At 41.7% G+C, this 72089-nt stretch overlaps 2 protein-coding genes across 2 annotated transcripts in view; one reads left to right on the forward strand and one right to left on the reverse strand.

Annotated features, from left to right (window-relative positions):
- MBOAT4 (membrane bound O-acyltransferase domain containing 4) overlaps nucleotides 1-2242 on the reverse strand; it is a 7034-nt gene extending 4792 nt beyond the window's left edge. The window contains exon 1 of the mRNA XM_036250524.1: nucleotides 2124-2242. Within this exon, the coding sequence (XP_036106417.1) occupies nucleotides 2124-2242 (119 nt within the window). The remainder of the gene's footprint in view (nucleotides 1-2123) is intronic.
- A 4209-nt stretch (nucleotides 2243-6451) lies between these two features.
- DCTN6 (dynactin subunit 6) lies at nucleotides 6452-29781 on the forward strand. The gene is made up of 7 exons (XM_036250065.1): nucleotides 6452-6559; nucleotides 10232-10296; nucleotides 21425-21530; nucleotides 23437-23525; nucleotides 24918-24965; nucleotides 26915-27057; nucleotides 29312-29781. The coding sequence occupies exons 1-7, from the start codon at nucleotides 6537-6539 to the stop codon at nucleotides 29408-29410; spliced, it is 573 nt and encodes a 190-aa protein (XP_036105958.1). The 5' UTR covers nucleotides 6452-6536; the 3' UTR covers nucleotides 29411-29781.
- Nucleotides 29782-72089: the final 42308 nt, after the last annotated feature.

The following is a 72089-nucleotide window of genomic DNA, read 5'->3' on the forward strand; positions in this document are numbered from 1 at the left end:
GAAACTTCTTTCTAGAGGGAAACTGGTAGTTGCCTCAGTGTAGGAAGCTCCATGACACAGGCCGTGGGCCATTCTTGTGCTTCTTGTTGAGCCTTTATTGGGCTGACTCCTCCCCAAACCACCCCTATTAACACTGGTCCAAGCCTTCACTTGCCTGCGATGGGAAAACTTATTCCTTACAGAGCAAAAGTGGAAGCCTGAAGCTACGCTCCAGCCAGAGGCAGCTGCCCTAGGCTTCTGTGAACATTAAAATGTCTATGTAGGATGCATGATTTTTTCAGTGTTTATTTTATTCTAGGCGTGGTGCTAATAACCCCTTTATTAGCATCACACTCTAACCAACTGAGCTACTGGCCGGCCTAATAACCCCTTTATAAGAAATGTCTTTATTTAATCCTTAAAATAACTCCATGAGGTAGGTGTTATTATTTCCATTTTACAGATAAACTCGAGAGAGTTTATTCATGTACACAAGCACACTCAGAAAGTGAGGGGGCCACCCGGCTGGTGTGGCTCAGTGGTTGAGCATCAACCCGTGCATAAAGAGGTCACTGGTTCGATTCCCGGTCAGGGCACATGCCCAGGTTGTGGGCCTGATCCCCAGTGGGGGGCATGCAGGAGGCGGCCAATCAATGTTCTCTCTCATCGATGTTTCTCTCTCTCCCTCTCCCTTCCTCTCTCCCTAAAAATCAATATAGAAAAAAAAGTTAAAAAAAAAAAAAAAGAAAGAAAGTGAGGGGCCAGCATGCACTAGGCTGACTTCAAAGCCAGCAATCTTAGTTAGGGGGATTAACTGATTTTGTACTTGTTTTGCTTTATTGTGATTCTTTCGCAATAGAAAACCTTTTTATAACTGCCTTTCCCATCTCCTAAATGAAGGAGGAGCCATCAGCCAGTTGTCTACATGTCATAATAACACACCATAGTTTAATCAAACTCGGCAATCCTGACTGACTGTTAGATACAGCTAGGTTTTACTTAAGAATCCCCCCATATATGCCCTGGCCAGTTTTGCTCAGCGGTTAGAGCATCCGCCTGCAGTCCAGAGAGACTCGGGTTCGGTTCCCGCTAAGGGCACGTACCTCGGTTGCCGTTTTCCCCCGGCCCTGGTTGGGTTGTGCGAGTGGCAGCCACTCGATGTGTCCCTTTCACATTGATGTTTCTCTCTCTCTCTCTCTCTCTCTCTCTCTCTCCCTCCCACTCTATCTGAACAAAAAATGGAAAAATGTCCTCAGGTGAGGATAAAAATAAAAAAAAAGAACCCCCCATATGTAAAATCCTAATTTCCAAAATAAGTGAATTACTAGAAGGCAGCCCTTTGGCAGTAAATTTTCACTTTACAAAAGGATATTCCACTAAATGTTTTGTTTTATTTTAAAGATAAGATTTTTTTAATTTTTAATTTTTAATTTTATTTTTTTGTTGCATGTGCCCCTAGTGGGAACCGAACCCGGGACTCTCTGGTCCGCAGGCCGACACTCAACCACTGAGCCAAACTGGCCAGGGCTAAATGTTTTTAAAAATAGGAACTATCTCTAATGTATTGAGTTTATTAGCTATAAACAAATTATTTCAATCAAGTTATCAAGTCTCTAGTGACAATAATTCTCGATCCCCAGATAGAGATATAGCTAATCTAACAAGATTTGTTTGACTTATTTCATTTCTATAAAAAAAAATCATACAAAGTCATTTTAAAATCACATTTAGTTATATATATATATTTAATAAAATTTTATTTTATTGAAAATTATAGAATTCCATGAAATTAGGACTGTTCAGAAATATCTGGGGTACATGGTTGGTGTGTAGATGCGTCCATCTGGGGCACTCCTGTGTCACCTCAATGTCCACCTCCCCCAGTTTCTTTTCATCCTTTTCCCATTTGATGTAAACCTGTCAAACTTTGGCTAAGTCAGTGCAAACATGGTGTCCATTTCCAGTTCAGTTTCACTCTATTAAACACATTCATGATCAAATAATCAATAATTAGTGGCAGTGATAACTGAAAAACAACCAGTTTAATTATATTTAATCTTCACATCTGCACTCCATTCAACCTGTATTTTTTGACCTACTATTACATTCATAGCTGTATGAACAAAACCACCCATCAAACCTACCTGGCGGGAGTGGAAAATGAATCCATACTGCAGAGATAATTAAACAGAAGTGCAAAAGGAAAAGCAGCCCCTTGGTAAAGTGAGACAGGATGGAGGAAAAGCAGCTGAAGCCAACCCATTATGAACAGGCACAAAAGACACTGTGTTTTCCAGAGCCCTAACCAGTGCCTTCCTGCAAGCAGAACCCTCAATCAGGCTCTCTTTGATCTTTTCAAATGGTTCAGGAAGGCCTGGGTGAGCAAAAGGCAAACAAAAGGAGCTGTCTGATAACGGGAACTGGGGAACTGCACTATAGAAACCAAAACGTATTTGGGGTTATGTTACTTAATAATTATGTGTACTAAAAATATTGCTTTCAAAAGTTCTGGTTTTGTTTGGTTTACATGCCACAGTATTTGTCTTTCCAGCCATCTGACTGTCATATTTTCTTCACTAAGTTAAAGAAAAATCTTAATTTCCATTTGTGGACAGACAATTCCGCAGACTAGGGGAGGGGGAACGGGAACATGAGCATGAGGAAGGGAGGTGGGTTCTCAGAGAGTAAGATCCCTCCTCCCAATCCCAGCTGTCCTCCCCATGCTATTTTTTCTTCTTCTTTTTTTTTTTTTGTCACAGTATCTGTCACCACCCCTTATAAATCTATTTTTCAATTAGTTTATTGCCTGCAGGCCTGCTACAAATGTGAGCTCTACAAGGAAAAGCCTTTGTTTTTTTGTTTTTACTGCTGTATCCCCCGCACAGAGAATAGTGCTAGGCACATGCTATGTACTCAATAAATACTTGTTAAAGTTACAAAGGTTTTAAGGAAGCAAAACTGTGGTGAGGGAACACTTAAAGAGAAGCTTCTCTTTGGGGTGAGGGCAGAAATACAGGAGACAAGACAAGAACAGTGGGCCATCTCCTGGCTAGTAGGGTCCATCTACTGAGCCCAGTGCATTACACTGCTGTCCCTCATCAGCCATTTTTCACCTCCAAGGATCCATGCAAGAGCAAGCAGCCTTAAATAAAGGATGGAGAAGTGTAATCTGATACAACAGCATCTTAAGGGCAAGGACCACAGAGGCTTAGTGAGACACCTGTGCTGAACAGTAGGAACAGAAGGATGAATAAGACATGGCCCCTGCCCTCAAGTAGCTCTCAATCTACAAGGGAGACAGACATGGCAATACATACTTCCACTGAAGAGCTAGGAGATGCAGTATGCCAGGGGTCCACTGCTGTGGATAAAGAAAGAACCAGTCATTGGCAGAGAGAAGGAATTTTTGAAAAGCAAGAGAAGTGGGCCCTGGCCAGTTTGGCTCAGCGGTTAGAGCGTCGGCCTGCGGTCCGGAGAGACCCGGGTTCGGTTCCCGCTAAGGGCACGTACTTTGGTTGCAGTTTGTCCCTGGCCCTGGTTGGTCGTGCGGGTGGCAGCCACTCGATGTGTCCCTTCACGTCGATGTTTCTCTCTCTCTCTCCCTTCCTCTCTCTCCCTCCCACTCTGTACAAAAAAATGGAAAAATGTCCTCGGGTGAGGATAGAAAAAAAAAAAGAAAGAAAAGAAAAGCAAGAGAAGTGGAAATGTTTTTAAATTGGTTCTGGAGCCTGGCCAGTTTGGCTCAGCAGTGAGAGCGTCGGCCCATGGACCAGAGTCCTGGGTTCGGTTCCCACTAGGGCACGTACCTGGGTTGTGGTTTGTCCCCGGCCCCAGTTGGGGTCGTGGGATGGCAACCACTTGATATCTCTCTCTTACGTCGATGTTTCTCTCTCTTTCTCCCTCTTGCTGTATCTGAGGATAAATGCAAAAATGTCCTCGGGTGAGGATAAAAATAAATAAATTGGCTCTGGAAGGATGTTTTCAAACAGATGGATAGCTTATTCCAGGTCACAGATGGTACAATGACCCAGACAAACAGTAGAATATTTAATGGGGAGGAGAGGGCTCCCTAAGCAATGAGTAAGCTCACATCATATTAAACATATTAAAATGCAACCACACCCTCCATTAAATATTAATTGCGAGGTGCAAAAGAGTTGAGTTGCAGTTTATTAGGAAAAAACATTACGCTTTTTTGTCATTGAATTACATATTTATTAATTCCTACTTATACTTTTTGTACTTTGGAATCAGTACATTTTATTTTTAGGTCTCAAACATTTTGTAGGTCCCTGAAAAGTTTATAGGCCCTAGACACTGTACTCAATGTTTATAAAATGGTCCTTTGTATACACATGCTGTGATGGTTAATTTTGTATCAAATCAGCTAGGCTATGCTGCCCAGTTATTTGGGCAAACAATATTAAGATGTGATTAACATTTAAATCAGGACTGAGTAAAACAGTGGGTAGGCCTCATCAAATCAGTCGAAGGCCTTAACAGCAAAGACAGGTTTCCCAAAGAAGAAGCAATTCTGCCTCATAATAGTAACATTGAAACCCTGTCTGTAGTTTCCAGCCTGCAGATTTTGGACTTCAGGCTGCAACATCAACTTTTCCCTGAATTTCTAGCTTGTGGGTCTACTTCTACAAATTTCAGACTTGCCAGCCCCAATATGTATGTTTATATCTATATACCTATACCTATATCCATATCTATTATCTACATCTATATCTATTTATCTATCTATCTATCTATCTATCATTGCCATTAGTTCTGTTTCTCTAGAGAACCCTAATACACATACCATGGAGGTCTTTCATGGTATTAATTTAGACAGACATTTCTTGAAAATGGATATTTTGTATGCTTGGGAACAAAACAATGTTCTAAATCTATCCTGTGAGATAATAGGAAAAAAAAACATTATATATATATTATGCCCCCAGTTCCTGACACAGAGTTCCTAAAACCCTTGTAAATTCCTAAATGATAAAAGCACTAGGAGCACCTTCTGTTCTAATGAGGCAACTTCGGGTGGGTTCCTGGATGGGGGCTGGTCACTAGAAAGACCAGGCTGAAGCATGGAGCTTGCAGCCCCGCCCCTTGCATTGACTGCCTTCTTGGTAACCAGAGGCCTTAGAGGCACTTTCTGCTGTGCTGGCATAATTTGTTCTTTTGTGGGCAGCTTGGAGGCTAGTAGCTGATGCTCAGATTGATCCAAATCTGAACTTGGTCTAGCATCAAGGTCAGACCCAGTGCTTTCTTTCACCACACCCCAAATTGAGGATTCCTGTTGGAGTTGAATTGGCACCAACTACCATTGATTGACAGTAGCCATGAGGGATCAAAGGTTCCTTACCCCTCACCCTTTTATACTTCATCTTGCCCAAACAAACCACGGTTCCATGAGCCAGGGCCATTCTAGCAAATTCCACCTCACTGCATCAACTGTAATGAAAAATCTGATACATGTGTATGTGACATCTGAAACTTAAAGGGTCAAAAGGGAGTGGGCAAAGGACAGGTGAAAGAAGGCATCTGGGGTGGAGAGTCAGTCTGGCTTCTTGGAGAATTACAGTGTGATTAGAGAAAGGGGAAGAGGAACATGAAATTAAAAAAAGAGAGAAGTAGACAAGGGCTGAATTTAGCCCAGAGATAGGTTATGGAAAGAAGTTTGGATTTTAAAAGGAATAGGAAGTAAAAACCAAACTAGATTTGGTTTTTAAAGGATGCGGTGGGGGTGGGGATGGTGGGGTGGCTTTAGAGGTCAAGAGTGGGAGGAGCAGACAACAGGGAGCTGAGGTCAGATTAGAGAAGTGGGAAACGATGGAAAGTGGAAGAATGATGCAGACACCAGATGTAGGACCCGCAGAAACTGCTGGTGAATTATAGCCGGCGAGGTGAGGCGGGCCTGGACTGACTCCTGAGTTTCTGGCTTGAGCAGCTGGGTGAATGTGGATTCCTTTACCGACACGGAGGTCAAAGGGCCGGCTGAGCAAGACTTTTTAGGTCTTAAAACCTAAGACCTTTTTAGTCTTAGGTTGGGTAAGACTTTGAGGGGATAGGCAATTGAATAATCAGGTGCGACGCTCGGCCAAGAAGACAGAACTAGAGACAGGAAGCCGAGAAAGCCAGCAGGTAGAGGTGCTTCATTTATGGCCTTGATGGGCGCATCCAGGGAGAAACTCACTGAACAGGGCCTAGCAGGAAGAACCTTCAAGAATAGAGACCGGAAAGAAGGCTGCAAATGAACGGTGGCTTACAATGAAGTGTAATGACGTGTGCTGGAGTGAACTAAACGACTGTTTTAAATCGGAGTCCATCGATCCCTGGACTGCGTTAAAATCCGCGTGTGGCCACACCCCCCGGCTAGCACGGTCCGGCTCACCCAGGCAGGAGCGGCGGAACGGCGCTTGCCCCGCCCCCACGGGCAGGCCCCGCCCCTGGCCCCGCCCCCTCCGATCCTGCCAGGCCATCCAATCGCTCGGAGAGACCATCGCTTTACTCAGGCGCTTGTGTCGATCTCGGCTCCAATTGGAGACCTGGCCCAAACCATGGCGGAGAAGACTCAAAAGAGGTAGGTCAGCTGTTTGAGAAAAGCTTGGTCTCAGCTCTGTGCAGAGGTAGAAGCCATTCCTGGTCGCCAATGGCGGGGACTGAGATGGTGCCTTGTCCCTGTACTCGGCCTGGATGGTCCCTAAAGCCCAGGCCTGGCTTCCGCTGAGGGACGAGGCGCCCGAATGGGGATAGGGAGGTCTGGAAAGGGATGCGGAAGCGCTGCGGCGAAGGATTTAGTTCTTGCCTCCCGGGCCCACCTTGCGGGCTCTCCGCCCGCGCCTGCGCAGAAGGGGTCTGGGTGGGGCGGGCGGAGCGGGGGCTGTCGGAGGAGAGTGGTGTCGCCCCTTCCACTCTGCTGCGCTTGGTGGGGCTGTTCGCCCAGGGCCGCGAGATGCCCACGTTAGTGCTGGCTGCACCCCGTCCCTGCCTGTCGTGGGCGGTGTGTGTTTGTGGAAACTGATTCACCGTCACTTGTCAAAAAGAGGGCGGCGCCTGGGCCGAACCGAGACAGTCTGCCCGGCGTGGACGAGCTCCTTTGTAAACGTGTGCGGACAGGGATCGTGGCTTCTCCCGCCGTCTCCACTGCTAGAACTGTTGGTGGACAGGGACGGCTTGGATAAGAGGACTGCTTAGGTTAACCTATTTCCCGCAGCAGCGGTGTCAAGCACTGTGTGCTGACTTCTTTTTAAAAATTATTTTTGTTACAAATATTTCTCTTTTTCCCCCCTTTGACACCCTCCTCCAGATCCCGCCACCCACCCACCTCCCCCCCCCCCCAGCATTGTTGTCTGTATCCACTGGTTATGTTTATATGCATAAGTTCTTTGGTTTATCTCCCCCTCCCTCTGAAGTTTGTCAGTCTGAACCCTACTTCTATGTCTCTGGGTCTATTTTGTTCATCAGTTTATTTTGTTCAAAGGGGACTCTATCACACTGCTGGTGGGAATGCAGACTGGTGCAGCCACTATAGAAAACAATGTGGTGTTTCCTCAAAAAAGTTAAAAATTGAACTGCCATTTGACCCAGTGATCCCATTTCTAGGAATATATCCTAAGAAGCCTGAAACACCAATCAGAAAGAATATATGTACCCCTATGTTCATAGCAGCACTATTTACAATAGTTAAGATCTGGAAACAGCCCAAGTGTCCATCAGTAGATGAGTGGATAAAAAAGCTGTGGTACATGTACACAATGGAGTATCATGCAGCTGTAAGAAAGAAAGATCTCTTATCCTTTGAGAGGACATGGAGGGACCTGGAGAGTATTACGCTAAGCGGAATAAGCCAATCAGAGAAAGACAAACACCACATGATCTCACTTATTTGTGGAATATAATGAACTAAACAAGCTGATGAACAAAATAGACCCAGAGACAGAAGTAGGGTACAGACTGACAAACCTCAGGAGAGGGGGAGGAGGGGATAAATCATAGAACTTACATGCGTGTATGGGTAACCATGGACATAGACAACAATGCTGGGGTGGGAGTTGGAGAGGGAGGAGGGTGTAAATGGGAGGAAAAGGAGAAACATCTGTAACTAAACGTAATAAAAAAAAGTTAGAAAAATTTAATATGGTAAATAAACACCTAAATATTTTATTAGGCCAGGCTGGTGTGGCTCAGTGGTTGAGTATCGGCCCATGCACCCAGAGGTCACTGGGTTGATTCCCGGTCAGGGTACATGCCCAGGTTGTGGGCCAAATCCCCAGTGGGGAACATGTAGGAGGTGGCCAGTGGATGTTCTCTCGCATCAATGTTTCTGTCTCTTTCTCCCTGTCCCTTCCTCTCTCTAAAATCAATAAAGAAAAAAAAAATCTTATTAGAATGGCAAGCATGTCCTATGTAAGTTCATGTTAGATATAATGAAAATTTTAAATTATCAAGGAGGAGAAATTTAAAAAATATGAATCTGTTTCACAGTAAAACATTTGGAAAAAAACGTGCAATAACAAGTTTTTTATCAAAGTGTCAAAAGGACACCTATATTGTACTATCTACTGTAAGTTAAAAATAAGCATGTTCATACATTAATATTCATAGAACTTAGAAAATAACATTGATATGTGTGATTCATTGCAATATAGATTTCTGGTCCTTGCTAGTTGTAAAACCATGTCTGAAATGAGAAAATAACTTTAAAAAAATGTATAAATCAAGGCACCAACATTTTGGTCAACAAAGCTTTAGTTTTTTCACATACCAGGTTTTAATAATTTATTTAAAATGCAAAATTCATGGCTTAGAAGATAATTTGATAGATTTTGTTGACCTTATGAAGCTAGAACAAGGCAAGGCTGTCTGGTCTCCTCACTCCTATTTAATATTACACTTGAAATCTTAGCCAGAGTACTAAGGCAAGAAAAAGAAATACTATGCATACAGATTGGAAAAAGAAGAACTAAAACTGTCCCTATTCATAGACAACAAAAATTTTTGCATGGAAAATCCGTGATCTACAAAAAAAACCCAAAAACCCAAGGATACAGAGTCAATATACAAATTATTGTATTTCTACATACTAGCAATGAACAACTAGAAATCAAAATTTTGAAAAGTCCAAATAGGATTCTAAAGTAAAAATGTCTAAAATGGTTGTTATTTCATAGAAGCTGAGAGTAGATTTAATACCATGAATAATATCATTTCAACTAAGAAAAATTCTTTGCATGGAAAGAATTACATAATGTGAACAAGTTACTTAATGACTGTCAATTTAACGGGAAAATCGTTTGGTGCAGTTCATATCAGCACAAGGCTCAGCGAGGGCAGCATTTAGCTAGATTCAGCTGTGTCAAGCAGAAGATCACAACAGAATATCAGTGTTTTTTTTTAACACTTTGCACTACAATTTATAACATTTATTCGATAAGCAGTTTTTTATATAGTTAGAAAATAAATAGGAATAATTGTGCATTGCACCGATTTCTATATTAATATTACCTTGCTGGTTAAATAACTTGAATGTGCATTCTTTCCCCCCCCTTTTAAAAAAATAGTGGCATATTATATAAACTGTCCATTTTCTGGCTTTGCTTTTTTAAAAAATTTTTTTTTTCTTTATTGATTTTAGAGAGGGAGAGAGAGATAGAAACATCTTGATGAGAGAGAGCCTCGATTGGTTGCCTTCTGCATGCCCCTCACTGGGGATTGGGCCCACAACCTGAGCATGTGTCCTGACTGGGAATTGAACCGGCGACCTCTTGGTGCATGGGTCGACGTTCAACCACTGAGCCACACCAGCTGGGCTCAGTTTGCTTTTTTTTAAAAATTTATTTCATTTAGCCTGGAGATCATTTCAAATCTTTATATAAAAAATTATTAATTCTTTTTTATGACTATGTATTAGTCCACAGTGTACCATAATTTATTAACCAGTCCCCTACTAATGGATATCTATGTTTCCAGCTTTTTGGTATGTAGAAGTGATGCTGGTATTAAAAGAAAAAGATCTAAACCTTCCTTTTATTTCCTCAAGTACTGTAATGATAAGGCATCATATGTGATTTTAGCCCAATGCATAGTATGCCAGCTGAGAAGTTTATAATATATTAAACCTTACCCTCTTACAATTTACTTTGCATTCTTCCATCAATTTTTTTTTTAGCCTTTTTTTTTTAGAGTCAGGATAGCTTCTACAACAATATTTTTAACCTTTACCCATGCTAAATGTTATCTTTTCTCCCTACAGTGTGAAGATTGCTCCTGGAGCAGTTGTGTGTGTAGAAAGTGAAATCAGAGGTGATGTAACTATAGGTAAGAAAGTAGTTTACTGGTGTTGTCTCTCAAGAATTGGTGTGATATAATTTCAGTGTTTTACAGTAATTGAGTATTTGTCTATTTCACTGATGTTCTAATTTTATTGACAAAACAATGTCTTTTCTTCCACAGGTGTTTTATGTTCTAAAGGAATGTAATGTGATGGAATCTCTATTTAAACTTTTATTTGATACACTCACGAGGCAATATACGTCACTCATTTTACATCTGTTTTGTACCTACTATGTGCCAGGCACTGTGCTAGCATAGGAACACAGCAATGAATACAGTAGAAAAAGATGCTGCCTTTGTGGAGCTTACATTCCACTGGGTAATTACTAAGGGTGTGAACCATGAAGTATGACAGACTTGGATTAGCATCCTTGTTTTTACTTGCTGGGTTTACTTGCTTGGTTAACCTCAGTAACATTCATTTTCTCCATCTGTGTAAATATGTGTCTCAGGAATAGGTTCAGCTGCATGTAGGGATGGTTAAACATGCAAAAGTTTGCCCTGGCCAGGTGGTTCAGTTAGTTGGAGCATCGTGCCATACACCAAAAAGGTTGTGGGTTTGATTCCCAGTCAGAGCACATATGTAGGTTTCAGGTTCAGTCCCCAGTTGGGGTGTATACGGGAGTCAATTGATAGATGTGTTTCTCTCACATCACTGTTTCTCTATCTCTCTCCCTTCCTGTCCTCTCTAAAAATTAATAAAAGTGTCTGGCCGGTGTGGCTCAGTGGTTGAGTGTCGACTTCTGCACTAAGAAGTCGCCGGTTCGATTCCCGGTCAGGACACGTGCCCAGGTTGTGGGCCCAATCCCCAGTTGGGGGCATGGAGGAGGCGGCCAATTGATGTTCTTGCTTATCAGTGTTTCTGTCTCTCCCTCTTACTTCCTCTCTAGCTAAAATCAATAAAGGAAAAAAAAAATTTTTTAAATCTATTCTTAAAATTAATAAAAGTATATCCTCGGGTGAGGATTAAAAAAAGAACACTAAAACATGCAAAGGTTTATTCTTTTACATAAAGAGTCTAGAGATAGGCAATTCAGGGCAGGTCAGTTGATTATCCCAGAGTTCCAGCCTTGCAGGCTAGGATGTGATAGCTAAGGTACCATGTGTGATGCTGATTAAGAAAGGGGAGGGCCCTGGCCAGTTTGGCTCAGCGGTTGGCGTCAGCCTGCAGACCAGAGAGTCCTGGTTCGGTCCCTGCTAAGGGCATGTACCAAAAATTAAATAAATAAATAAAATAAAAAGAAAGGGGGGGAGTGGAAACAAAAGAAAAAGAATGTACCTCTCAGTTGGGTCAGCTGTCTTTTTTTTTATCCTCACCCGAGGACATTTTTCCATTTTTTGTTCAGATAGAGCAGGAGGGAGAGAGAGGAAGAGAGAGAGAGAGAGAGAGAGAAACATCGATGTGAAGGGACACATCGAGTGGCTGCCACCCGCACGACCAACCAGGGCCGAGGACAAACTGCAACTGAGGTACATGCCCTTAGCAGGAACCGAACCCGGGTCTCTCTGTACCACAGGCCGACGCTCCAACCGCTGAGCCAAACCGGCCAGGGCAGGGTCAGCTGTCTTTAAAAAGTCATCCTGAAAGTTCCACATAGCCCTTCTTTGTGGTCTAATGCCTTGGTCTTATGGACACATGTAGCTGCAGGGAAGCCTGGGAAATGTAGTCTTAACTCCTTCCATTGCTGCCCTTAATAAAATAGGATTCTGTTACAAGGAAAAGGGAAGAGTGTATATCAAGTGAATTAGCAGTTACTATCACATGCAAAATAGGAGTGCTTACCTCCTAGGTTTTTGGAGCATTAAATAAGAGAATATTTGCCTAAAACCTAACACATAGTAAGCACTCAATAAAAGTTAGCCAATCCCACTATTAAATCTTATCAGTGTAGCCTTGCGAGAGCTCAAGTCCAACATTTAAAACAAATGAACAATTTAACCTGTGGCAACTCATTTATATAAACATGATTAAATTCCCCCAAGTTCTTTCACATGTTTTTACTGGATAAGGTCCCCTGTAGCTTTATTAACGGAAGCCCATCCTTACAGCAGCCGCATGTTACCAGAGTAGAGCCTCCCCTGAACGAAGTGCACTTCCAGAGAGAAAATAATTGCCTTGTTCCCTTACAGTAACAGTATCTGTCTTTAATAGGAAAAAATGATAAATTTTAGTAAAGTAAGTCTAAGCCTCAGCCAATTTAGGCATCATGTCTTATAAAACCAGTAAAGGTTGTGTCAGTATTAAGGAACATCATTAGGAATTTGCCAGGTTGGGTTTATTTTAAATTGACTGAATTTCAAAGTTTAGAAGGTGACCCTGTTTATTTTCAGTGCTTTGTTAACTCTTAAAAAGCTGCAAGCTTTTTTTTTGGTACGTGCCCCTAGCGGGAACCAAACCCAGGGCTCTCTGGTCCATAGGCCGACGCTCCAACCGCTGAGCCAAACCAGCCAGGGCTGCAAGCTTGTTTTTTAAAGATTTTTTTCAAATTCATTTTTAGAGAAGAAGGGGGAGATAGAGAGAGAGAAACATCATGTGAGAAGGAAACATCGATCAGCTGCCGACTGGGGATCGAGGCTAAAACCCAGGCATGTGCCTTGAATGATGCCCAACCAACAGAGCCACACCAGCCAGGGCTACCTGCAATTTTTTTATGAGGAGAAATTATAAGGCCATAAGTTTATCAAAATGTTCTACTGCATTATTTCTATTCTGATGTTTTTATGGTTTTCATTATGATTCCAGGAATAACATCTAATATTCGCTCACAAGATATTCTATAATTAGAAGGAAAGTAACACTAAAATAATGTAGTTAATTGTATAAACTTTTCCTTTCATTTCTACTTGTCCATTTTATTATTTTTTAATCCTCACCAGAGGATATTTTTCTATTTATCATCAGATAGAGTGGAAGGGAGGGGGAGAGAGGAAGAGAGGGAGAGAGAGAAATATCAATGTTAGAAAGACACATTAACTGGTTGCCTCCTGCATGACCCGACCAGGGCCAGGGAGTGAACCGCAACCAAGGTACGTGCCCTTGATCAGAATTGAACCCACGACTCACTGATCAGAGGGCTGATGCTCTAACCTTTGAGCCAAACTGGCCAGGGCTCTACTTGTCCATTTTAAACAATAACTATAGATCCACCGGTGTGTCTCAGTGGTTGAGCATCAGCCCATGCACCAAGTTGCCAGTTCGATTCCCGGTCAGGGCACATGCCCAGATTATGGGCCAAATCCCCAGTACGGGGCGTGCAGGAGGGGGCCAGTCAATGTTCTCTTTCATCCATGTTTCTATCTCTCTACCTCTCCCTTCCTCTCTATCTAAAATAAATTAAAAAAAATAAACAATAACTGTACATTATCTACTACAGATAGTTCAGATATCTCTATAGGCATGAATGTACACATAGGTATACTTATATGTGTTTGTGTGTATTTCAGATTTGAAATAACTCCTGTTACTTGCAGAAGCCATTCTAGAATAGCAGTGAAGGCTTTATTCTATGAGAAGGAAAGGTGGACCGCTGGACCACTGCATAGGATTGGGGCACGAGGGTGTCAGGAGTCAGCACTCCCTCTTCTGTTTCTCCCTCCATCTTTTATACTTTGTGCTCCTCCCCTTTTTTTATTCCTAGTAGCCTCCTACTGTCCCTAAATGTTGAAATTATGTAAGTCAATACAGTGATTAAATCTTCCCATGTAGTATTTGACCACTAGCCGATACAGCTCTGATGGTTAAAATATAAAATGACAGTTCAATATAGATTTTCAGTGATGGATTATAACATAAGAAGTAATAATTTTTAAAGAATGGGTCTAAGTTAATATTTGTTGTTTATTTTGACCCATTTTTTGAAACAAAATTTGCTCAAATACTTTAGAGAAATATCCCAACTTTAAAAATTAAGGAAAATGGCCCTGGCCAGTTTGGCTCAGCGGTTAGAGCGTCGGCCTGCGGTCCGGAGAGACCCGGGTTCGGTTCCCGCTAAGGGCACGTACTTCGGTTGCAGTTTGTCCCCGGCCCTGGTTGGTCGTGCGGGTGGCAGCCACTCGATGTGTCCCTTCACGTCGATGTTTCTCTCTCTCTCTCACTCTCCCTCCCCCTCTATCTGTACAAAAAATGGAAAAATATCCTCGGGTGAGGATAAAAAAAAAAAAAAAAAAAATTAAGGAAAATGTTCAGAAGTGATATAGTTGCCCATTGTCTTGTCTTCCACAGTTCTTATCTCATTTTCATTATACCTGTTTCTTATCTTTGATTCTATATATAAATATAGTAAATTTCCAGAATTGGTACCTAGATAGTCATTTCTAACATTGTTATATTTGGTATAAAATATCTCTCATCCTTTGGCTACAATATTTTTAAATAAAATTTTTTATTGATTTTAGAAAGAGAGAGGAAGGAGGAGAGAGAGAGAAACATTGATTTGTTGTTCCACTTATTTATGCATTTATTGGTTGCTTCTTTTTCTTTAAAAAAAATTTTTTTTAATCTTTACCCAAGGATGTTTTTTAATTGACACCCAAAGATATTTTTTTATTGATTTTGAGAGAAGAGAGAGAGAAACACCAATTGGTTACCTCCTGTATGCGCCCCAACTGGGGTTCAAAGCCACAACCCAGGTATGTGCCCTGACTAGGAATCAAAAGCTTGACATTTTGGTGCATGGGAATGCTCCGACCAAGTGAGCCACTTTGCCATGGCCATTGGTTGCTTGTAGTATGTGCCCTGACCAGAGATCAAACCCACAACCTTGGGGTAACAGGACAGTGCTCTAACCAATTGATCTAGTTGGCCAGGGCATCTTTTGGCTACTATTAATTCATTTTTCTGATATAATACATCAGATTAGAAAGCTCCTGGGAGATATCATTATAAAGTTAAATCAAAGCACAAAGTAGAGGTAAGTTTTCTAATTAAAACTTGCTCTCCCTGCCCAGCCAGTGTGGCTCAGTGGTTGAGCATCGACCCATGTACCAAGAGGTCGCTGGTTCGATTCTCAGTCATGGCACATGCCCAGGTTGTGGGCTCAATCACCAGTGGAGAGCATGCAGGAGGTGGCCAGTTGATGTTCTCTCTCATCAATGTTTTCTATCTCTTTCTCCTTTTCCCTTCCTCTTGCTATCTAAAATTAATAAAAAAAGAAAGAAAGAAAAAAAAAAAAAAACTTGCTCTTCCTGCCATGTTTTATTTTTCACTTTATAACTTTTATTATTTTTGTTTTTTATTAATTTGCCAGAAGAATTAATTTGTCTTTTTTTCTATTATGCAACGGATTTTGAGATTTGAGCACTTAAGCTATTTTTTTGGTTAAGTAGCAATACACTTAACTGTAGTTTAATTAATAGATTTTTCAGGATGTTATATACAACTTTTTATCCCCAGGTGGTTATACTCTTACCATATTATACCATTTTGAAATATTTGGGGAAGAAAATAAATTTTTCCTTTGCTATGTTTCAGTGTAGTAGAAGTCTAAACCCAGTCTTTCATTTTCCTAGAAAATCAGGTATTTGGTTAAACAAATAATGTAGTCTGAAGCTTTGAAGTGTTTTCCTTAATCAGAAACCCCGTGTCTTGAGGTTCTGCTGGAGCCCCTTCATTACAGGCTGCTGAGAAACAGACCTTGGGAAGAATAACAGCTCTCTTGTTAATTATAATTTGGGTAAATAAAATTTCATAATATCAAGCCTGTTTTTAATTAGGCTGCCTTGATTCGTTGGCCATGCATTGTTTCCTGTAAATTTTATTTTGAATGCTGCAAACATTTCAGAAAAGTGCCATCGAGGACAGCCCTATAGTCCCATAATAGGGCGAAAGGCCGTCGGTGTGGGGCCCGGCTTGGTTGGGCCGTCGTAGTGTGGAGGCAAACTTGGCACATGGAAAAGCTGTGATGGGAGCACCATGTCCCGCTTAATTCTGTCTTTCTCTTCATTAGAGTCTTTAATTTAGATCAAAAGCTTCCCTTTTATTGTGGAAATCTTTTTCAATAAGGCAGAACAATTGCTTTGACTTGAGAAATTCATGGGCTATAAAGCAGTTCTTACAGGTACAGTCAGCTTACAGGTCAAAGGAATCATTTCATTTTCAAAAGAAAGCTTGCGGCTTTTTCAACTATTTATTGACATGAAAACAAACTCAAAGATTGCTTTCTGTGGCAAAGATAAAGAGGAAAAATGCCCTTAACCAAATGAAGGGAATGGAAATTTGATGCAAGGAATGTCTTTCTGGCTATGTTGCATTAAGCCCAGCCAACCATTTAGAAAAATATTTCATCAGCCAGTAAGGCAGCTCCAACTCTAGACACATTTATCCAAACAAGGAGATAAGCCAAATAGGGTTTCACCACATGTGGTAAGAAAATATACACACTCTGCTGCCAGAGAGAGCCCCAGAAGGTTCACAACAGCGCTAAAAAAAAAAACAGACGTTCCATGGTGACAGGTTTTTATTTTTAAAGCATTTTAACCTCAAGACCCTTAAACTTGGTTTGAATCCAGACCCATTCTAGGTAAAAGTGCTTCTTGCATGCAGAGAAGTGGGACAGTGCTATGGTGCCAACCTCCAGCACAAAATTGTGTGCAAACGGGTTGCCTTGGACGCATCACTTACCTGAGTCAGAACAGTCCTTTAAGAAGTTCACCAATCCAACATGTCACTGGTCCGAATGTACTACAGTAACTGATAACCATATTTAGTATCAGTTTATCAGCTGGAATAGAAACAGCCCACAAGCCCAGGGCTTGACTCGTGAGTAGGAAACAGTCTTACATACTGTACAACAGTAAATCCATGCTTGGGTGTGTTACCCTTCTCTCCAGCTGGCTCTCTGCAGTCAATGCAAGAGCTCTGCTCCATGGGCATGCCGCAGTAGGACAGACAGACTGGCCTGTCGCTTCCGGAGCACAGATGCCGTCATGCAGATGATACAGATTTACCAGAGGGGGTGGTGACTGCCACCAGGAGTGCTCACTAGTGCATGCATATTTGGGGAAGACAGGCCACGTGTTCCATGCAAATCATGTTGTATGTGGGCAAATTTGGACTATTTTTGAAGCAGAGGAGACAATTCACGTTTTCTTCCCAAATACGGTAATACATAAAGCCAGTAAAATAAAAGTCCACCAATCCAAAATTTTAACAGTCACATTTACTGAAGTACATGTATTCTAACCTTTCTAGTCTCTGCCCAAAAAAGACCTTCTAGAGGTTTAGTTTATTGTCTCCCAGGACATTTGCTGTTACTTCACAACTCAAAGTTGGTAGTTTGACCTTTTACATTATTTCGTCCCTGGTACCAAGACTTGTAGTGTGGCAGTGCTGCCACCAGATGGAGGTAGTGTCTTAAGCACAGATCTCACCTCAGTTGTTGATAAAGCTTGACCTCCCAGGGCAAGGCCTTCAGATTTGAAACCAGCTTTCCAGTTATTTACTAACTAACTAATTAATAATGATTAAACATCATAATAAGAAATACCTTGTTAAAATGACTTAAGCATTATTTAAAAATTTTTATTTTTAATCCTCATCCGAGGACATTTTTCCATTTTTTGTACAGACAGAGTGGGAGGGAGAGAGAGGAAGAGAGAGAGAGAGAGAGAGGGAAACATCGATGTGAAAGGGACACATCGAGTGGCTGCCACCCACACGACCAACCAGGGCCGGGGACAAACTGCAACCGAGGCACATGCCCTTAGCGGGAACCGAACCCGGGTCTCTCCGGACCTCAGGTGGACGCTCTAACCGCTGAGCCAAAGCGGCCAGGGCGCCTTAAGCATTATTTAAAAATATTGTATAAGAAAACCTGAGATGGAAGTTGTGTTTTATCTGTTTGGTTTTTTTATACAATTAGCATGGATTATATCATTTTTAAAAGGGAAAAGAGCAACTTTTAAGGAAACAGGTCCCAGTGGTACCTTTGTTGTGTTAGTCCATTCTCATGTATCTTCTTGCACGTCTGCATGTTGCCAGAAGCCACCACTTGAGGACCAGCAGACTATCTAGTGCCTCAGGCTACTTATCTCACAGTGGCAAAGAATCTGCGTTTTCTCACAGCCATGATGATCTCTTCGTCCTGTCTACGATTTTTATTGCTAGTATGGAAGGCACCTGTATTATTTATTTTACTATCTTAAAATAAGGGGCAGAAATTTCCCGGCTAAAAGGAGGTATTACCCAGATGACCTGAGTAAGGGAGTAAAATAGACCCTTTTCTTCTGTGTCTCAGACCAGGAGTTATTTTGCTGACTATGATAAAATTATTTGCTAGCTCTTAGTGAGAGGTAGTGATGAACCTCTATTTTTTAACAACTATGGACCATACCTCATGATCTCCCTTTCAAACATTATTTCCTGTAATTCACACTTCAACGCAATGGTGTAGTTATGGATCTCATCTTTTTATACACGAGAAAATAGGCTTTTGAGAGATTAAGCACATAACCTTTAAGTGACAGAGGCCAGAGTCTAGACTTTCTAGACAAGGCGTGGGGTGCTGGCTGGGGCTTTAATTGCAAAGAACTCAAAATAGATTATGTCCCTTTATCATAGAACATTTTGAAGTAATATGTAAATGTAGGATTGTGCAAACTACATGTGTAAGTTGGTTCACACAGCTGCAACACTTGTAAGAAATATCTCATTTCAGAGGAATCCAGTGTTTGTTTCAGCTTGTTTAGCACTTCTCCCCAGAAGTGGTAACATCCAAATGCCCTTCATTAAGGAATTGGTTAATAAATTATGGCATGTTAATATGATATGAAATACTGTTCAGCCATTAAAAAGAATATCTACTTGGATGTACTTATGTGGGAAAATGACCATAACTTATTAGGTGAAAAAAGCAAATTATAGAATAATACGTACTATTTCTTAGTTTTAAAAAAAAAGTGTGTGTTTGTAATCTGTTTTTTCTCCTTCTAGTTGAATTTATTTTTTAACTGCCTAACAAGATATGGTTTTTATACACTCATACTTAAGTTTGGAACAATAAACCTCAGACTTTTAAGAATAGTTACCTCTAGGAAATGGGATTAGCATTGAGAGGATCTTTGCACTTTTTGCTTTGTTTGTAATAAGCATGTATTCCTTTTATAAATTGTGCGTATTTTTTTAATCCTCATCCGAGGGTATTTTTTTTAAAGGATTTTAGAGAAGAAAGGAGAAACATTGATATGAGAAAAGAACATTGATCAGTTGCCTCCCCTACACACCACGACCAGGGATCGAACCCACAACCAAGTTGTGTGTATTTTTTTACCCCCCTCCCCCCCCCCAAAAAGGCACATGTGTTCACAACCATGGTCAAGTTGGGAAGCTTCCCAAGGATCTGAGAGATGCCATCTTCTATCCTGAATTCTCGTATACCAAAGAGACGAATTTGCCAGGGAAATTTACTTTAACAGCTGAGGGTTTGGGGAGCCAGAGGTGACAGAAGTAACACAGCCACTCTCGTGTATTTCTTTCCAGACCATGTGTCCTTTGACTGCATCCTGCTGTAGTTCCCCACCCCTTCGTCAAGACCCAGCTCTTCATTGTTAGGAAAAGAATAAGCTTCACTGAGGTTCCTTTTAATTCTTTGGGTACCAGGAACACCTCCTTATTCATTTTAATACACTGTGAATGAGTGCATGAAGTATTCCCAGTTTTTAAGATGACAAGCTCAAAGGGCAAAAGGAGAATGTATATCTGTTTCCCCATAACACACAGCACTGAATCTTGCCTATCACAAGCAGATGGTGATTATTGACTAACGCAGCAATTTATACAATTGAATTTCATAGTCAGTGTCATCTTCCTGACTCCCTCCCCACGTTCTGTCAACACTCTGCCTCCCTCTCTTACTCTCAGTCAGCTACTTCCTGTCTGCTGGTTTACCAATAAAAATAGCTTTGGGATTAGGGATGGGTAGAGTGGGTGTTGGAGGGAGAGGCCAGAATGAGGTTTTCTCGTCAGGAGTTTCATTGTCACCAACATGCAAGGACTGTGGGTGAATAAAAGCCAGCAGAGGGAAGGTGTTAGCGTCCCAGAATCTGTGCTTAGGCGATGCGTGCCTCCACCACCCTGATCAGGAGCTGGACGCTTGAGAGCCCTTCCTGCTCCCTTCCGTTTGAGATGGGAGGCATTGCCTCAGGTCTCCCTGTATCAGTCTCAGGACTTCAGTAATCACACATGACTCCTTCCACTGGCCCCCTTTAACCTTTAACTGGTTAAAAATCACATCCTAGACTTGGCTGGCATGGGTCAGTGGTTAGAGCGTCTGCCCACCCACTGAAGAGTCATGGGTTCGATTCCCGGTCAATGGCACGTACCTGGGTTGCAGGTTCAATCCCCAGCCAAAGTCAGGCACTTGTGGGAGGCAACCAATTGACATGTCTCTCTCACATCAGACACATCGATGTTTCACTCTCTTTCCCTCTCCCTCTCCCTCCCTTCTACTCTGTCTTCAAAAACTCCATGGAAAAATGTGCTCAGGTGAGGATTAAAAAAAAAAAAAAAAATCACACCCTAGAAGAGAAAACAGAAGCTCTGCCTCCTCCCCATGGGTGAACTTGTAATTGGGATAGTGACAAAGTAACAAAGCCAAGATTAGTTTCCATGTTTTCTGACTCCTATCCCACCCATATTCCCTCTTCATCATTTAATAGACTAATCCTGTAGTACACTAGCATAAGAAAGTATTAGGTGGTTCAACTTTATGAAAGAAAGGAGGAAGGGAATTAATTTTTGTGGCCAACTATGTGCCAGAATATTGGGTCTACAAACATTATCTCATCTAATCCTTACAACAACCCTGCAGGACTGGTATCACCACCACCTCCGTTTCACCGCTTAGATAACAGGGGCTTCAAAATAGCGGGTGAGCCAGGGCTGTCTGGCCCCAGAGCCTGCGCTGTCTCCACTCGCCTTGGTTTGCGATTTGGCACTAACTACTAATGATAACAGCTGAGGAGATAACATTTGTCAAGTGCCTTGTGTGGTGCCTGGCACATACTTTAGAAAACGTTCCTCCCAATAGCCTTCCCCCACCCCTCCTTAGTCACCTGCTATGCTCCTATTTGAAGCATAGGCTCCACTAATAATTTCCTTTCACCATGCTTTTAACAGGACCTAGAACAGTGATACACCCTAAAGCACGAATCATTGCTGAGGCCGGACCAATAGTGATTGGTGAAGGTAACCTAATAGAAGAACAGGCACTGATCATAAATGCGTGAGTAAGACTCTTACAGAAACTCTGAACTAAGTACCACAGAGAGTGCTTTTCTTAATTTCAGCTAACTGCAGGAACCTTTTATAACTGACTTCTGGAAAGCCCACTGTTTCAGAACTAGAGCAGCATTAAAGATCTTTTTCTACACAAGTAGTTAGTAAATGAGGAAACTAAAGACCAGATGAGTGAAGAGACTTGTCCAAGGTGGTAGGTTGGTGGCCCACTGGACTCTCCAACTCTCAGTCTGATAGTCTTCCCCTTACATACCACTGCCTCCTCTATTCCTTAAGCAAACATTTCCTGAGTGCCGCCAGTGTCCAAGTGCTGTGCTGGCCACCCTGAAGAGAGTCTTTTGGTTGGATTTCTTGTTTCTGGCTGAAATGTTATCTTTATATGATTTGTAGGGATAATACCCAGAATTATATTAGGAAAATTTGGGGTCCTAGAGGCAATTTTTAAACTTTAAAGATTAAAAAATAATAATAAAATATTAGAACATGTACATGATCTTAGTGAACTAGACTGTAATACCTATGAAATTTTCATAAGCATTTATAAAGCTTTCTAGATAAAATGTTGGCAGGAAATTCAAGCTTATACCTAATTTATAGCAACAATGTGTGGAATTTTTAACAAAGACCTTGGGAAAATGCTTAACTGATAAAGAGATTTTTTTTTTTTGTCTTAAAGCTTACTTAGGATTTGGGAGTTTCTTGCTATATTAAGCAATTTCTTTTTAAAATAATATTTTGGCACCTTTATCGTAAGTCAATTAACAACAGCTATATTCTGCAGTAACTCAGCTGTCAGGAATGAATCACCATTTTAAAATGACTTCCTCCTCTTAGAGCACAAACTCTGTGTGTGTGTGTGTGTGTGTGTGCGCGCGCGCGCGCGCGCGCGCACGCACACATGCTCTGACTAGAGACCAAACCCACAACCTTGGCGTATCCGGACAATGCTCTAACCAACTGAGCCACCTGGCCAGGGCTTAGACCACAAACATTTTATATTCTAAATATTTCAACTAATTACCTAACAGCATAAAATAATTATTTTATGTGACTATCTTCAACTTGGGCATGACTTGGATTCCACTTTAAAAAGCTAAAGGTTATAGCCAGTATCCGTTTTCACCTTGTCCTGGAGAAGGTCCTCTAAGCTTTGAGTTTAAGAAGTAAAAGGGGCCCGGCCAGTGTGGCTCAGTGTTTGAGCGTCGACCCATGCACCAAGAGATCGCTGGTTCAATTCCCAGTCAGGGCACATGCCCAGGTTGTGGGCCCAATCCCCAGTGAGGGGCACGCAGGAGGTGGCCAATGGATGTTCTCTCTCATCCATGTTTCTGTCTCTCTCTCCCTCTACCTTCCTCTGTCTCTAAAATCAATAAAGAAAAAATAAATAAATAAATAAAAAGTAAAAGGAAGGCTGTCCTATATATATATACTCTGACTTCTTTACATTTCAGTAGTTTATTTTATTTTTTTATTTTTAATTTTTTTTCTTCAATGATTTTTTTTTTTTTTTAGAGAGCTAGGAAGGGAGAGGGAGAGAGAGATAGAAACATAGATGAGAGAGAACATTGATTGGCCACCTCCTGCATGCCTCCCACTGGGGATTGGGCCCACAACCTGGGCATGTGCCCTGACTGGGAATCGAACTGGTGACCTCTTGGTGCATGGGTTGACGCTCAATCACTGAGCCAAGCCAAAACTATAAATTAGTTTTTTAAAAAACTCTGAATCAAGTGTAAGGGTTAAATAATGCACTTGGATTAAGAAGTTACTTACATCATTACATATTTTAAGCTTGATGTAGATAGAATTGAGAGAATGAACCCAAATTCTACAACAGGAGAATTGCTTATTGCATTATTGACTTGTTGATGACTTGTCTCTTCTTTTTACAGTTACCCTGATAATATCACCCCTGACACTGAAGATCCAGAACCCAAACCTATGATCATTGGTACCAATAATGTGTTTGAAGTTGGCTGTTGTATCCTTTACAATAATTTGAGATAGATCATTCCCAGCTGTCTTTTAGTACCGAAAACTCTTGGTAGAAATTGTCATAATTTATCTATCCAATATATTTATTATATATATATTAAGTACATTTTTAGAGCTAGGCCATCCAGTTCTTTGAGAAGATTTAGTTGCAGTATATATAAAAAAGTATTCCCTCTCTTCTGCTAAATAACCTAGTGAAGGAAGAATGCCATTTTCAGATGCACTTGCCCACACAAACACACCTTTAGCTCAGCATTTTGAAGGTACCATCTTGTTCCTGTTGCTGTAACTTGTTAATAAGTAACAATGACTAAGTGACGGTAGACACAGAAATGGTAATCCTAGTTTCTGTCCTGATTTAAGAACCACAGCTCTGTCCATTTGATTCCCATGTAGTTTTAGGCTGACAGTACATTGTCTGGTGCAAGGAAATGGTGGATGGGATGAAAATACTTCATTCTTTGTTTTTCTCCCAGAGTGTCACGAGTTCTTTTGCTTGATGTATGTACTCTAAAAAGATAGTAAAGAGCCCTGGCTGGTTTGACTCAGTGGTTGGAGCAAGGGCCTGCGGACCAGAGAGTCCCAAGTTCAGTTCCCGCTAGGGGCACGTACCAAAACAAAAAAAGAAAGAAATAAAAATGTGAAGTTTTGCCCTGGCCAGTTTGGCTCAGTGTTGAGCGTCAGCCTGCAGACCAGAGAGTCCTAGGTTCGGTTCCCGCTAGAGGCACATACCACACACACACAAAAAAGATAGTAAAGATTTTTTATGGTGTGAGCAAATCATTACTTTATAACAGAAAATACTTGGAGGAAAAAAATCTAAAAGTTTAACAATAGCAAATATTTAAATAAAACATAAAATGGACTATTGTGACCATTACGCAGTCACTTAAAATTATGTTTTTTAACAATTTTAATGGTATATAATAATGTTTGTAAATTTAAAGGAACCAACTAAAGTAAGCTATAAAAATTTATACAGTTTGATTTTTACAGTTTGATTCCCAGTTATATAAAGGGAAATATACATAATTATCTAAAGAGCTCAAACTATCAACATTGTTATCATTAAGTTATTGAGTGATAGGTAGTTTTAACTTTTTTAAAACCATTGTGGAAATATGGTACTCTTAGAATTGGGTGTAAGTTGTTCATTTCTTTAAAAAACATAGAAGTCATTTATTTGTACTTAGAGATATTTATATTTAAAGATTAAAACTTTACCCTCAGACTCCCCTGAGCAAGGAATGTCGGCCAGACTGAGCTTGCATGGCCCTTCCCACGCCTCTGTCCTCTGCCCCGATGCAGGATAAGGTCACAGTGAATTAGTAGGGAAAAAAGGGAACATGTTTTATGTTTGCTTAACTCTGGTTTACAGATTCCCAAGCCATGAAAATGGGAGATAATAACGTTATTGAATCAAAAGGTAAGCTATGTTGGCAGTTTTATTGTGAAAAGTGATTACCTTCTTTGTCTTTGTGGTATCTGAAATGCAACCTAAGCACAGGCATACCTTGCTTTATTGCTCTTCACTTTATTGCGCTTTCCAGGTAGTGTGTTTTCATCAACATCAAGGCAAGACTGTCCACCAACAAAAAGATTATGACTTGCTGAGGGCTCAGATGCTGGTTAGCAATTTTATCATTAAAATATTTTTTAATTAAAGTGTGTACATTGTTATTTAGACATAATGCTATTGCACACTTAATAGACTACAGTATAGTATAAACATAACTTTTATATGCACTGGAAAACCGAAAACTTTGTGTGACTTGTTTTATTGCAATATTTGCTTCATTGCGGCAGTCTGGAACCAAACCTGCAATATTTCCCAGGTGAGCCTGTACAGACTATGGCAAAGTGGTGTGCATGAAGGAAAAGTGCTTGGAAGTAGACTACAGTAGCTGTGAGACTAATGTCATTATGTGCCTTTAAGGAACCTGATCCAGTAATGTGTTTAATACATTAAATTAAAAATTCAGCTTGTGTATATTTAAATCAGAACTGAACATTATGGAAAGTTCAAATGAAAGTTTAGGAAAGATATATACTAATTACTAGTGTCAGTGATAATTTAGTTGATTAGTGTTATTGTAGAATTTTAAAAACTCAGTTTCTCTAGCCATTTGCTTTCTTTAATTTCAGGTCTACTACCCTAGACAATCAGAAACAAATCTAAGCTACTTATCATAAATGGGACCAGGCATGGGGTCAGGTAGTCACCACCACTGCTAAGAAGCAGCTCCAAGAACTTGTTCTACTAAGGTCCAGAAAGATCCTGAACAATGAGACTTCTTTAGAATAATGTTTTATCTTGGTTCTGGTTGTCATGAAAGAAAATGCTTCACTTTTTTAAATGTAACGAGCACAGAGTTTATTTTGAGAGGCAGCCAAATGAGAAGATGGGGAGAAAGCCCAGATCCATCTCTCTAGAGAGAAAAGACCAGGGATATTAAGGGGTTTGAAAAGGGACCTCTGCGTGGAAAGCAAGAGGAACTGTAATTCTGAATCTTGGTAAAGGAGGTATAATATGACTTGGGGTGGAAGGCAGGTTTCTGCAGGACTCTTGTGTCGGCTCTTCTGCATTGCCGTGGTATCTAAAGAGTCTTCTGCTGTTATGGTAGACTTCTTGGAGCCTGTGGTCTTTCCCCATGGTATCTCTAGATTTAGGGGATCTCTCGATTCTGTTCCAGTGGGGTCTTTCTGGAGTCTATTTTCTATTGGAGAATCTGATGGTATTTGCTTCACTCAGGTGTGGTGAATCCATGGCTTAATTCCTTGAAGTTTCACTGAAGAATGGGTGACTAGCAGCACCTCATACGATCCCACGGGGCTATAGTTGGTCCTCAGGGTGTTGATTTCTCCAGGATTTCAGTTGTAATGGATCTCCTGGACTGGAGAATGTAGAAAAGGTCTTCCAATTTGCTTTTCTTTTTACATAATAAAATTAGACCTTTTGTGAATCTACTTAATGGTTCATTTTAATTTGGATTACTAATTACTATTACCATCATCATTGTCATCTTCTATTTATTATATACGTACTATGTGTCAAACCTGTGCTCAGCACTGTACATTTACGATCCCATTTATTTCTTCAGTGCACTGAGAAGTAGGGTGGTCTTTTCATTTATGAATAAACTTGCTCAGAGAATTTATAGTGACTTGACCAAGGTCACACATCTAATCAGCCGCAGAGCTTGGTTCTGAATACTCGTCTGGCACCTGCTGCTATACAAACTCTAAAATGAAGTATTTTCTTTAATTTTTTTCTTAAGCCAGTTTGCATTTTAATACCTAAATCATCTTAGAAAAAAATAGTGTTCTAATCATTTGATGTCTTACATTGTAATTCTTTCTTTGTTTTTATTGCAGCTTATGTAGGCAGAAATGTAATACTGACAAGTGGTTGCATCATTGGGGCTTGTTGCAACCTCAATACATTTGAAGTCATCCCTGAGAATACAGTGATCTATGGTGTAGACTGCCTTCGTCGGGTGCAGACTGAGCGGCCACAGGTACTAGAACCTCTCTTTAAAGAGTTCTTTCGCCCTGGCCGGTTTGGCTCAGCGGTAGAGTGTTGTTCCATGAGTTGGGGATTCGATTCCATTTAATGGCATGTACCTCAGTTGCGGTTTTTCCCCGACCCTGGTCAGGGTTGTGCAGGAGGCAACCAGTCAATGTGTCCCTCTCACATCGATGTCTCTCTCTCTCTCTCCCCCTTTCTCTTCCTCTCTCTCCCTTCTACTCTATCTGAAGACAAATAGAAAAAAAAAAAGAGTTCTTTCTAGGGCTGCTAATTTCCCCAAAATACTACATAATTGTTTTAATGGGGCAGGAAGTCCACTATTTAAAAAGCAAATGATTAAAATTAAAACATCATAGAAACATTCCTAAAATTAGAATTTATCTGCAGTAGAATTATTCAGTCTTTAAGTTAATATAAAAAATAAGGGCAAATATGGCAAAGACAAATTGATTATGGGAAAAGAAAATTCAAAGATGTTATTCCTGGTCTTATGCATTTTCACTGAAGATTTATCACAAAACCTTAAAATGTATCAATTCCTCCTAAAATATCAATCTTCAAGGGTTAGGAGTAACCCTTTCAAATTTATACTGGACAGCCAGCTGGGGTCTGTCAGTTAGTTTACTAAAATACTTAGGTTGAAAATAAATACAGCTTGTGAATATACAAGTGTGTTTGGATAATTTCCTGGCTTATGGGAAATTATCCCCTCCTAATAACCAAGAGTAATGAAGAGTGCGTATTTGGAGTATCTTGTTAGAGTAGTGGATGAATAAAAAATGGCATTTGGGACTTCTTTTGACAGAAGAATTGACTGAAATCTGGAGCCTCATTGGTTGGCACACTCAATATACTTCTTTAGTTACCCAGCCTTCTTTTGCTCCTCCAAAAGAAAATATTTTTAAAGACATTTATCACTTTGCCTCTGATCCTTAGCCATATTTTATCAGAAATTTAAACTCCAGTTCTTTCAGGTTATTCTGTTTCTGTAATGTTTGGCTTTTATTATTACTATTATTATTATAAGCAAGTACTACTTCTGTAAGACTAAAAAGGAAATACGAACCAATCCAGTATTTTTTCACTATCATTCTACATAACAGCAAAAATGACTAAAGAGGGAGAAATTAAGCTGAAGCTGGGGAAGGGAGATTAGAATTAAGTGAGCAAGACTATCTGAAATTTAACACACAGTGGTATGCGGTACTGTTTTTCCAGTAATCATAAAGAGCGTGTAGACATCCTCATTAAAAAAGGATTCCTCGGACTTAATGAATTAGAATGTTAGGGCAAGGGCCTAAAACATTTGTATTTTCCACAAGTACCCCTAGGGAGTTTTATAGTGAGGAAATTTGTGCAAAGCAAGTATATGAAGAATGAAGATTAGATGACTATTACAGATGTGTGCGGTATAGGTCTTATGGAAAGCAATGTACTCTGGGTATTTTACTTTGTTGTCTTCTGTAACTGGAACTTTTTACCATTTTACAGGCCAGGGTGAAATCTATAAAAGCAACATTGAAAAGTGATTTGTGCATATATATATATTTTTATATATAAAATCTTGGCTTTTCTCATTTCCAAACTTAATATATGTTCATTATACATTTTGTTTTGTTTTAATCCTCATCAATGGATATTTTTCATTGATTTTTTTAGAGAGAGTGGAAGGGAGGGGGCAGAGAGAGAAATACTGATGTGAGAGAGACACATCAGTTGGTTGCCTCCTGCACAACCCCAACCTGGGTTGGGTATTGTACCTGCAACCCAGGTGCGTGCCCTTGACCAGGAATTGAACCCAAGACCCTTAGGTCCATGGGCTGACACTCTAACCGCTGAGCCAAACTAGCCAGGGCCATTGTAAATTTTTTTTAAAGGGGTAAGCAGTAATAAGTCAGTGATAATCACCTGTAATTCCACGACCTAGTGGTAATAGTTTCTACTTATACTCTTTACTTTCTTTTTTTTTTTATCCTCACCCGAGGATATTTTTCCATTTTTTTGTACAGATAGAGTGGGAGGGAGAGAGAGAGAAACATCGATGTGAAGGAATACATCGAGTGGCTGCCACCCGCACGACCAACCAGGGCCGGGGACAAACTGCAACCGAAGTACGTGCCCTTAGCGGGAACCGAACCCGGGTCTCTCGGGACCGCAGGCCGACGCTCTAACCGCTGAGCCAAACTGGCCAGGGCTTAACTTTACTTTCTGTTAGTCAGTTCTTAATTATCTTTTCATTTCAGCCCCAGACACTACAGCTGGATTTCCTGATGAAAATCTTGCCAAACTACCACCACTTAAAGAAGACTATGAAGGGAAGCTCAACTCCAGTTAAGAACTAAGAACAAGCTATGACATCAAGATAACATTTTGTCTTTGACCACTGTCTTTTGAAAGGGCCACAGTGTTTATGCCCTCTTAGCTGGTCACAGCATTATACAAGTTGACTTTATTTTGTAAAACTGAGTTAGAAAGGAAGGTGATGGATTTTCATTGTAACTATCCTCTATAATTTATATAAAATGTATTTTTTTCCTATATCCTTGTTCCTTTTCTGGTAATTTACAGATTTAGTTTTCTTTTGTTATATAAAATGTTGGCCACAAATTTTAGTTATACAAAAAACTACCCTTGATAAGAAAGGGCATATTGTTATGTATATATATTCTGCTGTATACTAAACTAAATAAAAATGTTGATGACAGGACTTTTAGTGAGCATACTTAAAATTTTTTTTTCTTTATTGGTTTTAGAGAAAGGAAGGGAGAGGGAGAGAGAGAAAGAAACATCGATGAGAGAGAACATTGATTGGCTGCCTCCTGCATGTCCCTAGTGGGGATTTGGTCTACAACTGGGCATGTGCCCTGACTGAGAATTAAACTGGTGACCTCTTGGTGCAACACTCAACCACTGAGCCACAGAGGCCGGGCAGTGAGCATACTTTAATCATTTTTTCTACTTACATCAGCTTTCCCCAAAATAACTCTTTTAATTTTTATTATGTACTTGTTATAATAAAGTTAATGTGTTTGCCTTTTCCTGTAGTGGATTTGTAGCTTTTAAAAATTTCAGGTGAGCCCTGGCCGGTTTGGTTCAGCGGTTGGAGCGTCGGCCTGCGGTCCTGAGAGACACGGGTTCGGTTCCCGCTAGGGGCGCGTACCTTGGTTGCAGTTTGTCCCCGGCCCTGGTCGGTTGTGCGGGTGGCAGCCACTCGATGTGTTCCTTTCACATCGATGTTTCTCTCTCTCTCTCTGTTCCTCTCCCTCCCACTCTACCTGAACAACAAATGGAAAAATGTCCTCGGGTGAGGATTAAAAAAAAAAAAAAAAAAATTTCAGGTGAAATTTTATTTATTTATTTTTATTTATTTATTTATTTTTAAATTTTTATTTTTTTTACCCTCACCCGGGGACATTTTTTTTTTGCATTTATCTTCAGATAGAGAGGGAGGGAGAGAGGGGGGAAGAGAGAGAGAGAGAAACATTGATGTGAGAGAGACACATCGACTGGTTGCCACCCACACAACCCAACCGGGCCGGGGACAAACTGCAACCGAGGTACATGCCCTTAGCGGGAACCGAACCCGGGTCTCTCCGGACCGCAGGCCGACGCTTTAACCGCTGAGCCAAACCGGACAGGGCTCAGGTGAAATTTTAGCAGCTATCGAATTAATTTACTTTGTTTCCAGGAAATATTTATTTTTCTTTTTAGTAAAACAAAAATTGTCAGGGAAAGTATAGTTAGTAGAAAACAAAGTCAAAAAGAATGTATCTGATGAAAATGACAAGTGACCATTAATCGCATGGTTTTCCTGGTTTCTGAGGACAATGAAACTAAAAGAGATTTTGATATATTCATGAATTTATAAAATTATGTTGGCATATTACTAATTACCAATTATTGAGCTCATAGTTCTATTGATCTGATTAAAAAATGGGAAAAATAGTAAGGATTTTGTTGTAATTCTAGGTATTTTTAATAATTCAAGTGCATACATTTGTTGGAACATACTTTTCAACTTTTGCATTAATAGATATTGACTAATATTATTAAATATGATATTTTCTCTTGAAATTTAATTTTTAATTGTGGATACTAAATCTTTTTTTGAATTTTTGAAACTGACAGGTACAAATTAGCCTAATAATTCCAATTTGAAAGAGTTGGTTTTGTTAAGACTACTCATGACTCAAGTTAGAAAACTGTCCTATACAGTGTCTAAAAAAGGAGAACACTGCATAAATTCTCTATTTTTGATAACTGGTATTTATTCATTTTGAACTCCTGATGCTCAACTCAGGATTTTGTTGACATGAAAATTATCTTAGATAAAAGATCAGAAATTATAAAACTATCTTTGAAATGCTGTGCCAGTTCTAAAATACTACATCTGGACAAGCTCTGATCTGCTAATAAATGACTTCTGGTCCAAACTATCCAGGTAGCGTGTGAGGGCACCTGTGAGATACCTTCCAGTAACGTGGCAAAGAGATACACCCCGAGAATTAAACTAATTAAAATGACACGTAGTGAGAAGAGCCTCCTTGTTGCCCAGGTACACTTGGTTTTTAGGTGGTATGAATTCATTTGAGGAAAAATCATGTGATCAGAATTAGTCATTTTCCCAAACAAGGTTTGGAGGAAACAAAAGATGACAGTGTCCATACAGTGTCACCCACAGAAAGGAGGTGCTGAGTCCAAGAGAGGTGAACAATTCAGTGACCAGAAAGAAGTGTTCTCTACTTGAGGGAGGATCAGTTTACCAAGACCTGCTGTGGTCTGGGAGGAACGTGCCTGGAGACTTGTCCCTGCTTTGGGCTCTAGTTGCAAGCTTAGCTGAACCGTCTCTTTCGATTGCTAACATGGCCTTCAGTCTGTCGTTCAGGAAAAGGAGGGACTCTGGATGAAGGCACTGGGATTCCATCCTGCATGTAGTATAATTGGAGAAGCTTTTAGTCTCATGAATTTAGCTTGTGTAGTTCTGCCCCCAAGCCTGTCACTTTAGTCTGTGAGTTCTGAATATTCTTGTAAAATACAGTTTCTGACCCTTCAGGACAAAGAACCAAAGCCCAGTTTGGGTAATTCTTACTGAATGCAGGGAACTTCACCCTTGGGGCTTCTCCATCGCCAGGCTACCAGCCTTCTAGAAACCCCCTATCTCACTGACACCGCACTTCAACTTCACCAGAGACGTTCTGGGCAATTATGCTAAGTGACAGGACAACCCTGACTGCTTGTGACATAAAAAGTAGCAACTGGGCAGGGAGAAGAAAGAAGCCTTTTCATCACAGCTTCTTACTGCAATTTGGCGAGAGATCTTGGGTCAAAATGATGGATTTTCACCAGGTGAATAGGGTCAGGCCTACCAAGGGTACTTTGCACCACTCTGTTCTTCATAAACACACTGGTGTAGTCATCTGTGCAGTGCAGAATTATCCCAAATCAATAGCAGCTTAAACAGTGAACATGTCTTACTTACATGGTTTCTGCAGGTCAGGAACTTAGGAGTGGCTCAGCTGGTGGCTCTGGCTCCGTGTCCTTCAGGTCTCACTCAAGCGTCCGCCAGACCTGCAGTCACCTGAAGACTTGACTGGCGCTGGACATCCGCTTCCAACATGACTGCCTCCCAGGCTGTTGGCAGGCGGCCTCCGTTCCAGACCGCACAAGCCTCTCCCCAGGGCCGTTGAGGATCGTCATTACCTGGCAGCTGGCTGCCTTCAGCTTCCTTCCAGACCCAAGCAAGGAAAGGGCTAGTCTTAAAGTGGCACACCCATTGCTTTCACTTCATTTTATGTATTAGAAGCAGGTCACTAAGTCCATCTCATACTCAAGGGGAGAGGATTAGGCTCCACCTTTTGAAAGGAGAAGTGTCTAAGAATTCATATTTTAAAACCACTAGCATCCATTTAAACTGGGTTCTTCCCAATGCACTGTTGGCACCTCTTAGAGGTCTCTGCACTGGGGAAGAGTATTTTAGGAAGGACTGCTGTTTATTAATGGGCATAGCACATGACATCATCAAAAGGCTTTATTTTATAATCTGTAAAACCTATCTTCTTAAAAATTTCTGTTACTTGTCCCTAAACATATTTCATTAAGCATCAGTTTAACTTATCTAGGCTTAGTAGTAGTTATTATAAATAAAAATATTGAAGGATATGAATGTTGAAAATAATACGAAAACTTCTTAACACCAAAATATATACTTAGTATACTCATTCATATTTTTTAAAGTTATCTCCTTTACTAAACTTGTATATGCCAGACACTGTTAAAAGCAGCTTATGCATAACTTATTAGTTACACATGAACTCATTTAATTCTCTTAACAATCAGGTATCACTGTTTCACAGATGTGGAAATTGAGGCGCAGAAAGGTTGAGTAACTGTCCAATGTCACTCAGCATTTTAGCTCCAGCATTCATGATCTTAACCCTCATTCCATGCTGCCTTTTGGAAGACCTGTTAAACCTTTTTAAGATAGAGATTCATAATTCAATGGGTTTCCTAAGTGCTAGTTAGGAAAACAACTGTGGATTTGCATTGCTTCATCTTTGCTTCTCTTAAAAGTTCTTAAACTGCATGAGACAAAACAATAGGAAAACTAAAGATTGTTTGGTGTTCCCACTGAATTCAATAAGAATTACCCAAAGGGGTCCTCTGCCTAAAACTTTAAACTGGTTCTGTATATTATTACTAATTAACTGTGGTGGTAAATTATGGTGGGTTTTTGTTGCTTTTACTTATAGAAGTAGTATAATTTCATTTTGGACAATTTAGGGCGTGGGGAGGAAGTACTTCTAATTCCATGGCCCACCCTCACGCACCACCACTTTTGTCGTTTTGGTGGCTAGTTCTTTCTGTGCAATGCAACCATTAATGAAGGTAAATGAAGATCTCTCTCAGATACTTTAATCTTACAGCTTTACAGTCCCCACTGGAGACCTGCTGTTTTATCACAGGGGAGCACCAGGGTACAGGATAGTTTCCCCTATTGGTTAGCAAATGGGTTCTTTTGGAGAATTTATTATCCTTAGTAATCTGACCCATATTAAGGCTACTTTAGGCTTCAATATTTTATTAAACACAAACTAGGAACAGTTCCTTTCCTGCCTCCTTCAAAGGGAGATATATTTTAATATTTTAGAGCATTTACCAGGAGTAGAGCCAGTGACACTAATCACATCCACATGGAGGCTCAGGCATTGCACCCTCCCACAGAGAAGCATTGCTGGTCCTACAGAGACCCAGCAAAGAAAGATTCCTTCAAATCCTTTTTGTTAGCGTTCTTGTCAAAAGCATTTCAGCGCTACCTTCATGTGAGTTTGAGTGCTGAATTTAGATTTTTTTGTTTCTTAACTGAACTCAGCTTTCCTATGGTTCAGACCTTTGAACCACCCTCTGTTCTGTCGGAATAATATGCCTGTAGCTCAAGGCCCACCCAGTTTTTACAACTAGGAAGTAGGCTAGTCCCTAATGGGTTAATCACTTCTCTCCCTAATTGAGTTGTGTGCTTTTCCAAAGTCAGTCATTTGTTCCCATACTTGTTTGTGCAAGTTGCACTTAGTTACTATATCATTTAACTCACTATTACCAAAACCAAATGAATATGAGTGTAAGAAGAGTGGTAATCTCTATGAAAATACGTCGAATGCTGGGGGAAAACGTGATAAAGACAGGTCTTTACCAGGTCTTTCTCAAGGAAAAAAAGCTGTGGGTTTAGGTGTGAGTAAAACACATGGCAAAAGTTTGGGTTGGAGAAGAGGGTCGTCAAAATCTAGAATTCTGCCCTCAGTCTGCTCCACAAGTATCTTGAGTCCTCACCCCACTGAAACTAAAATCAACAATGCTACTTGCTGTGCTAACAGAAGTCTTGTGTGCAGTCCTCATCAGTAGACCCCATTCAAAGAAAAGGCTTTAGCCTGATATCAAAGGAATGATGGATGAATGGACTTGTGTATGTTTTAAAATAAAAATAAAGTTTTAAGGATATTTATTATAATTTTGAGATTCCCTACTATAACTGACCAACTACAGATTTTGACTACATAGAGCAGTGGTTCTCAACCTTCCTAATGCTGTGACCCTTTAATACAGTTTCTTATGTTGTGGTGACCCCCAACCATAAAATTATTTTTGTTGCTACTTCATAACTGTAATTTTGCTACTGTTATGTCTTAGGTGACCCCTGTAAAAGGGTCATTCGACCACCAAAGGGGTCGTGACCTACAGGTTGAGAACCACTGACATAGAGGAAGAGAGCTTCTTCTTTTTCTTTTTTAAAAATATGTTTTTATTGATTTTAAAGAGAGAGGAAGGGAGAGGGATTTGAAAAATAGACAGGCTGCCTCCTGCATGCCCCCTACTGGGGATCTAGCCTTCAACCTAGGCATGTGTCCTGACCGGGAATAGAACTACCGACCTCTTGGTGCTTTGAGGCCAAAAGAAGACTGACTGTGTGCTTACCACTGTAGTAAGTGAACCTCTGCCATCATGCTCAATATATTTTTGAATGACCCACACCTAATTCTATATGATAGTCTTTACATTTTAACTTTATCATAATGCAAGAAGGAAAATTGGAAAGCTCTACTGAATTATAGATAAATTATTAAATTTTGCTTCTGTCAGATGACAGAAAATCAAGTGCATTTGAGTTTTAAATATTGAAATACAAAGGGGGGACACTCATGCTGTAAATGATATTTTGTCAAGTTACCTTCCTTTTTTGAGGGCCCCTTTCTTATATTTCAAGCTTTGCATTAAAAAAAAAAAAAGCCGCCTGGTCGGTGTGGCTCAGTGGTTGAGCATCGACCCATGAACCAAGAGGTCGCCGGTTCAATTCCTGGTCAAGGCACATGCCCAGGTTGTGGGCCCAATCACCAGTGGAAGGGTATGCAGGAGGCGGCCAATCAATGTTCTCTCTCATCAATGTTTCTATCGCTCTCTCCCTCTCAAATCAACATCTATCCCCCTGTTCCTCCTTCTCAGTAGATCCTCAAATTTTGTTCAGCTGTCCACCCAATCCAGAGGTAAACCTTAATCAGTCCATCCCAATGAGTGTTTGGCCTTTCCCTCATCCACTGACTCGTGTGTAACTTGGCCTAAAACAAGCTAAAGGAAGAACTTACAGTTGCAGGAGGAGATTTTCCTTCTCCCACTGGATGTGAATAGGGGAACATGCTAACTGTTCGCTGCTGTAGGCCACCTTACCATCATGAGGGGAGGCAGCAGAATGGAAAGATAGAAAAAATTAGGTGATTGAAGACGTGGCTGAATTTAACCTTGAAACCTACTTAATTCTGAACTTGTTAGGTGAGTTAATACTTTTTCTCACTATGGCAATAAGTATAAGCTGGGTTTTCTGTTACAGAAATTTTATATCCTAACTGATACAAAATCTCAAATATTTCCAAGAAATTTTGCCTCCATTTTTTGGGTGCCTTAACTACTCTATTGATGTAGTTATCATGTGCCTGGTCTGTTTGTTGAGCAATCCAGCACTGCCAGCTGCTACGTGGATGGCAAATCGAAGAGGGGCAAGAGTGTATAGTTAAGGAGGCCAGGTAAGAAGCTTTGTTAACAGGAGATGAGGGTGGTTTTGGGATGTAGCAATAAAAATATGGACAAGTGAAAACATTAGAGAGATATTTAGGAGGTAAAATTGGGGATGGACTAAATATTGGGGGAAGGGAGAGACAAGATGCTAACCGTAACCCAGGGGTTTCTATTTTGTGCAATTAGATGGGTGGTGGTCCACTTACTACGCTCTAGAGAGCACAGGAAGAGGATACGTTTTAATATTGAAGAATAAGAATTTGATATTGGACACATTAAATTTGAGATGCCTTTGCAATATCCAACTTAGTAGCTTGAGACATTATCCTTTCAAGGTATACAATTCTGTAGTTTTTAATTAAATTCACAGTTATGTAAGCATCATTCTTTTTTTTTTTTTTTTTAAACATTTTTATCACTCCAAAAATAAAGCCCCAGGCCCATTAGCAATCATTCCTTATTCTTTTTTCCTTCTAACCCCCGATAACCACTAATCTACTTTCAGTTTCTGCGGATTTGCCTATTCTGGACATTTCATATATATAGAATTATACAATCTGTGGTCTTTTGTGACTGTTCTGATATCCCCTTTTTATAAGGAAATAGTCAGTGGAGTAGGACTTAAGGACCCCATTTAAACTTTACTACCTCTATAAAAGACCCTATCTCCACTTACCATAATGTTTTCAAGGTTCATACATGTTGTGGCATGTATCAGTCAGTACGTCATTCACTTTAATGGCGAATTATATTCCATTATATGGACATACTTCAGTTTGTTTATCCATGTATCAGTTGATGGACATTTGAGTTGTTTCCATTTTTTTTTTTACTATTATGAATAATGCTAGTATGAATATTCATGTACAAGTCTTTTGTGTAAACAATTTTTAATTTCTCTTCCCTAATCCATTACCTAATCCAAGGCCACAAAGATTTACATTTCTGTCTAAAGATTTTGTAGTTTGGGTTCTTATATTTAGGTCTGTGGTCCATTTAGAATTAATTTTTGTATATGGTGTGAGGTAGGAGTCCAACTTCATTCTTTTGCATGTGGGCATGTAGTTGTTCCAATACCTTAGTTGAAAAACTATGCTTTCCCCCACTGAGAGGTTTTGGCACCATTGGAAAAATTCAATATGTACCCAGGAGTGAAATTACTGGGTCATATGGTAACTCTATGTTTACCTTTTTGAGGAACAGCCATATTACTTTCCAAAGTGGTTGCACCATTCCCAGAAGCAATGGTCGAGGATCGGAATTTTTCCACATCCTCACTTACACTTGTTAATATGTTTTTATATTAGCCATCCTAGTGGGTGTGAAGTGGTATCTTGTAGTTTTGATTTGCTGTACTCTGTGACTAATTATGTTGAGCATCTTTTCATGTGCTTATCTGTCCTTTGTACATATTCTTTGAAGAAATACCTATTCAAATCCTTTGCCCATGTTTTATTGGGTTATTTGCCTATTTACTGTTTAGTTGTAGGAGTTATTTATATATTCTGGATACTAAACCCTTAATCTTATATATGACTTGCAAACAATTTCTCCTATTTGGCGGGTTGTATTTTTATTCTCCTGATATATGTTATGGGTTGAACTGCATTCCCTAAAAAAGATAGGTTACAGTCCTCACACCTAGTATCTCGGAATGTGATTTCATTTGGAGATAGGGTCTTTACAGAGGTAATAAAGTTAAAATAAGGTAATTAGAGTAGGCCTTACACCAATATGACTGGTGTCCTTATAAAGAGGGAAATTTGAACACAGACATGCATAGAAGGAAGATGATTTACAGAGACATGGGGTGAAGACAACCATCTACAAGCTAAGAAATGAGGCCCAGAACAGATCCCTTCCTCGTACCCTTCAGATGGAATCAATCCCGCTGCAAACTTGATATCAGATTTTAGTTGCAAGAACTGTGAAACTACAAATTTCTGTTGTTTGAGCCACATTTGTGGTACTTTGTTACAGCTGCCCTAGCAAGCTAATGCAGTATCCTTTGAAACACAGAAACTTTGCATTTAAACGAAGTCCAATGTGTATATTTTTTTCTTTTGTTGTTTGTTCTTTTGATGTCATATCTAAGAAACCATTACCTAATTTAAGGTCATAAAGATTTACATTTCCTTCTAAGGATTTTACAGTTTTAACTCTTACATTTAGGTCTGTGATCCATTTTGAATTAATTTTTGTATATGGTGTGAAGTAGGAGTCCCAACTTCGTTCTTTTGCATGTGGACATCTAGTTGTCCCAATAGCTTAGTTGAAATATTCTTTCCCCCATGAGTGGTTTTGGCACCAGTGTCAAAATCCAGTTGACCTTTCTGGCCAGTTTTGCTCAGCGGTTAGAGCGCCTGCCTGAGGTCCAGAGAGACCCGGGTTCGGTTCCCGCTAAGGGCACGTACCTCCGTTGCAGTTTGTCCCCGGCCCTGGTTGGGTCGTGCGGGTGGCAACCACTCAATATGTCTCTTTCACATCGATGTTTCTCTCTCTCTCTCTCCCTTCGACTCTATCTGAACAAAAAATGGAAAAATGTCCTCGGGTGAGGATTTAAAAAAAAAGCCAGTTGACCATAGATGTATGAGTTTATTTCTGGAATCTCAATTCTATTCTATTAATCTAGATGTTTATTTGTGTGCTAGTACCACACTGTCTTGGATTACTGTAGCTTTGAAGTAAAATTTAAAATTGAGAAATGTGAGTCATCTAAATATGTTCCAAACTATATTTTGATATAGACAATCAAATACACGAGTCTGGAACTCAGAGGGAGATTTCCTATTCCTCAGCTTGGTTTCTGAGACTTGCCTATTAGCACTAACATTATCTCTGATAAGTGTGTCATAGTGCATTTATTAGTATTCTGGCTTTCTGCTCCATTGTAAACTCAATTTCTCTATGCTGCTATATTCATATATTTCTACAGCTTGAAAATTCATATGTTCGTTAAAGTAAAAGAAGCAGGAAGACTTACTAGAAAAATCCTTACTCAAATCATCTTGGATTTATAAAATAAAACACATATCTATAGAGACAGAAAAAGAAAGGGGATGAGAAAGGGCAATTAGGAAGTACAGGGTTTCCTTTTGGGGTAAAGGAAATATTCTGGAATTAAATAGGGTTGATGGTTGCACAACATTGTGAATTTACTAAAAATCACTGAATCGTATATTCTAAATGTTTTAAATAATGAATTTTATTACATGTAATTTCTCAATACAAAAAATTTCTATGTCAGAATTATTAAAGAATGACGAGACTATTCCTCAATATCTAAAATAAAAGGACAAAATTGAATCTATTGCTTGCTTTCATAAGGCAAACTCTGCAGCCAGGCATGGTCGTCAAGAACAGAGCAGGCTGGTGATGTCATGGAGGGTTTGAGAAGTATGGATTCATGGACCCATGGGCTTTCAGAGATCTAAGTGCATTGACATCACCTGTAGAAGTGTGGTTGTTTGGGTGAGACATGTTGATTGGCTAGCACTCGGAGGTGTTTTTGTTGGAGTAGGTCCATTCTTATGGGCAGATTTTCATAAGCAAGAGCCAACTCTGACTGGTAGGTTTGCAAATGCGTGTTCACGTCAGCTCGTTGTCACCAATAGATCGAACAGATTTAAAACCAGTTCTGGTGTCTCCTTGTTTCCATTGCTACAGAAAATCAGTCTTTGTCTAAGTTTGTAGGATCCTTTTTATTCTCATACCAACCTCTTCCACTTCTATAATCTCTTCTAACCTCCCTTCGGGATCTGATCAATTAGAGGGGAAGGCAGGGATGTCCTCTCACTCCTGGCTCCGTGCTTCTGTATTGATACACTTATTCAACAACTTGTGTGATGTGATACAGAGGAGAATCGAACAGTCCCTGTGTCAGAGACCCTACAGTCTGGAGAGGGAACCCAGCTACACAGTTGGTTCCCATCAGGGTGGAGGAGTACCCAGGGAACCCCAAGGAGGCCACTTGCTCTGTACGGGAGAGGGAGGGGGAAATGGCCCTTGCTCGAAGTATGCAGGACGAGTCAGCAGAAAAGGCCTTTCAAGAGAAGCAAGTTATCGATATACTGTGACTGATTTTCTGTGTCGATCCATCTAGATAATAAATTAATATTTTGGTTACTTACCTGTGCTAGGCATTTTGCTAAGTGCTTCAAATGGATTATCTTACTCAAACCTCACAGAAATGTTAGGGTTAGGTACACTATTGACCTCATTTACCAATGAAGAAATTTAGCCTTAAAGGACTAAATAACTTAGTAGAGACTAGATTCAAATACAGACAATCTGACTTTGATAGTTACTTGGGCCCTTTGATAAATTACAAGTTTATTAGTGGTAAAATGTAGCCTTCAGAAGAGGGTATTTTATTTCAATGTGAAGTATTCTTCATCCACCTTAACACGACATTTATAATGTTTGGTGCACAAGTTTTGATTTGCATTCAAAAAGTATTGTAAATATTATTTTAAAGTATTTTGATAAAATATATATCCCATAATTTAACACATAATAAGTTCATCAAATAACACTAATTGAGCCATCAGGTAAAGAAAAAGTAAATTTACAGAGAAACACTGATCTTATCCTTTAGGAAGAAGCTAAATGGGAATATAATGAGAATAACAGGTATATATGTACATTTATTAAGGCTCAAATTAAAACACTAATTACCTGAGTACTTACCGGTGGTCTATAGATAAGATGCAAAATGTGGTCTTTTACCGATTTTTTTTTTTTTTTCATAAAATACCACTGTTTACAAAGTAAACATTAGCAGAATAACTTAACAAGAAGAGCTATCTTCCTTTATTCTAATTCTTTATAACTGAAGACAGACTAAAGCCTTCAGAATTAATCACTCTTTATAAATAATCATTCCAAAAATGTATTTCATGAATCAGAATGCTACTTCTGAGAGAAATTTGAAGTGGGTTAAGATAAAGAGTGTGTATGCATCAAGGCTAATAACACAGCCTGGCCAGTGTGGCTCAGTGGACTGAGCGTTGTCCCGTGGACGGAGAGGTCCCGGTTTGATGCCCCGTCAGGGCACACGCCCAGGGTGCGGGCTCGATCCCAGTAGGGGGCGTGAGGAGGCAGCCGATTGATGTTTCTTTCTCTCACATTGATGTTTCTATCTCTCCCTTCCTCTCTCTCTCTAAAAAATCAATAAAAACATATTTTTAAAAAGACTAATAACATAGGAATGAATACAACAAGCAGAAAAGGGAGGAGAGGCAGATGTGCTGACCCTGAGAGCGAGCTAACCACTGTGACTAAGCATCAGATTTGGCTTCAGGAGCAGGGATGCAAAGCAGTTAGTAGAAAACCTGGAACATGGTAAGGCTACTACATGGTGGCTAATATTATAATTATAATCACTATTACATTTCTTGTCTCATATACCCATGTTATTTCACCACATGAAGTTGCCACTACATCCATTTTTAAAGCTTTAAAGTAATTTTGGAACAAGAAACCACTGGACGGAAACCTTCTGGTATAGTCCAGCACCAAGCTCTACTGGGCTGTGTGTGAGCTCACTCAGGATCATTTGAGTCTTGTGTTTCAGGAAATAAAAAAGAATGATTAAACTGGCAATGTGCTTTTGCCATATGTTTAGCTCTTTCATCTCTGACTGCAAAATGTGGAGGCAATAAGTCCCCCATACTTTGGTCTGAAACACATCTCTGTGACTCTTGGTGGCCATGACAAATAAGAAAAAAGGGTAGGTTAACATTGTTCTCATCACATATAATGGAAGGTTTCAACTAGAAAACTCAAAAAGTATTTCTAGTGCAGGTCAGAGAGACTGGAGAATCCAACCAAACAGGATTTTCCTCTCATCCCTCGTCTGGATCTGAGATGCGTGTGCTCAGGAACAATATGCAGAGCCCGAGATCTTGGCGCAGTCCCTGAGAGTCTCCAAGAAATGCCACACGTGTGGGGGTCCGGTGTAAGGGTCCCGTTGCTTATAGCAGGTGACGGTTGGCACCAGTGGCACAATTGCAGACCTTAGAAGAACTTGCAGATTCCATCTGGGCACAGAGGCCAACTCTCTCCTTGTAGGCCCCCCTTTAGCCCTTCTGTTTTGCCTTCTGCCAAATCCTAAGGCAATTTCATTTTTATATTCACTTGAGATGATACCAGAAGGCAGTTTATAACATCATTACCTCCCCTCAGGTATCCTACCTAGCTCAGTGCATGGTAGGCACTCAACAAGTAAATGAATGACAACCAAAAAGCATTTAGAATAAGAATGACCCAAATGGTTCAAGTTCAGTTCAGAAAATACTTTGTTAGAGGAATGGCTTGTCAAAAATCTCGAAATGAGACCCCATAGATGTCCTCATATACAGCCTCCTTTCATCATACCTGTTGGAAGTCCCCCAATCTTTATGATTATTTAATTCTCATCAGAAACTACCATCAACTATTATTATTTAGAAATTCTGTCTTAAAGAAATGAAGAAGATTTGGGATGAGGGAGGAACAGCAGATGGAATGTATTCTATCTTCTCAGTTGATAAGAAGAGAAAGGAGGGAATGTGGACATGATCAATTTCCATCATTAATCAACTAGAAAAAACTAATTTTCTAAAAAGAAAATTTGTGGAGCCTTGGCCAGTTTGGCTCAGAGGTTAGAGAATTAGCCTGCTGATCAGAGGGTCATGGGTTCAATTCTCAATCAAGGGCACATACCTAGGTTGCAGGTTCTATCCCCAGCCCTGGTCTGGGTCATGCAGAAGGCAACCAATTGATGTGTCTCTCTCACATGGATGTTTCTCTCTCTCTCTAACTCTGCCTTTCTCCCACCCCCTCTCCCTCTCACTCTATCTGAAACCAATGGAAAAAGTATCCTAGGGTGAGGATTAACAAAAATAAAATGTGCGGATTAAATGCCTCTTTAGTTTTTCTTGAAAACTCTGGCATTTGGTCTCAATCCACCAAAATGAATGTAATTTTATTAAATCTATCTCAGACTAATTACTACCCTAGCTTGCTTTATTCATTCATATTGAAGAACCTTTAAAATTTCCTCCCATCCACTGGAATTTTTTTAAATTTTTTATTTTTCTTTAGCCTGAGTAAGGTCACACACCTGGACCAGCAACTGGTGATACAGAATGTTAACCTTTGTGATGATGTTCAGAGATTTGTCACTGGGAAGGAAAATGCACACACTCCGGCAGTCTTGCATGACTCTGTTGTTATGAAGTTCAATTTGTTCATTGTGTGTGGGCAATTCATCTGGTCCTGAGAACTCCAAAGTCCAACTCTGCTCCTCATCACACACTCCACAGCTGAAGCATCATGATGGCCCACTATGTAGGCTTCATAGCTTGAAGAAAAGTCTAGAGCACCAGGCGTTGGACCCACATCTGCGATCTGTCCCTTCCTGCCTACCTCCACCCTGCCCGGTCCTCTCAGCCCTTGGCCTGGGGAGCCTCCGTGTCAGCCCCGCCCCCACCCCGCCTCCCGCCCTGCCCCCTCTGGAATTTTTATTTAAACAAAGAAATAAGCATTATGATACCGTATGTATCTTTACACTGTGATTAGGAAAAGTAGAAAAAGTGAGAGAATGGTTTTACCTGGAAAGCCTTTTACATCTCTGTTCAATTCTCCAGCTCAGTCCCATCACTTTATCGTATGAAAAATCTTCAGATGAGTATAAAACTTCATACATGTATTAAAAGGTCTATTTGTTTGCACATAGGCTAGAATTTTAATAGACATGATTCTGCTTGTTACGTGAACATAAGCACACAAACTTTTTATGGCACTATTACATATTGTTGCTTATTTCTTTGCTTAGGTAAAATCTCCAGCTGACACATGGTAGTTGTTAGAGGTGCTTAACCATGAAGATAGCAGCTGGCTCTCCGGGATTAGAACATGCCAGGCGGTTCTTCTGATAGTGAGGGGAGTGCTTTTTTCCCCTAACTGCTGAGTGTCATGACCTTCATCAATCAGCCCAACACCCAATCTCTCAGCCAACAAGCACCAGATTCTTAAGAAGCTTTTTTCTTATTATTCTCCTGGAATGTTCCTGCACAAGATCAAAGCCATGTGCAGAAATATCTCTGCATGGTATCGATGCTGATATTTTTTCAGTGCAAAACAAGAAAGAACAGTGTTGGCTCAGTGGTCCAAAAGATCTTTACCCAGAGATGATGAAGGGAGGTTATAAGACCCTTCTTGCTTTGCCTCTGATCCCCGCAGCCTGAGCCCAAAAAGGTTAAGGCTGTGGCCTTCCTTAGAGCCACAAATTATGGGCCAGGAGCAAAGTAAGCTGGGCCTAGATTGAGAGAAGTTAGTACACAGGGCACAACAGTCCAGCTGTGACTGTCACTTGCAGGGTGCCCCAGCATCGATGAGCTGACACCCACCTCCTCCCTGCTCTGCCCAATTCCTTTTGCCCCACTGTGCTCGTTTTCCCCACAGCCTTTACTTACCCAGCCTGGTCCATCATACGGCAGGGTCCCAGCCTCTGCTCTCTCCCTGTCCGCTTCACACCTCAGTTCCACTGCCACCCTCCTCAGCTGCTCCCTCAATGCTCCTGTCCCTTGGGTTTCTGTCCTGGGCCCTCGATGGGTGATTTCATCTGCAACCCTAGCTTCAGCTGCCTCTGCTTTGCTAATTATTTGCAGCTCAGATTTCCAACCCAGCTAGCTCCTCACATCCAAGCTCCAGCTGCCGTCTGGAGAACTCCACCTGCCGTCCTGGCATGGCACTCGCCGTGTGCTGTCAGCCAATGAGCCGCCCAGAAAGTCCTCACGTGTGTGGTTCTGGAGTGAGAGCCCCACTGCATACGGCAGACAGAGGTGGGCACCAATAGCGCAAATGCAGACCTTAGAAAAAAGAGCAGATTCCATCTGGGCACAAAGAACAAGTCTCTGTTCATATGCCCTCCTGCAGCTCTTCCCTTTTGCCTTCTGCCCAATCCATAGGTGATTCCATTCTTAGATGCACCTGAGATGATAGCAGAAAGCAGTTTATAAAAGTGTTGCCTCCCCTCAGGTACCTTAGAGCAATCATGGGAGGCACCTACTTCCCCAAATTAGCAAACTTTCTATCATCTCTTCCTCCTTCCTGTGCCATCAGTACCAGTTCAGTGCTACATCCTGGCTATCTCTTGACACTGTCCCCTTCTCTCCATCCCACTGCTTAAAGCAGGCTTCATCATCTTTCTCTTCTGACAGCTTCCAGATTCGTTTTTATACTCCCCTCTCTAGTCTATCTAGTTATCTTCCCAAAACACAAAATGCATCATGCCTACATACATTTCACGACTTCCAGTGGCTGGCAAGTAAAGCCCGAATCCAGCCAGGGCCTTTGCAGTCAGACTCAGGTGCCTTTCCAGCTGCTTCTGCAATCACTCCACCAGCACCCACGCCTCCAGCCACACCCACTCCTCCCCACCCAGCACCACTCCCTGCCAGGCATTGGGCCCCGACTCCTCAGCTTGGAAGGCGCTTGGCTTTGCCTGTCAAACATCCACTTAACATTTAAAAGCCCAGGTCAGACAGACGTGCTGACTCCTTGGGGCAGAGCGAGTTCTCCCATGGGCCTTGGACCTACCCCACAGAGGACAGGACTGGGCAGTTCTTGCCTCATCCCAAACGAACCCCACTCCCTGCTGTGATGGGCAGGTGCTCAGAAATGCCTGTTGGCTTTGATTTCACCAGAAGAAGAAAGCCGAAAGGTCACAGATCTTATGCCTAACAGTCTCATTGCATTTTAATGACCTCCTCTCCCCACAGCGGATTCTATTTAAATGAGAATGTAGCCTGATGGGTATTATTTGAGTGGCGTCTAGAAGCAAAGAAGCTCTTACAAGGAAACTCACCGTGGCAGCCTGTTCCTGAGGTAACAGAAATGTCCCCTCGAGTGGTCACAGGGTCTTCATCTGGACCAGGAGGGCTGAGGAGAAGGTGGGGGAGGAAAACTTGTTTCCATTCAAAGGAAAAATGAGACAGTGCCGTAAAACCTCCCGGAGTAGGACCCCATCCCCCTACAGCATAACTTAACCCCTCATACGGATCTCAGTGTACAGTTCAGTTCAGCTGATAGATAAGTAACTGGACTTAATAAACTGCAAAGAGCAGATGAAACTACACGGTGATCAGGGCGCTTGGATCCCCATCCAAGGCCCCCCTGAGGCTCTGTTTCTGCCGGCAGTCCCGTGTGGTCGGTTCTCCTTCCCAGTCGTCCTTCTTCCCAGCGAGTCAGGGCGAGTGTTGGGCCCCGGGGCCTCTGCAAGGCTGGGAGCAGCTGCGGGAAAGCTGGTGAGGGGCGGGGCGGGAGAAGCCCAAGAAGAGGAGGTGAAAATGTCGGTGGGTTTGGGAAGCAGGATGGTGTGGACCCTTCTCTCCAGCGTTTTCTCCCCTCCTGGATTCAGGCCCTGACTGCCTGTTTCCTGAGTCACTTTCCCTGGTGACTGACCTTGGCGTCCCGCTGCCACCATCATGCCCATCAGTCTGGTCTCCACGCTGCTGCCAGAGCTGTGTCTCCAACAGGCCCATCTAGGCGTGTTACAGGATTGACCCAAATGCATCACCAGCATCCTTGGGCCTCCAGTCCTGGCTCCAGCCTGCGTCTTCAGCCTCGCCTCCCGCCTCCCGCCGCACATCCCTGTTAGCCGGTCTGTGCATGTCATCCGTTGCCCCGGCGCACTTGTTTACACCTTCTCTTTGCTTGGAACCTCCTTTCAAGATTTAGGTCCAGAGTCCCGTTTTATATACACATTGACATGCACACATACTCAGACACACACACACACACACACACACACACACACGCACGACACCACGCTCCAACCCTGGGCTACAGCCCTTCCCTGGGCTCTCACAGCACCTATCTGGACCTCTGCCTCTGAACTGACCAGCTTTCCTGGCAAAGCTGTGCTCCTATCTCAGTGATAAGTTCTGCAGGTCGGAGACCATGCCCTGTGCAGCTTTAGACACCCTGCCTTCCCCACACACTGTCTAGTCCAGTGCTTTCCAGCCAGTGTGCTACAAGACTTCGAAACACACACTACCTGACTGTTTAGTCAGGGACACTGACCTCTTTTCCCTTCGATTGTCAAATAAAAAATTGACAACAGCCAACACAACAATAACCATCCGGTGTGAATGAATAAAAACTAGACCTATTTTTTTGGTCAGATTGGCAAAAAATATGTTTTTTGGTGAGCCACAGAATTTTAGTGATTAGTTTGTGTGTGCCACGAGATGAAAAATCGCTGGAGCGATGGAAATCGCTGGTCTAGTTCACAGTGGGCCATCAATAAAGGTTTGCTACACCGAACCCGAGGGTAGTCCCAAGGCAGGCCGGGAGCACAGGGAAAGGGCTGGCTTCCACAGGGACTAAATGAAAACGGACTCTCCTCTGCATGCCGGGCCCAGGGCAGACTGCAGCCTGCCATGGCAATCGACTGGCACAGCATCACCCCTCCTTCCAGCCTTAGCCCTGCCCCTGAAAACACACTCAAAAATGTGCTCCTAAAACAGCGGTTGGCTGTTAAATTCAAGGCCTTTCTCCAATTCGAGATATTCGGCAGAATAAACGGAGTCGATGCCACCTCTAGACAGCCAAGAGGAAATGGCCAAGACGCTTGCTTCAAGCTTCATTCAGCACTTATTTCATCCCCATTTATCTCCTACGTGCAAACCCTTTGAAGGCAGACGCGATGTCTGACTATTCTCTGTATTTCCCACAGCCCCTAGCAGAACACTGTCAGTAGGAACGGCAGAGCACTGGAGGGAAGGGTAGGAGACAGTGCACACGGGCCCTTTGGATTTTCTGGAAGAGAAAAATCACATCTGACTTGGGAATGTAATGAAACCTTCAAAAGTCCATGCCACCACTTTATGAAATTTGTATAGAATTTATTTAATGTAATTAAGCATCAATCCAAGCATCGCATTAATTATTCTTTATTGTTTTCATTAATTCTATTTTGATTCTTTATTTTAATAATTTAATTTTAATCCGTTTTACTTATTTAATTATGGATTAATTTAAGTGTTAAGAAATAAGTATGTACTTTACTTGATGTAAATTTGGGGAACTCCGCTGTGTTTCTTTGTTCCACGGCGGTCTCCGCAGCTGTATGGTCCACACATCTGTGTCACACCACGGTCAGGAACACGGGCTTTGGGACCAGGCAGCTCTGGTCAGAACCCCAATTTTGTTACGCACAAGGAGTCCACCCTGGGGTAACCTCTTGACTGTCAGCGTCTGCCCCTGTAAAGAGAAGACTAGCACAGACCTCACAGGGAGGGGTTGAGCACCTAGATTGTGGTCTAGAAACAGCTGGTGTTTTATTGTTGTTTTTGGTATGTGAGTCCTCAGAAAATTTGGAATGAGAGCGGAGACTCTAAATTAGAGCAGAACACTATTACAATATCAGTGGATTTGGCAATTTGAAGAGGTATAATGGGAGAGATCACATCTGAGTATATGTATAGACAAAAACAAATTAGTAGAGCAACTTGTTAAAGCCTGGGTCAGGCACATGGGCAGAACTTTCCTTGGCAAAACAAGGCAGGTGGGGAGTTGGGGGACTAGGTCTCCCCCAACCTGCCCACAGCTTACCCCAATTCAACTTGGTTCATCCCCATCTTCTGGTTTCAGTAGTTGGTCTCTTGATCAGTCAGATGTAGCCTGTGACGGCACCCCGGGCCTTCAACCCAAGGACTCTAAAATCTAATGGGAAGTTCCAGGCTGCCCGCCCTTCCCCCAGCACCCCCTTCCCCTCCAACACACACTCACTCCCCGTGCTCCATTCCACCTTCATGGCTGCTCTGCAGGTCTAAAGCATATTCCTTCATTTCTTTCATCTGGTCAATTTATTCCATCAAAACACTTGGTTTGGGTCTTGAAGGATGAATAAGAAGTTTGCCAGTCATAACTAAATGATTGCTTTATCTGGAAATTATAGTCATTTACCCCGTTATATGGATGCCAATCCATCTGCCCAGACATTTTAATGCTGGACCAAGAGCTGGGGTGACATACTGGTTCTAGTGGAACAGCCTTGTGAGACCCGTGCCCTGGGACTCGCGTGTGACCTACAATCTTAGATTCAGTGTAACATCTTCCAAAACTATTAAAAATACTTTGCTCACAGATTGGCACTGAATTCCCTTCTCTGCACCCAATTAAAAATATAATAATACCAGCCTTATTAGATCTAAAATAAGCCCTGAATAGAAACAGCCTGTTTAAAAATCAATAAACTTTGCTTAATCCCTGCAGTGGAAAAAGAGACAGGCTCCTCTCTGTCTTCCCTAAAAAGTCAGTATTTATACAAAGCATTATGTTGCTGGATTCAGAGACGCAGAGGTGCCCGAGCTCCCACTCAGCTGCCTGCACCCTCCGAACCCTTCATGACTTATTTGGCTACAAGTAATCTCAGCTCCAGGCTTGCTTACATTTTTGGGTTTCCCTTTCGCCTGGAATGCATCTCAGTGTTCTCATTAGCGCTGTCTTCCCAGCCCCGGCCCTCTCTCTCCTTTTGTTGCTATTACTTTCTGTCCTGCCATTAGTAATCTTGACTGCTCCCAGCACGCAGCCAGCCCTGGTGTGTTCCCCATCACGCTGACACTCTCTGTTCCTGTGCCAGACCAGGACTCAGACGCCTTACGCCTCCCCTACCCCCACACCCAGGGCCACCGAGGCCCGCCCTGATATTTACAATAGGATTTTTTAAAAACTCTTTTTCTAAATATATTTTATTCTTTTCATAGAAGACTACAAAGAAAAATATTGAGAAAACCCTCATAATCCAGAGTGAAACACTGTTACTTTTCTAGCATAATCCTTATTTAAAATATATTTCGTTGTATGTTTCATAATAAAAGTAATCTCTCTCTCTCTCTCTTTTTAAATCCTCACCCGAGGACATGCTTAGAGAGAGGAAGGGAGAGAGCAAAAAAAGAGAAACTTTGCTTGGATGCCCAGCCGGGGATAGAACTTGAAAGCTAGACATGTACCCTGACCAGAATCGAACTGGCAACCCTTTGGTGCACAGGACAACGCCCAACCAACTGAGGCACTCCAGCCTGGCGTATGTCTCTCAATATGATAGGATGAGAATGTCACTTAACTTCTGTGGTCTCTTTCCCAGAAACTCATAACCTCAGTCTAATCATGAGGAAAACATCAGGCAAACCCAAATTGAGGGGCATTTTACAAAATATCTGACCAGAACTCCTTGAAACGATCAAGGTCATCCAAAAACAGATAAGTCTGCCCTGGCTGGGAGGCTCAGTTGGTTAGAGCATCGTCCCATACACCAAAAGGTTACAGTTTTGATCCTCAGTTGGGGGACATACAGAAGGTGACCGATCAATGTTTCTCTCTCACATCTCTCTGTCTCTCTGTCTCTCTCTCAACAATAAAAACATATCCTGGAGTGAGGATTAAAATACAAACAAACGAAATGAGTTTGCACAAGTGTCACAGTCTAGAGGCCCCTAAGGAGACATAATCACCATCTATAATGTAGTATCCTGTACAGGATCCAGGAAAAGAAAAGGGATATTAAAAACTTTTAAAATCCTATCAAAGAATGGGCATTAGTGAATAATAATCTATCCACATTGGCTCATTGATTGTGACGAATGTAAGACGTTAACAATAGGGAAGACTGGAGACTGGATGCGTGGGAACTCTCTGTATTATCTTTGCAACCTTTCCATAAATCTAAAACTACTTTCAGATTTAAAGATTATTATTGGAAAGGGCTGCATGATCCCTGGGGGAAGAAGGCAGACAATACAGGAGTGTATACAATGAAAGGCAATGGCCCTTCATCTCCCCACCTCACAGTTGGCACCAGCCTTATTTTCTGGGAATGCTCCTCTTTATTGCCTCATTGAGCTCATGCTGAAAATGCAATTTTGAATCCTGGCTTTTTGTTTAGCCTTACAACATAAGCATTTTCCCATGTCCTTAAGAACTTCTTACAGACTATTTTATAGGTTGCGTAATATTCATTGCGGTGTTTTCTTGCCTAAATTAGCTGTGATCCAGCCCTTATGTTCCATTAGATTTGCTTTCATTACCCACGTCTTAGAATGTTTCCTCCTGCAAAGAACTGCTCTTCTGCTTTCTCCAGGCAACACGATCGTCATCCACGTTCTTCTGCCTCCCCCACCCCCCGAACGCTTCTTAGTCCAATGTTTCAGCAGAGTTCTATGTTACAGTGTTTCCTTTCTTGGTCTCTTCCCTTGCCTTTATTTCTCATGATGGAAGGATTTATATCCATTGGAATAACCCTGGTGCTGTCATTGCTGGTGGCTAGCATGTGGAGTGTTTGAACCTTGATGTACTGGATTGAATAGTGTCCTCCTACCTCCCAACAATCATATTCACCCAGAATCTCAGAATGAGAACTTATTTCAAAATAGGGTCTTTGCAGATGCAATTCTGTAATATGAGGTCATATTAGATTAGTGTGATCCCTAAATCCAATGACTGATGCCCTTCTACGAAGGCCACATGAAGACAGGGGGACACACAGAGAGGTGAAGGCCATGTGAAGACGGAGACAAAAATTGGAGTCCGGCTCTACAAGCCAAGGAGCACTAAGAATTACTGGCAACCACCAGAAGCCGGGAACAGATTCTCCTTCAAAGTCCCTAAGAAGAGCCCTGGTTGGGTAGCCCTGGTTTGGTTAGAGCATCATTCCTGTACATTAAGGTTGTGGGTTTGATCCCCGGTCAGGGTACATACAAGAATCAACCAACAAATGCATAAATAAATGGAACAACAAATTAATCTTTCTCCCTTTTGTTCTTTAAAAAAAAAGTCCCTGAAAAAAAAAAAAAGAAACAAAAACCAGCGTGTGGTATCCAGAACCACGAGAGAGTACATTCCTGCTGTTTTAGGCCACCCAGCTTGTGGTCACTTGTCCCCCTCTCCCTGCCATTTTGCTTCCCGCAGTTTGTTATCTCCAATCAAGGTAACAGTGCTTGATATTAAATGAAAAATTCCAGAAATACACAACTCCTACGCTTTAATTAAAAAAAAATTTTTTTCTTTATTGATTTTAGAGAGAGGAAGGAAGAGGGCGAGAGAGAGAGAAACATTGATGAGAGAGAACATTGATTGGCCGCCTCCTGCATGCCCCCCACTGGGGATTTGGCCCACAACCTGGGCATGTGCCCTGCCAGGGAATCAAACTGGCGACCTCTTGGTGCATGGGTCGACGCTCAGCCACTGAGCCACACCAGCCAGGCCACAACTCCTAAGCTTTAAATTGGGTGCTGTTCTGAGTAGTATGATGAAATCTGGAGGGATCCCACCCTGCCCCGCCCGGTGTGACCCATCCGTTGGTCCAGCGTCTCGGCCCAGTGGACGCTCGTCCTGTGTTAGTCACATAGTATTGGTCTCTGTTATAGGGTCCACTGCCCCGGTGTCCAAGTGCTTACATCCAAGTCATCTTTATTGTATTTAATCATGGCCCCAAAGGACAAGGGTAGCGATGCTGGCAACTCAGACGTGCCGGAGAGAAGCCGTGACATGCTGCCTTGAAATGAAAAGGTGCGAGTTCTCGACTCCACAAGGCATTGTATCTCCTGATCATCACAAGAAGGGTGAATGCAACACGAGAAGGCATTTTGGGAGAGAGAGAGAGAGGCCACCGTCATATAACTTTTATTTTAAAATATTGTTATAATTGCTTTATTTTATTATTTCTTACTGTTGTTAATCTCTTACCATGCCTAACTTCTGTACTATCTGCGGTATCAGGCATCCACTGGGGGTCTTGAAACGCATCCCCGTGGTTAAGGGGGTCACTGTATTTTGCATACAGTGTCCGGTGGCCTCAGAGGGAACTGGGTCTGAGCAGAACTCTAGCACCTGCGTGGGGAGGGGGCAGTGGTTCTCACTGTGAGGGCGGTGAGGTACCTGGGGGTAGCCACAGGGTGCCAGGCTTTGAGCAGAAGTCCAATCAGAGGCCGGTGTTCTGTGTCATTTTTCTTCTCTTCAATCATCCCCACCTGGTGGCCATTTCCTTCTGGTCAGATGGAAAAGACCACAAAGATCACTCTCTCCCTTTTATTTGCATCCATTGTATATCTCGAAGATTTAAGTTGTCACTTGCCAGAATATGCCCTTAATATATAAAACATCCAGGTTGAAATATGTTCATTTCAAAGCTTTGGTTAGGACAAAATAAATCACTTTAGCCCTTCATTTCTCTTAAATTATTTATAGTGAATTTGCTTTAAGAATACCATGCATGCCCTGGCCGGTTTGGCTCAGCAGTTAGACTGTCGGCCTGCAGTCCAGAGACCCAGGTTCGGTTCCCACTAAGGGCACGTACCTCGGTTGCAGTTTGTCCCCGCGCGGCAACCACTCAATGTGTCCCTGTCATGTCGATGTTTTTCTCTCTCTCTCTCCCCCTCCCTCCCACTCTATCTGAACAAAAAATTTAAAAATGTCCTCGGGTGAGGATAAAAAAAAAAAAAAGAGCACCATGCACATACACAGAAACCCTAACAGTGATTGCTATATTTCCCACCTTTTCTTTTCTTTTTTTTTTATCCTCACCCGAGGACATTTTCCCATTTTTTTGTTCAGGTAGAGTGGGAGGGAGAGAGGGGAACAGAGAGAGAGAGAGAAACATCAACGTGAAAGGGACACATCAAGTGGCTGCCACCCGCACGACCGACCAGGGCCAGGGACAAACTACAACCGAGGTGCATGCCCTTAGCGGGAACCGAACCCGGGTCTCTCCGGACCGCAGGCCGACGCTCTAACCGCTGAGCCAAACCGGCCAGGGCTCCCACCTTTTCTAAAATGAGCTTATATTACTTCTATAAAGAAAACATTTTTATAAAATTTCCTTTAAAAGAGAGATGTTGCATCTGCCATGAAAACTGATTTTGGAATCTCCTCAGAGGAGAGGCTTACTTAAGGTTGGTGAGAAAATGTAACTGGGATGTTAGCAATGACTTTTTAATGTGTGAGGCTTGGGGACCCCTCAGGTCCAAGGAGCGATTGTCTTTACGGTGCTGCGGTACCATGCGGTCCTGAGGTGAGTGTGTGGTGAGGGATCCGTTCTTCTTGTGGGGGTGGGGTGGGGATGGTGCTAGAGAGCGAAGACTTGAAAGAGTTTAATGACTTTTAGAACAACTGTGGTTGTATGTATAAAAACCATAGTATGTATAGGGTTCAGTACTATCTGTGGTCAGAATGGCAAGAAAAAACACTTCTCAGTCTCTCGCTGAGCTGTTGTGAATGAGGGTGAGGTTTGTGGGCAGAACAGAAAGTTGCTGGGGTTCACCACAGGAAGGCAGGCCAACCTGCCGAGATGCATCTTCGTGTCCTCTGGAGGCTGGAGCATCCCTCCGGTGTTAGTTATCCTCTGCAGCAGAATCTCAGAACTTAGAGGCTTAACACAACGATAAACATTCTCACCTCATAGTTTTTGAAGGTAAGGAATTCAGGCTGAGTTAGGAGGATAATTTTGGCTTTTTTTTTTTAGTCCTCACCTGAGGATATTTTCCCACTGTTTTTTAGATAGAGTGGAAGCGACCCTTCCCAATCAACCCACCCACTCACACACACTGACACGCATTCTCAGGCAGCCACTGTTCTGATATCCTTCTAGTGTAGGGTTTTATGTGTTCTAGAATTTCAAATAAATGCAATTATGCTCTTCATTTCTTTAATAATTGTCATGTACCACTAATGGTTTTGACTAACATTATTTTTTAAATTACAACCTACAGAAGAACTGGAAGAACAGAAGGGTGATAATACAATGATCACCCTTGACCTAGATGCACCAATTGTGGAAATTTTGCCACATTTGCTTTCTTTCAGTTTCTCTTTTTCTTTACTGAACCCCTCGAAAGTTTTAGATATCAAGACACTTCATCCTTAAATACTTCAGCGTGTGCTCTTAAGAACAAAGACATTCTCCTCCATAACCACAATACCATTATCATGCCCAAGACATTTGATATTGACACAGTAATATTATTCAGTTTATAGTCCATATTCAATCTCTCCAACAACATTCTTTAGAGGAGGGCCGGTACACATTGTAGGAAGTGTGATGGGATCCAGGAGTACAGGTCAGCTGTCCTGACCTCGACCTCTTCCTCTTCCCACCCCCTTCCCCATTTTCTTCCCATCCATTCTCCCTGGCCATCCAGTGTGCACTAAGTCCTGTCTTGGGTAGTCACCCAGATTTCCTGCACCTACTCAACTCTTTCTGGGTAGTTTATTTCAGCAATATTTATGGAAACCTTCCTTCTCTGTCTTTGGTGGTGACCCCTCTATAGTACACCCCACATACTCACATGTTTCCCTCCCCAGGGATTATTTGCATGAACCTCTGTGATGGACAGGGAAGAGTTTTTGTCCATTCTTCAAGGTACCATAGACACTGAAAAATAACCCCCACTCCTCGTTTTTTTGTGTTTAGGTCTGACTGCTTATACAACCCTCCCTCCTCTCAGCCCTTTCCCCCAACAAAGTGCAGGAAAATTTTCCTGGCTAAAAGTAAACACATCTTTCCAACTCCCCCCCCCCCCCCCCCCCCCCCCCCCCCGCCTCACACTCAGATCTGATTGTCTGCCACCACAGCCTGACCCTCTGGGTCTCTGCGAGGGTGCGGCAGGAGCCATGGAGCCCCCCCACCCCACCCCGTAAATGTCATGTTTGGATGTAGGTACACAGCCCTCTCAGCTCTGGAGCCTCTGAGCCCTAAGCTCCCGGGGCCTCCTACTCAACCCCAAGTATTCCTCCCAACCTCACTGATTACTTGGTCTCAGGGAAGAAATATGCTCTTTGCTCCTGATAGTAACCGGTCATTTTCATTACTTGTCATTCTAAGTATTTATACTGGGTCCTGCCACAGTCCCAGCATCAGGGCATTGCCAACGGGCAGCGATGAGCTTCTCACGGCAGCTGGGAGGGAGGTGCAAGATGGGCCCAGGCATGGAGTTCATGGACAGCCAGTGCCGGGAGGAAGGCCTGGCCCCCCGGTAGAGCAGCATCGGACCCCAGTGAGCCCTGCCCCCTTGCCTGCCTGGCAACAGTCTGGGGCTGTGCGAAAGGAGCTGCACATTTATTCTGAAGACTTCACTCTAGCCTTAGGTCCTGCCCATGTCTGGAAGCCTGGCCTCAGGAACAAGTGGCAGGAGTTCCTTCTGCTTCCCTGCCTCGCAGTGGGAAGCAAGAAATCAGAAAAGTACCTTTTCGGTGCACAGAAGTGTGTGGCTGTCAAGGCAGATTTGCACACTTCGGCTGAAAGCCGTGGCCCTCGCCTGGGCACCTGCCTGCTATTTGCAAATTCACTGCAGGAGTCCGGGCCTCAGAAGGCTCCGCACCGTCCCGCGGGACAGGCCGCCCTCTTGCTTCTAGCGGTGCTGGGTGCCTCTCCGCCAGACGCTCGCCTTGCTGGGCTTCCAGGAGGGTGTCTGTTGTTAGACCAACCTGGGGGCGGGCCACTGGTTACCAGGAAGGTTTGCCAGGTATTTTGAAAGCCAACTCAAAAAATAGTCCTTTGGTTGTTTCCAGAGGCCAGGAGAAGAGTTATACGGAAAGGGTGATAGAAATGATAGGAATGAGAAGGAGTCTACTTTGCATCCTCAAGTCTTAATCAAGCCCCCACCTCCTTTTCCCACGTTCAGACCCTTTCCTAGGGGCCATCGCTCATTTGGAACTTCCTTTTCTAGGATCCTCTGGGCACTTTTTTTTTTTTTTAGTTTATTTATTTTTGTTACAGATGTTTCTCCTTTCCCCCACAAGACACCCTCCTCCTGATCCCATCCCCCCCCCTCCAGAATTGTTGTCTATGTCCATTTGTTATGCATTCATGCATGTAAGTTCTTTGGTTTATCTCATCCCTCCCGCTGGATCCCGCCTCTGAGGTTTATCAGTCTGAATGGTACCCCTTTCTATGTCTCTGGGTCTATTTTGTTCATCAGCTTATTTTATTCATTATATTCCACAAATAAGTGAGATCATGTGGTATTTGTCTTTCTCTGACTGGCTTATTTCGCTTAGCATAATACTATCCAGGTCTCTTCATGTCATCTCAAAGGATAAGAGATCTTTCTTTCTTACAGCTGCATAGTACTCCATTGTGTATATGTACCACAGCTCTTTTATCCACTCATCTATTGATGGACACTTGGGCTGTTTCCAGATCTTAGCTATTGTAAATAGTACTGCTATGAACATAGGGATACATATATTCTTTCTGATTGCTGTTTCAGGCTTCTTAGGGTATATTCCTAGAAGTGGGATCACTGGGTCAAATGGCAATTCAATTTTTAATTTTTTGAGGAAACACCCTATTCTTTTTCATAATGGCTGCACCAGTCTGCATTCCCACCAGCAGTGTACTAGAGTCCTCTTTCCTCCACACCCTCACCAACACTTGTTGTTTGAGAATTCTGACAGGTGTGAGGTGATACCTCATAGTCATTTTTATTTGCATCTCTCTGATGATTAGTGATGTTGAGCATTTTTTCATATGTCTCTTGGCCATTTGTATGTCCTTTTTGTAGAGGTGTCTATTTAGGTCCTCTGCCCATTTTTTTTTTTATTTATTTTTTATTGAGTTCTTTGTCTTCCTTTTGTTGAGTTGTATGAGTACTCTATATATTTTGGAAATTAACCCTTTATCTGATGTGTTGTTGGCAATTATGTTCTCCCATATGGGTTCCCTTTCCATTTTGATGGTTGTTTCTTTTGCTGTGCAGAAGTTTTTTAGTTTGATGTAGTCCCATGTATTCATATTTTTCTTTGTTTCTGTTGCCTTAGGTGTTGTATCAGTGAAAATTCTGCTGTGTGTGATGTCTGAAATTTTGTTGCCTGCATTTTCTTCTAGGATTTTTGTGGATTCACGAGTCACATTTAAGTCTTTTGTCCATTTTGAGTTTATTCTTGTGTATGGTGTAAGTTGGTGGTCTAGTTTCATTTTTTTCCTTTTGCATGTAGATGTCCAATTTTCCCAACACCATTTATTGAAGAGGCTGTCTTTACTCCACTGTATGCTCTTGCCACCTTTGTCAAATATTAATTGAGCATAATGTCTGAGGTCAATTTCTAGATTCTCTTTTCTGTTCTGTTGATCTATATGCCTGTTCTTGTGCCAGTACCAAACTGTTTTGATTAGAATGGTATCTGGTATTGTGATCCCTCCTACTTTGTTCTTATTTTTCAAGATTGCTGTGGTTATTCTGGGTCTTTTTTGGTTCCATATAAACTTTTGGAGTATTTGTTCTAGTTCTGTGAAATATGTCATTGGAATTTAATGGGGATCACATTGAATCTGTAGATTGCTTTGGGTAGTATGGACATTTTAATGATGTTAATTCTTCCAATCCATGAACAAGGTATATGCTTCTACTTTTTTTATATCTTCCTCTATTTCTCTTTTCAATGTCCCATAGTTTTCTGCAAATAGATCCTATACTTCTTTGGTTAAGTTTATTCCTAGGTATCTTAATATTTTTGCCACAATGGTAAATGGGATTATTTTAGTTTCTCTTTCTGTGAGTTTATTATTGGTGTATAGGAATGCCATCAATTTCTTGATGTTAACTTTGTATCCTGCTACTTGGCCAATTTTGTTTATTAAATCTAGTAGATTTTTGATGGAGTCTTTAGGATTTTCTATGTACAATATCAGGACATCTGCAAATAATGATAGTTTCACTTCCTCCTTTCCAATTTGGATTCCTTTTATTTTTCTTCATGTCTGATTGCTGTGGCCAAGACTTCTGGTATTATGTTAAATAAGAGTGGCAAAAGTGGGCATCCCTGTCTTGTTCCTGTTCTTAAGGGAAATGCTTTTAGTTTTTGCCCATTGAGTATGATGTTGGCTGTAGGTTTTTCATATATGACCTTTATTATGTTGAGATATGATCTCTCTATCTCCACATTGCTGAGCGTTTTTATCAGAAATGGGTGCTGGATTTTGTCAAATGCTCCTTCAGCATCTATTGATATGATCATATGGTTTTTATCTTTCATTGTGTTTATGTGGTGTATCACATTTATTGATTTGCAAATATTGTACCAGCCTTGCATCCCTGGGATGAATCCCACTTGGTCATGGTGAATAATTTTTTTGACGTATTGCTAGATCTGATTTGCTAATATTTTGTTAAGGATTTTGGCATCTATGTTCATCAGGGTTATTAGCCTGTAGTTTTCTTTCTTTGAAGTGTTTTTTTCTGGTTTTGGAATTAGAATTATGCTGGCCTCATTAAATGAGTTTGGAAGTCTCCCTTCTTCTTGAATTTTTTGGAATAGTTTGAGGAGAATGGGTGTTAGTTCTTCTATGAATGTTCATTAAAACTCCCTCATGAAGCTGTCTGGGCCCGGGCTTTTGTTTGCTGGGAGAGTCTTGATTATATCTTCAATTTTCTTAGTTGTTATTGGTCTGTTCAAATTTTTTTATCTCTTCCTGGTTCAGTTTTGGGAGACTATGTGTTTCTAGAAATTTATCTATTTTGCCTAGATTGTCCAATGTGTTGGCGTATAATTGTTCATAGTATTTGTTAACAATTCTTTGTATTTCTGTGGTGTTAGTTGTTACTTCTCCTCTTTTGTTTCTGTTTTGTTTATTTGGGTCCTCTCTCTTTGTTTCTTGGTGAGTCTAGCTAAGGGTCCATCAATCTTGTTTATCTTTTCAAAGAACCAGCTCTTTGTTTCATTGATCTTTGGAATTTCTTTTTAGTCTCTATGTCTTTATTTCTGCTCTGATCTTTACTATTTCTTTCCTTCTACTTGCTCTGGTTTTTCTTTTTGTTTGATTTCTAGTTCTTTAAGTTGTGAGGTTAGATATTTTCTTGTTTCTTTTATTTTATATAATTAATTTTTTCCCTTTATTGACTTTAGAGAGAGAGGAAGGGAGGGGGAGAGAGAGATAGAAATATCCATGAGAGAGAACATTGATTGGCTACCTCCAGCATGCCCCCACTGGGGATTGGGCCCCCAATCTGGGCATGTGTCCTGACCGGGAATCAAACTGGCAACCTCTTGGTGCATGGGTTGATGCTCAACCACTGAGCCACACCAGCCGGACAGAAATTTTTCTTGTTTCTTGAGGTAGGCTTGTAGTGCTATGAACTTCCCTCTAAGGACTGCTTTTACTGTGTGCCATAGATTTTGTGTTTTGTGTGTTGATTTTCATTGTTTTCTGGAAAGATTTTAATATCTTGCGTGTTCTTGTTGTAATTGATTTCTAGTTTCATTCCATTGTGATCTGAGAAGATGCTTGATATAATTTCAATCTTCTTGAACTTGTAGAGACTTAGTTTGTGTCCTAACATGTGGTCTGTCTTTGAAAATGTCCCATGTGTACTTGAGACGAATGTGAATTCTGCAGTTTTGTTGTGTAATTCCCTTTAGATATCTGTTAAATCCATTTGATCTAGGGCATCATTTAGAGTCTCTGTTTCCTTGCTAATTTTTTGTCTAGAGGATCTATCCAGTGATGTCAGCAGGGTATTGATGTGCCCCGCAATGATTGTATTGCTTTTGATTTCTCATTTGAAGTCCTCCAGAATTTTTTAAGTGTATTTTTGGTGCTCCTATATTGGGTGCATATATGGTTACCAAGGTTATATCTTCCTGTTGGATAGATCCTTTCAATATTATATAGTGGTCTTCTTTGTCTCTAGTTATGGCCTTCATTTTGAAGTCTATTTTATCGGATACAAGTATTGCTACCCCAGCTCTTTTTTCCTTTCCATTGGCTTGGAAGACTTTTTTCTATTCCTTCACTTTCAACCTATGTGAGTCTTTGGTTGTGAGGTGGGTCTCTTGTAGACAACATATATGTGAGTCATGCTTTCTTATCTAATCAGCTACGCTGTGTCTTATGATTGGAGTGTTTAATCCATTTACATTTAAGGTTATTGTTGGTATGTACTTATTTATTGCTATTTTGTTTATTGTGGTTATATTTTTCTTCCTATTTCTTCTACTAATTACAGCAGTCCTTTTACCATTTCTTGCAGTGCTGGTTTGGTGTTAATGTATTCCCTTAGCCTTTTTTCCCTTAGCTCTTTATTTCACCTTCTATTTTGAATGATAGCCTTGCTAGATAGAGTAGTCTTGGATTCAGATCCTCGTTTTTCATTACCTTGATTACTTCATGCCATTCCCTTCTGGCCTGTAGTATTTCTGTAGAGAAGTCAGCTGATAGCCTTATAGAGGTTCTTTTGTAGGTAACCTGTTGCTTATCTTTTGCTGCCTTTAGGTTTCTCTCTTTGTCTTTAATTTTTGGTGTTTTAATTATTATGTGTCTTGGTGTGGGCCTGTTTTAAATTTCCAATTGGTTGATGATCAATGTTTCTATATCGTTATCCATGCTGTTGAGTTTCTTCATTATCATTACTCTGAACTCTACCTCTGAATACTTGCCTAACTGCATTTCATTTATCTTTTCTTCAGTAGAATTCTCTTGTTCTTTCATTTGGGATTTGTTTCTTTATTTACCATTTTGGCTCTCTCAGTGGGTTTTGGAGCCTGCCAAATATTCCCTGTGGTGTTGGTGTCTGTTGCTTGTGGCTCCCTCTACTGGGTTTGGATGAGTGTGGGAGGACCCTTGTTAAACACCACTGTCAAGTCTTACTTTCCTAGGTAGATTTGCAAGCCCAGGAAAGGTTTAGTTATCCCAGGCTTTTTCGCCTGGAGACTATTAGTCTCAGTTACTTGATGAGCCTTGGGTTGTAGCCTTAAACTGAATGAAAAAAAATCCCTCAGGAGTTCAGGTAAGAGGATTTCCAGTAGGTGGGGCAGATGCTTGCTGGTTGTTAATGAGCCTCAATTTGCATTTATATGGCCTGGCTGGGTGGTGTTAAATTCCTGATGGAGGTGCTGCTGCTTCTCCCCTGGACTCTGGGAAGGGCTCTTTGAGTAATGTGGCTACTGTCCTGTGAGGGAGTGATTCACCACAAAACTCCCATTGTCCTCTCAGCTCTCCAAGCTCCCAAGTCTCTCCACAGAGTTCCTGTTCAGTCCGCCCTCTCTCTGCCAGAGCCCAAGGTGAGTGGCTCTAGCTAATTTAGTGCTCTGTCCTGGCCCTCTGCACTGTGTAGCCGGCTTGGGATTTTAACACCAAGGGAGGTGCTCACAGCTAAATCAGCTGCTGTCTGTGGGCTCCCAGCCCGCCCTCTCATGCTTCCACAGTTCCAACATGCTTGATTTAGTGTCCTCTCCAGCTGCTTTTGTGTTGTATTTTCCTGATGATTTGTCTTTATTTTAGTTGTAATTCCAGTTTGGTCCTGGGAGATGGCCTGTCCCGTGGGCATTTTTTATTCTGGATCATTCATTTTAATGTTTACTTATATGTCATATTAGAGATCTGAGGTGGTTTATAAAACCATAACATAAAGATAAAAACTTTAGGTATAATATTGGCACAGAGAAAAGCAGAGTCTTACACAGCTGCTTAAAGGGGGCCAGAAATTTTCTCTAAGTCTCCTGGGTGTCACAGCTAAAGAGCAAGCCATCCTTGCAGAGGCTGCGCAGAGTCCATAGGTGTGATCAGGGTGGTTTTTAGGAATAGAACATCTCTCAAAACTAAGCACTGATTCCTGGCTGTCTTGCTCAGTGGTTAGAGTGTTGGCCCGTGGACCAAAGAGTCGCGGGTTTGATTCTGGTCAAGGGCATGTACCTTTGTTGTGGTTCATCCCCATCCCTGGCTGGGGTCGTGTGGGAGGCAACCAGTCGATGTGTCCCTCTCACATCAATGTGCCTCTCTCTCTCCCTTTCTCCCCCTCCCCCACACTCTATCTGAGATAAATGAAAAAATGTTCTTGGGTGAAGATAAAAAAAAAACAACTAAAAAACCCTGAGAACTGAGAGAAGTCTCCCCAGTGGGCCCAGACAAAGAGCTCTGCTGCACCATCTCATCTGAGAACGTTCTAATTTTTTTCATGGCATTGTGGGGTGTTTGTTTTGTTTTGTTTAAGGGGGGGGGCATTGTGGTTCTTTCTCTCTCTTTTTTAAAAATCAAAGTCACAAGTTGGATCAAATAGCATTGCCATGGTGACTAATTCCTTTGGTAGAAATGAGAAAAGCATAAGTCAATGCAAATGGACAAGAAAGAATCACAGGAAGAGGGAAAGGGTGAGAGAGACATTTTACAGTTTATCAAGATCAAAGGACAGAAATGTAACTGTGAAAAACAAAATAACCAAAAACAACCCAAAAAAACAAAACCTGAACTCCCAGACCAAGAACCACATCTAATGCATCCCCACTACAGCACCCATCACAGTGATTGACCTGGAGTAGTTCCAAATTGTTGTTATTTATTATGTTAGCATTAGCCCTCCTATTTTGTAATTTACAATATGTATTTAACAACTGCTTCCTTATCTGTTCACTTAACTGAATTACAGCTTGATGTAATTCTGCAGTGTTTCAATTTGCCAGCAGGTGCCGCCAGCTAACACAATTTAGAGAAGCCTGAAATGCAAAGTTCTTTGTCCTTACTTTAAAACTGTCCACAGAACCTAAATGTGGGCAAAGTACAAATTCCTAACTAGGACATACCTTCAGATTTGATCTAACTCATTTTTTATGGCCTTAGATCTTACCAATTTGGGCACCCATTCAATCAGCAGATGTTTACTGAACATTTATTTTTTATAAGGTGCTATGCTGGGTGCTGGAGATAAAAAGATAACAGAGATTTCACCTCTGCTCTGGAGAACCTCACTGTCTACTCCACTTAGGAAAGGGCTAAGCTGTTATATTAAAGATACACACACACACACACACACACACACACTCACTCACACACACACAGAGTGGTTTAAAGAAGATTAAATTTATTTACTTCTCCATTAGGTCAAGTGGGCATCTGGCATCTTCCCATCTTGTTGCATGCCATCATCCAAAAGATACTGTCCTTGTGTCGTCATCCATAAGCAGTTGTCCTTGGTTGCGTGGTCAAAGCTCGGTCATGATCACATCCATGCTTCAGCTTGGAAAGGAGAAGAGAAAAAGTAGAAGGCAAGCAATTTCCTTTTAAGTGAGAAGGTGCACCTACCCTTTTATTCACATTCTAGAGTATGGACCAAGTCATGTGGCCTCATCTAGCTGCAAGGAAGACTGGGAAATGTAGTCTTTAGCTAGGCAGCAGCATGCAACTAACAGTCTGGTCAGAAAGCATCTCTTTTCCATACAACCTAAGTTTAATCTAAATTGATTCGTGAAACAATTGTGTACCTTCTAGATTTGTTATAAATTGTAATTGCTGTCAGGGTTTTAAAATACCAGTTCATAGAAATTTGTGGTGAATAGAATGCCCTATAGTAGTTTACTATGCACATTTCATATTCCTGAGACATATTATTGCCCCTCAGTGGTGATGAGTATTATCACAATGACAATTCGTTGCTCAAATTCCAGCAAAATGAAATTTAGAATCAAGTTCATTTTCTACTCATAAGAATATGACATTTGAAGTATAAAGAGGAATAACTACCTATCTGCCCCTTGGTGGTTTCTGTAAGTTACAATAAAAAAGCCCCAATTTGAACTCCTCCACAAAGCTTTTCTTGACCTCTTCAGGCTGAGTTGACTTCTCCCTTTTCCGAACTTGATTCTTAAGCTATATCACTGCACAACATTTACCTGTTTATTTACTTATATGGAAGAGACTGGTAGTTATTGCCAATTTTTGTTCTTTCCCTCCTCCTTAGTAGTTAAAATTCCCTTCCTCAAGCTTTGTGTTTTGCACATGACTGACTAAAATAAAGCTAACATCTGTCAAGTTCTCTTACTGCTAGGTGTGGTCATGTAATTACGGCCAGTGAGATATAAGTAGAAATAATGTGACAGGTTTCAAAAAACCCTTTGCCACTTCTCTTCCCCATTCCTGCTGGCTGAAGCAGCAATGTAATGGCTGTAGCTATGGCAGCCGCCTGAGACCATGAGGTGATGTTGGGAATGGAAGCCATGCACAATAGAGTAAAAGGAGAAACACTGGTTTACAACACTGTAGTGTGTCACACTAGCTCTGAGTTACTACACTTATCATATCTGAGAGAGAAACAAGCTTCTGTTTTGTTTAAGTCAGTGTTGTTTTGGGCTTCTTTGTTATTCTCAGTCAAACCTAATCCTTACTATACAACTCATGTCCTTGAAACTTTCCAGTAGACTGTGATCCCTGGAGACCAATGACTGGATTTTAATCATCTTTACATTTGTAGTGCCCTTTCTTCATACTACATTCATGTATATGAGATAGATTTCATTTTGACCCTAACCAAATTGGTTCCATTTTACAAATAGTCCCTTAGGCCTACTGAGTAAGACTATTAGGCTTTGCCAGTGCACTCATTCTCTTACTCATACAAGCGTGGTTTCAAGCCCACTCTGCTCTCCTCCAATCCCCTCATTCTCAGAAGGTGACCTTCTCTTACCGTACACTGAAAGAGAAGTGGTTGACACAGCAATTTTCTCTTCTTCCCAACACAAATGAAAAGCCAGCCTTTCCCTCTTGTTATGGCAAGGATGCTGGTCCTCCTACCAAAAGGCCCTTCGTTCCTGCCTTGAATCTTGGCTATTAGTCCTTCATGTGAATGTAAAATTGTCCATTATCCCTTTTTTCTCCTGTGTATGATGACGTACACACATCATTTCCAAAAAGAACAAAACACACACTCCTGACATATCATCTCCATTCATATCTCCTTTGCAACCAAACTTCTCCAAAGAGTGGTCTACACTCAGTGCCTCCATGGTCTTACTTCAACCCCCTCAGCGGCATCACCAAAGATGCCCTTGTTGCTAAAGCCAATGGATGAGCTTCCATCCTCTTCTCAACCTCTCAGCAGTGCTGAACCATGTTGACCATTCACCCTGGAGATGTCTACTCCCTTGATTGCCATGCATCCCACCAATACCTGGCCTCACACCATCCCTCTGTGGACCCTTCCTCTTCTGCTCAACCATTAAAATAATGATTGCACCTTTCTCACTCTATCCTCTCTCCTACATGACTTTCTTCATTACGAAAGCCTCTGGCACCCTCTATAGGTGGACAGCGAACACATTTACCTCTCCAGCCCAGACTTTACAGCCAATTGCCAGTCTGACATACTCTCCTTTGCAATCTGCACGCCATCACAAACTGAACACTTTGAAATACCAAACTCTAGACCTTCCCTCTAAAACCCGGCACCACTATTGTTTAACTTGTACAAGCCAGAAATCTAGATGGCATTCTTAACCCTTCTCTCATCTGCACATCCAGTCTATTCCTAAATATTATTAATTTTATCTCCAAAATATCACTTGAATCTGTTTACTTCTCTACGTTTCTATCACCATCACCCAAGTTCAAGCTCTCATCTTCTCTCTCCGGAGCTATTGTAATAACATCTTAACTGTCTACTTATACCCACCTTCACCCCCCTCTATTCTGTTCTGAACTGTTAAAAGATAAACTGAGGCATATTAAAGTGTTCAGAGTTTATCTGAGCAAGGAGCTCTGAGGAGCTGTACAAAATGAAAATCTTTTATAAGCAGAAGGGCGCGGGAACAAGAAAGTCACACCAGGCCGAAAAGCGTGTTGGTGATTGCAACGTTGCTTTCTCTTGGGGGATGGCAGAGGTTTATCAGGCAGATTACCTAACTAGTACTGATTAGGTGATCCTGATTGACGGGTTTAAGATCCCATTTCTGGAAGAGCTGAAACTATAATTAAGTCTTGGTTTGGTGACGTAGGATTTAGTATAAGTGACTCCATTGTGGGCCCATTGTCTCGTTTTTAACACCACACAACAGTAAAAGTGAGAATTTCAAAACACAAATCAGAGTATAGCACCCTGTTTTCATCTATATGCTTAAAACACTCCGACAGCCTCTCGTTGCTCTTGCATTGAGAACAGGAAACTCCCTCAGTGGTCTGCAGGGCTCTCTGCGGCCAGCTGCTCCCTCTCCAGCATCCTCGCCTGCCACTTCGACACTCCAGCCGTTCTCATTACTTCACACTGGCTGCGATTCCTTCCGGGCAGGACAGTGGCATGAGTCACACCCGGCAAACCTGTGACTTGGTTGTTCTCATGTCACTTCCTCAGGGAAGCCTGCCATGGCTTCTCTGGCTGGATCCATGCTCATTATTACTCATGTATGTAACTCTCCTTCTTGTCCCACTTGTCACAGGTATAATCTTCCATTAGTTTGTGTAATGAGTTGATTGATGTCAGATTTAGTTCCATCCCCTTTGTGGTTTTTTTTATTATTTTATTTTATTTTATTCTTTATTAATTATAGAGAGAGAGAAAAGGAGAGGGAGAGAGACATCGATGAGAGAGAACATTGATTGGCCACCTCCTGCATGCCCTGCACCAGGGACCTGGCCTACAACCTGGGCATGTGTCCTGAGCAGGAATAGAACCGGTGACCTCTTGGTGCATGGGTCGATGCTCAGCCACTGAGCCACAGCAGCCAGGCCCCTTTGTCATTCTTTTCTTCTCCAACTAGACTGATCCCCAGTGTCCTGGAGGCAGGGGCTTATCTTTCGCTCATTCATCTCCTTCAAAGGGCCTAGCCTGTTGCTGGTGTCTAGTTGTGTCTGGAATAGTTAGCAGGTCCTAAGCCCCTTTCATGGAAGTATGGGTTTACATGTGAATAACACAGTCCTTCCTTAATGGTACCACACATCCCTGTGTGTGTGGTTACAGTGCTGCTCCTGGCTTACCCTGTACTTCGGCAGTTTAGACAGCTGCCTGTTCGCCTGTAAGTCACTAGAGTCAGAAAAGGGGCAATTCATCCATCCATTTATGCTCTTATGCAGGTATTTAATCAGCAAATGTTCACTGAGATCAGGCAGAATGGTAGGCAATGGGGGTACAGAGATGAATGGGCTGGGGAGCTGGGGGCAGGCTTCCCTGCACAGTCCCACCGGCTGTGCACTGCCGCGGGCCGTGAGGAGGAGCACTCGTGACATCCAGTTCACATTTCACTAGGCGAGCCCCGAGCGAAAGGGCCCCGTGTGCCTGAGGGGAGCCTTATCAGTGAACTCAAAGGGGCAGTTTGAGGCCCTGGTTAAGGGCTAGTGCTTACAGTGGTGAGAGAGGAAGAATGCCCTGGGAAGTAAGTGCTGGAATTAAGGAAAGGGTGACTCAAACCAGTGGAGAGCTGAATTCCTCTGGCACGAGGCGAGCATGGACATTCTCCTTTGACTCAGTTGCTCTGTCCCAGAAGGGGCCAGGGCCACCAGGGAGCACATGGGAGAGTGGGTAGAGAGGAGGAAGAAAGGGAGTCATTAACAGAGGAAGGGAGGCCCTGAAGCTCATTTCACCATTTTGCTCTGGTTTGACTCTGAAAATATTTATATTGCAAGCATGCTCTATCCTCATCAGGACACGTAATTAGAACTGGACAAGTGAACCCACACAGGCAGGGAGCATCCAGCCCCGCCCCAGGTGTAGCGGTGATAGCTAAACCGGGAGTGTTAATATGCTAATGAGCAGTAGCCCCGCCCACCCTTTCCCACCACCAGTTGCAATGGGCCGCCAAGGTTGGGGGGGGGGGGTTGCCGGGAGAGGCCGCAGAGTCAGGTTGTGTTGGTGAAGAGGAGGGAGAAGAAGGCCAGAGGGCTGAGGTTTGCCCACATTGCTTCAATTTGTGGAGCCTTTCATTTCTGGAGCCAGAGAATCCACTCACATATTGAGTCCAGAAGCCAAAACCCCTTGCTAGGCCTCTAGCAAGATGTGTTTTAGATCTTTAAAAATGATTGATAATATTACATATATTCATTTTATTGAGTAGAACACCTCACATATGTTATACAATTTGAGACAGGAAACAACTAAGTGAGGCGGGGATTGGGCTGAGGGCACAGGCACTGGTTAGCCGGCGGAGCTAGGACGGAGACCCGTGCTTCCGAAGGAACTGCTCTGTTGTTCCCCTAGACAACGGAATAGCAGCACCTGCCTTACGGGGTGGTTGTGAGGATGCAATGAGAAAAGCTACACAAGATGTCAGGAGAGCTGCCCGTGCACAGTACTCAGTTCCCGCAGCCCAGAGCGACCCTGACAAAGCACAACGCAGAGAACATGGCCTTGTCCTGGGCCAGCGGTGGCCCGTGCATCTGCCTGTGACCCCATGGTCTCTACCTGTGGCCTGAGCGCAAAGATGGCACCCTCCAGCCAACCATGCTCCTTGCCTCGCTCCGTTCCCAGTGAAAACACAAAAAGCTGCGTGAATAAGAAACAGCAAGTTCGGGAGAGGCTTCTAAGACCATCATTAGTTATTATCAAAAAATGCTTAATCACTTTCACGTGGTGCCTACCTGGGCACAGTGCCAGAGACTACAGCAGTCTGGGGCAGAGTGGAAATAAGCACAGGGAGGAAAAGCATCTCCTGAAACCTCTAACATACAGAGCAAAAAAGAAAAAAAGAGAGAACTCACCGACACGGACAATCGTGTGGTGATTGCTGGGGGTGGGGTGGGGGTGGAAGAAGGCATAGAAGGGATAAATGGTAATGGAAAAAATTAAATTATTAAATTAATTTTTTTAAAAAGTCTTACAAGACACAGTGGCTCTCATCCTCACCAGATCCAACCCCCTCCCTTTTTAAAATAATAAACACACTGTATTTATTATTATCATGAAATGAAAATGTAAATCAATATAATCTGCCTTTGATGGAGTATTGACGGGAAGGCACACAGGGAGCCCTCCGGGTGTTGAAATGTTCTGTATATTGATGTGGGTGGTGGTTACACGGCTATGTTCATATATAAAAATTTATTGAACAATGGATCTTTCTATATTATCTTTTACCACTTTATGTGAACCTACATTGAGCTCCAAAATTCTTTTCAATAAAGATCCAGGTAAATTTTATTTGATGTGTATTTTATCACATTAAAAAAAATGAGGTGGATTTTATGCCCATCAGATTGGCAGAAATTGAGAAGCTTAATAATGTTCACTTTAGCAAGGATGTGATAAAAAGGGAAAATCTTGCCCTGGCCTGTTTGGCTCAGTGGTTAGAGCGTAGGCCTACGGTCCAGAGAGACCCGGGTTCAGTTCCCGCTAAGGGCACGTACCTCGGTTGCAGTTTGTCCCCAGCCCTGGGTGGGTCGTGCGGGTGGCAGACACTCGATGTGTCCCTTTCATGTCGATGTTTCTCCCCCCCCCCCCTTCCCCACTGTCTGAACAAAAAGTGGGAAAATGTCCTCGGGTGAGGATAAAAAAAAAAGGGAAATTCTTAAACTCTGGTAGGAGCACTGGTACAATGACTATGGAGAACAATTCAGTATCATGTGGTAAGACTGAAAACATAAATGCCCCATGAGATGGCAATTCCAGTTACAATTACTACCACACATAAACAATAATATATGTATGAGACATTCTTTGGAATACTGTTAGTAATGGTACAAAATTGAAAACAAAAGGCTCATCAGTTTCTCTTTGATTTAAAAATAAAAAGTAAGCACTGTGCCAAAGTTAACATAGACCAGAAAATGTGGATGGAAATGTCTAATTTGATTCCATAGTTTGAGGAGCTGTGCAGTGCCCAATAGGCACATACATACCATTAGTAAGAAATCTGGTTAAGGGTAAAATTAAAGTATTACTTTTTCTTTAAAAGAGTCACATTTTATGTTGCCTGCCCAAACTATAACAGACAAATAATGTACTATGCCATTAAGACATCCCTGTCTATTAAAAAACCTCCAGGGAAGCAAGCAGATGACCCTTGGAGTTAGCTCAGGGGTGGGAGTTACTGCTTGGCTAATTATCAACAGTGTTCTCAGAACTCCTGAAAACACTAAGGAAAGCACAGCCCTCAGGAGCCAGGGGTGACTGTTGGAAAATACAAATGCAACAGTCAAGACTCAGGAAGTTAAGAGGTGATGTGACAATGGCCCATTTGTGCAATCAGAAATTAAATTCATGCACTGGGCAATGTAGTAGTCACACCCCAGTGATCCCAGCGTCCTGGAATTTATGCCCTTCTCCACAGATTCAGAACCGCTCCTGTATAACCAATAGAATATGGTGGAAATGACAGCATATGGCTTTCAAGGCTAGATCATAAATGGATATACTACATTTTGTTTATCCATTCATCATTTGATGGACATTTAGGTTATCTGTACTTTTTAGCTATTGTGAATAATGCTGGTTTGAACATATGTATGCAGATTTTTGTGTGGATACACGTTTCAACTCTCCTTGTATTTACCTGTATTTACCTTTTTGAAGAATTTCCAAACTGGTTTTACAAGGTGTATGTACCATTTTAAAATCCCACCAACAATTAATGAGGGTTCCAATTTCTCCATATCCTCCCCGACACTTGTTATTGTCTGTCCTTTTCATTTTCCTGCTTTGTGTTGATTAATGCTTGCATGATATATCATGCCCATCCTTTTACTTTCAACCTACCTATGTCATTACATTTAAAGTTTATTTCAAATAGAGA

This window comes from Molossus molossus, unplaced genomic scaffold (genome assembly GCF_014108415.1).
Source record: "Molossus molossus isolate mMolMol1 unplaced genomic scaffold, mMolMol1.p scaffold_m16_p_9, whole genome shotgun sequence".
Classification (NCBI taxonomy): Eukaryota; Metazoa; Chordata; class Mammalia; order Chiroptera; family Molossidae; genus Molossus; species Molossus molossus.

What these genes read in the sequence shown, in the direction of transcription:
- DCTN6 (XM_036250065.1), top strand. Translation starts at nt 6,537, where the DNA reads ATGGCGGAGAAGACTCAAAAGAG. An exon ending in CAGAGGTGATGTAACTATAG is followed by an intron (nt 10,297 to 21,424) that starts GTAAGAAAGTAG and finishes TGCTTTTAACAG; the next exon opens with GACCTAGAACAGTGATACAC. An exon ending in CAGGCACTGATCATAAATGC is followed by an intron (nt 21,531 to 23,436) that starts GTGAGTAAGACT and finishes TTCTTTTTACAG; the next exon opens with TTACCCTGATAATATCACCC.